The sequence below is a fragment of the Procambarus clarkii genome, chromosome 30 (assembly GCF_040958095.1).
Source record: "Procambarus clarkii isolate CNS0578487 chromosome 30, FALCON_Pclarkii_2.0, whole genome shotgun sequence".
Classification (NCBI taxonomy): domain Eukaryota; kingdom Metazoa; phylum Arthropoda; class Malacostraca; order Decapoda; family Cambaridae; genus Procambarus; species Procambarus clarkii.
The window spans coordinates 41,465,691-41,537,779 of record NC_091179.1 but is presented as its reverse complement, the minus strand read 5'-3'; the positions used below and the strand labels follow the sequence as shown (position 1 = coordinate 41,537,779).

Below are 72,089 nucleotides of genomic sequence, written 5' to 3'. Positions count from 1 at the left end.
TTTCTTTTTTTAAATAAGTATTAAAAAAGAGTTAACTTTACTGTTTTAAAACAATTAAGTGTTTGGTATGTGAGTCGTGGTAGCTGTGCGGCCGGTCTGCTGTGATTGGCTTGATGGAGCACCAATTACGGGTGAAGTGGGCGGAGCCAACGCGAGGATTTTCACTAATTCCCTATTCAAAATAGTATATAGAAGTGTGTGTGTGTGTGTGTGTGTGTGTGTGTGTATGTGTGTGTGTGTGTGTGTGTGTGTGTGTCTTTGTGTGTGTGTGTGTGTGTGTGTGTGTGTATGTGTGTGTGTGTAAGAATGAGTGTGTGTGTGTGTATATGTGTTTTGGTGTGTGTTTGTGAGAATGTGTGTCTGATTCCTGTGTGAGAATACGTTTTATGTGTCAGAATATGTGTGTGTGTGTGTGATTCCTGTGTGAGAATACGTTTTGTGTGGCAGAAGATGTGTGTGTGTGTGTGTGATTCCTGTGTGAGAATGCGTTTTGTGTGTCAGAATGTGTGTGTGATTCCTGTGTGAGAATGCGTTTTGTGTGTCAGAATGTGTGTGTGTGTGTGTGTCAGAATGTGTGTGTGTGTGTGTGTGTCAGAATGTGTATGTGTGTGTGTGTGTGTGTGTGTCAGAATGTGTGTGTGTGTGAGTGTGTGTGTCTTTGTGGTAGACTCATGATCACGGATCATCCCTCCAGACTCCATCATATTCTCTCAGCCCGAAGCCGTGCACCATGGTATGTTGAACAAATATATTCCTCCTCTTCCTCTCCATCATCATCAATCTCTTCCACTACCTCCTCCATCTCTTGATCCACTTGATCTTCCAACGCCTGATCCGCTTCATCCTCCAAACCTCCCTCCTCCATCTCATCCTCCACATCCTCCAAACCTCCCTCCTCCATCTCATCCAACGCCTTCCTCTTTTTAATAATAATACCATTATTATAAATATAATAATTTTTGTACTGATTGTGCCAAATATATTTATGTACGCTTTGTTGTGGAAGGAAAGCTATCACTTTAGTTATTTGATAATCGGGTAAAAGTTGTAAATTAAATTTTGCAAGTCTTGGTATTGATATAATCTTTTTATTTTCTTTAATCATAGTAAATTCTTGCAATAACTCACAATGCATATGCCATGCAGTGGATAATGATATATGTTTTCTTTCTGACCAATTTTTATCTTTTTCAAAATATCTAATAAGATGCTCAATGATAAGCTCATCATATTTAATTACATCATCAATAAAAATGTACATATCAATAGTTTTAAGAGTTTTTTTATTTACTTTTAATGCTTTTTGATAATTTATACAATTATTAATAATATACTCCCTTAATGAACTTTGTTTTAAACTTTGGGTAATATCTCTTACCCCAGCTAAAAGAAACAACATTAAATACACAACCTCGTTGATAAAAAGTATCATTTTGGCTTTTTCTAATTTAAAAGGGGAATGAGTTCTAGAATAAACTGAAAGTGAAAAATCCTGATCATCGTCTTCATATACAATATTTTGATTATGAATTTGCGTGAAAAATCTTTCATACCAGACAAATTTATTATCAGCTGTTAGTCCTGACATGTCATAAATTTTATGATATATTAATTGTCTTCTGCTAAGATTGTTTGGATAAGTAAAAGTAATATGAGAATCATCGATATTATTATTATAATATAATTTATCAGCTATAAATAATTGTCTTGTTAGATTAAATCTCAGGGGAAAATAATATAATCCAGGGTTTTTTTAATGTTAAACTTCTCATTATTTATATGTTCGATTTGTATGTTAATTGAAAGTTTATCCTTTTTATTCATCTTTTTTTATACAAAAACATATACACACACAAACTCACACTCAAACACAAAAAACACACACCCAAAACACACACACAAAGACACACACACTTACACACACACATACACAAAGACACACACACGAAAAAAGACATAGACACACACACGAAAAAAGACATAGACACACACACGAAAAAAGACATAGACACACACACGAAAAAAGACATAGACACACACACACAACGACACACACACACAGACAAAGACACACACACACACACACACAAAGACACAAAGACACACACACTTACACACACAAAGACACAAAGACACACACACACACACACACACACAAAGACACACACACACACAAAGAGACACACACACACACACAAAGACACACACACACACAAAGACACACACACACACAAAGACACACACACACACACACACACAAAGACACACACACACACACAAAGACACACACACACACAAAGACACACACACACACACACACACAAAGACACACACACACACACAAAGACACACACACACACACAAAGACACACACACACAACGACACTCACACACACACACAAAGACACACACACACAACGACACTCACACACACACACAAAAGACACACACACACACAAAGACACACACACACACAACGACACACACACACACAAAGACACACACACACACACAAAGACACACTCACACACAACGACACACACACACACAAAGACACACACACACACAAAGACACACACACACACACAAAGACACACACACACACACACACACACACACACACACAACGACACACACACACACAACGACACACACACACACAAAGACACAAAGACACACTCACACACACACACAAAGACACACACACACACACAAAGACACACACACACAAAGACACACACACACACACAAAGACACACACACACTCAACGACACACACACACACAAAGACACACACACACACACAATGACATACACACACACACAAAGACACACACACACACACAAAGACACACACACACAAAGACACACACATACACACAAAGACACACACACACACACAAAGACACACACACACACAAAGACACACACACACACAACGACACACACACACACAACGACACAAAGACACACACACACACAAAGACACACACACACACACCCACAGACACAGGAATCCCAAAAGTTCACCAAAACTCTTATTATACTCACTTTACATTTTTTCTTAAACTAGTTGGGAGAGGTACAGTCCTTGATATGATTGGGAACAGCATTCAACATTTTAAGACCCTTGATTTGAAGAGCAGCATTTCTGGTTTGATTAAGTCTAACTCTAGGGAACCGAATGATATCTAGGGGCAGCGTTACTTATTGTTATAACAGCACATCATTCGTTTTTTTTTTTTTATTAGAGATGGTATCTCATCCATAAAAAATATTTTGTGGAAAAAAATGGGGTTGACCACCAGCCCGTGGTCAGTGGGGACCCTGTGGTGGACCATCAGCCGGTGGTGGACCATTCATTGGCTTATTAGGCAAATCGGATCTTGAATAGTTTGCCAAATAAGACATCAAATTTTATTTATAACTCCAAATTTTGTATTGGTTATTTTTTAATTTAGGCAAAAAAATGAAGAGAATCAATTAATTCTTTATGGATTTATATATTTTTCCAAATTTTATTAAAAAATAAAACTTATAAACATTTCTATATAATATAAAATTTTTGATGTTTAAGTTTTGTTAATTTTATAAACATAATTTTATTTATCACAGATATTAAATATATAATATTATTAATTTTATGTATAATTTTTTTATTTATATTTAAAATAAAAAAAACAAAATATACATTTTGATTAAAATATTCATAGTTACTTTATAATTTGAGATAAAATTAAAGAAAACAGAAATAATATTTTCCCCTTTATAGATAAATTCGATATTTTATATAAAAATAAAACAAACAAAAAGTCACTCAAAGTCATTTTATATATTATTTATTTATTTTATAAACATTTATTTTAAATAAAATTAAAAAAAAATGAAAAAATATATATATTTTCTTTTTATTAAACAAATATTTCATCACTACTTTCATAATCACTACTTCCATATTCTTTGTAGTCGTTACTTGCCTCTGTATCATAATTATAATCTATATTATCACTATTTTCATCATTAATCCATTTGAAGAACGAACAATACATGCCAACTTCAAAATCCCTAAATACAAAATAATAATAATGACTTACAAATGCTAATAACATTATGGGAGTAATAACTTTGCGAATACCAATTTGGATATAATAATATTCATCGAATAATTTAAACCAAGAAGTTGGTAAAATGTTTCCATAAACATCTAAAAATTGTACTTGAATACAACATTTTTCCTGATCATAAAGAATATTCATTGAACCTCGTTCTTTGAAACATCGAAATTTTAAATTTGATATAACAATATGATATTGATTATTTTCCTTATTTGTTATGTTTAAAAAGTATGGTTTATCTCCATATATAAAATGAACTGCATCTTCAATTTTTGATTGTAACATCTCCTTAGGTTTGAAGCTTTTCTTCAGAACAGATAAAATATAATTCCATCGGTAATTTTCATTACAAAAACATTTCCCATATAAATTACATAAGGGATACTCATCATCACTTAATGCACAATAGAGATAGTAGGCAGCCGTTGCTACAAAATTATTACTTTTACTTATACTCTGAAACAACTCACGTCCTGTATTATCAAAATATTGAACTGAGGGAGGATTGTTTGAAACAATTTTTAGCGATCCAGTATGGTAAGACGAAGGTATACCATCTCCTATTATTTCTTTCTTACATCCATTACAAAATTTCACGTTTAAGATTCTCAAAACCATAACGGACTCTTCCGGTGTTGTTGTGTGTACTGACAAAGACCATATCGGGTGTTTTAAATTGTCTCTCCCATATATTCTTTCAAGAAAAGTGGTTACATTTCCTACTGTAAAAAAGGAAAATTTGAATTTTTGTTTAGTCATTTGGTCAAAATAATCCATTCGAAAATTTGTATTAGAGAGACATTTAATGCCATAATTTTCAAAACAAGTTGTAACGTTATCATATAACATTATTTTTTCTGTGAGGATTTGTATTTTGAAGACATATATTCTTCCACTAGCTGAGTAATTTTATGAGTGTTGGATACAACTCGTAATATCCGTTTATGTAATAGCTCATCTTTTTTAATATCAGGGAAAAAGAAAATTGGAATATTAATAAATAAAATGTTAATTTTACCACTCCCACTCCCATTTTCTAAGAACTGTGCAACATTATTTATATTGGGAGAGTAATCACAGACTGAATGGGAATCCAACTTCATAATAAATTTCCTTTTCAATTTTATGAGTAAGTATTGTACGAATAATTGTAAGTCTTCTACACTATTATTTTCAAAGGTAACATCATCATCATTCTTATCAACATTATTAATATTATGATGATGATAGTTGGTTAGCACAATTGTTCCTAAAGCTAAAGCAGGAGGATAAAAGTGTAATTTTTTTTAAATAAGATAATGGGATTTCTATACTACCATCTGAGTTACATGCAAACATTATTTAGTTTTGTTTTTAATATTGAGTGAATTCATAAATCGATTAAAAAAAATTTCGGTATTTTCGTAATCAATCAAATCAGTCTTGGATAGAAATTTTGCCTTTAAAATTACCTTTGCACATCCACGTTCAATATCTTCAAAATTTGAACATGGATATGTTCCTTTATGTATTTCAATATTATTTTTATCAATCTTACACTTCATCCAAATAGATAATTCTTGTTTTTCCTCATCAAAATGGGGATCCGGACACGCTGTAGACGGAAAATGTTTATTGTCATGTAAGTTAGTATACATAGGACCGCAGTCACAGAGACCATTAGAATAACCTGGAGCTGTAATTACACCAGATGGTAAATGTACCAGACAAGGATCGCGGAAACAGGCTGAACGTGAGATATCTGGATTAGAAATATATCCAGGGGAACATCGACATATATATTTTTCTTGTTCTTTTAATGGTATAAAAAAGTCTTGGGGGGTCATTTGAGTAAGGTCCACTACTTCATCCTGCCCATTGGTAATTTTAACCAAAGTTCCTCCTGGTTCACATGCAGTTAATCTATTTGTAGTTGCGTTATAAAGACCTGGTAGGTAGGATTTACACTTCCATCGATCTTCTTCAAATGAACACTGGAAGAAACCCCATACTGGGTCACAAAATTTTTCTTCTGGTTGTTTCCAAAGACAGTATGTGCATCCTGGTTTGAGGATTCCACCTCCATAATAATATTTTATATTGTTAGTAGAAGATGATATAGGTATTACGACCTTTTCTAAATAACGTCCACATTTACGGCCCCCAAGTTTTTGACAAATTTGATTGTCATGAAACTGAGAACTATCTACTTTTAAAATCATTCCCTTACATTTATTGATTTTAATGTCATTATTATTATCATATTCATTATAATTTAGCCAACCTTGTAGATCAATAAATTCGTGTCTTTCTTCAAATGCAATTTCTTCAGCTTCAAGTCCCTCTTTAATACTTTGACGTAAAAAACTATGAATGTAAAAACGATCAGTAATATAAAGAAAATTAAAATATATAAAATAAATTATGAAAATAATAACCGGAATTTGAAGAAAATACTGGTATGTCGAAGAAATCATTTTTGGTTTTTATTTAAGAGAAAATTTAGGAGTTTCTCAGTTGAAACTTTTTTATTACAATTTGTGGAATAACAGTGAAAACGATGACGATGAATATAAAGTCTACCTGAAGGTGTACGAGATTTACCACGAACTTCATGAAAAGGACAAAAAATATTTCATTGCCATTTTTGGTTCATTGCTAAGAGTTCATTATATGGCTCCTTACATAATAATTCAGCACATTTTTGTGTAATTATCTCTGTTTTTTTTAAATTGTTCAATTTTTGATTGATGCAGCGATCGTTTTAAAACCAACCTAGGATGACTAATTACATTTCCTCCTCCTCCTCCTAAATTATTATTATTATTATTATTATTAATTATTTCAAAAATATTATTTCTTGTGGATAAGTGTCCCTGTTTAATTTCATTGATACTAGTAAATTCTATTGAAGTCTCAATACATCGATATATGAATGAAACACTCGCCATATTGGTACATGATCCTTATTACTAAACAATAGAGAGAGAGAAAAGCTTACAAGATAATATAAAGGATATTGTAGAATCAGAGAACCTAAGATATATATATAGCTGTACTGTCAGAAGTAAAATATTTTTTAAAGAAAGGTAGTTAATTTTCTCACGGGACACACATATTCAAAGTAAGTTATCGTGCAAATATGATCGGCGCACGACACTGAATTCTGCCAGGCCAACTACAACAGTATTTTCTTCAAATTCTTGTTACCAATTTTCTTTTTTTTTTAATATTCTATAATTTTCTTTATATTGCTGATCCTTTGTACATACATAAGTCTTTTAAGAGGGACTGGAAGCTGAATCCTCCTATTATTATTATTATTGAAACTTGACATAATGGATGACAAGCCTTATTACCAAAAGAGAGTAAGACAAAAGTTTACAGATATTATAAAGTATATTGAAGAATCAGAGAACTTAATTATAGCTGTACCATCAGAAGTAAAACAATTTGAAAAGCTGTTAAATTCTTGGGTATTATATTTACCTAATCTCCAAAATGTTGTGGTAAAGAGAGGAAATTGTAATAAGTGTTGGTACCAAAGTGAGAATAAAAAAACACTCACTATTTTTAGGTCACCTTTCGAAATAATTATTAAGCAAAATGATATAAAAGTTAGCTCTTCGTTTCTTATGAAAGATGTAATATTATTATTAGTAGAAGCTATTCAAAAAGAAAAGAGAAATATCCATGTATATTGGGATTAATTAATAACAAATATGATAAATTTATATACATTTTTTATAAACATGATATTTAATTAAAATTTCAAATAACATTAAGTATTATATAAAATTTTGGAATATAAAAACCATTAACTAATTTCAAATATATTTCATTGGAAAATATTTCACATTCATTATTATAGAATAAATTTAGAATATTGTTATATGTTACATTTGAATTTTTATGTTTATTTATAATATCCCAAACTTTTAAAATATGAAATTCCGTCTTATCAATATATAACGGATCTATTTGTAGATAAAAATCAATTTCTTCAGTATTTTCGAGGAATTCACTCATTTTTTTAATATTTATTAAAAAAGACATGATCATTCAGTGCTATTCCAAGAAGTACAACTTCAACTAAATTAATGTGAAACATCAACCTCTTCAGGCTTGTGAACCTCGTAACTGACTTAAACCACTCTCCTGACTGATCATCATGAGTTATAATATAAAAAAAAAACACTGCCTAAAATAATAGAAGTTAGCACAAACAAACAAGAGATATTTAAATCAAATAAGGGGAACAAACTTAAACTAAAATTTCAAATGATGATATTAACATTCAGTGATTATTTAAGACACCAGCTAGCTCTAGTAGCCAATGTGATGAACCAATTGGCTTATAATATCAGGTGTGAATAATTTCCTATAAAAATTTGTAAAAATACACTTATATATGTCGATTGAAAAATTTGCTTTAAGGTTGTTAGAGAGGTTCAAAATCTCTTTATCCTCATAGGATGGGATAATCTTAAATATTTTGGCTAAGTTAACATTAGGGATAATATATAAAATTCTTTTGAAAATTTAAAAAAAATCATGTGATGATCCCAAATATATCCTTACATTAGCAAAAGTAATAGTACTTTGCTTGGCTTGAAACTCAAAGTGCATATCTTTCGTTTCAAAAGGGTCAAAGGTTAAAAAAAAGTTACATTTATTTTGACATGGCTTACTCCTTAAAATCCTTTCTTCAGGAGTCCTGAGAACGGTTGGTAGAGTGATACACAGCCTATCAGGTGGTTCCAGTTCCTTAATTGCTTCGCCATATCTCTGGGCACCTTCTTTTCTTATTTTTTTTTTGTGTAGAAAGATAGGTCGACATAAATGACGACGGCGAGGGCGGCGTTGAGGAACTTTTGTCATCTACAAACGAAATGAAACAAATAACTAAGTTGTGTGTTTGTTAGTCATTATTTGTTTGGTGATTGAAGGGGCTGGGCCGGGTTAAGTCTTAGAGTTGTTGAGCCACAAAAAAATAGTTCCAATTGAAGGAGTGAATATTTTTGAAAGAGTTATATACCAGCCACAGGCTCAATAAAACTATGATCTGAGTCACTAAACCCAGAAAAGGAGTCACTTCCCTCTGACTCGTCACCCTGAAGATGAGGAAGAGGAGAATGAGGAGGAGTCGGAGAAGGAGGAGGATGAGGAGGATGGGAAGGAGGAGGAGAAGGACGAGAAGGAGGGGGAGAAGGAGGAGGAGAAGGAGGAGGAGAAGGAGGAGGAGGAAGAGGAGAAGGAAGAGGAGGAGGAGCAGGAGAAGGAGGAGGAGGAGAAGGAGAAGGAGAAGGAGGAGGAGAAGGAGGAGGAGAAGGAGGGGATTGGGAACTTTTAAGAGTCATAGAAATTGTACTGGAAAATTTATCTAGAGAACTAATTGGAGGAGAAGGAGGAGAATGAGATGGTGGGTGTGTTGAGGCAAGGAAGGAAGATTTATCTAGAGAAATTAGAGGAGGAGAGTAAGTAGGAGTCCAATTAAAATCTTCATCCGGCATTTTTTTTTCCATATTTTCAGTTTCCAGTAACTCGGAAAAGGACATGCTTCTTTTCCTTGTATCCTGAATTTCAGAATCTGGATCTATAAAAAAAAATAAATAACCAGCTATGGCTAGGAAAATCTTTTGCTCTGATTTTTCATTTTATAGCCACCACATCTATCCTGAGTTTCGGACAAGGAACTCGGCAGTTATACACTTGAATTGATCCTATGAAGTATGTATGATCATCACCATTCTGTATCGCAAAGACTACAAAGACTATGGCTAATAATATCCTTTATCTCTGGGAATGGCTTCCAGGGTCACGGCACCTTAAAAACAGAAAAGACTTGCTACTCACCTTTTACTTTACTGGAGAAATCTCTTGTTAAACCCTTAGAAAGGTGATTTATAGTAGGGACCCCATGGTCCATACTGTTGGGTGTAGCAGGGACACACTGATGTGTGTGGAACCTCGAGTCCTTTAATATTTATACCCTGACAGGATAGGACTCTCCCGGATGGAGGCAGGGGGGGTGGGGGAACTCCGTTGAGACCACTAGAACGCACAACACCACCCTGACACATCGAAATAATACTCTTACCTTTTAAAAAAATGAATACAATTTCACGAAAGACATTTCTTCTTGTTTTGTTATCAGTACGAGTAATAGTTAGTCACAATCCCCATTTATATACTGAATGTGCAGTCAACGAAAATGGAAAAAGATTAACAATATTTGAAGATTCAATTAAATTTTGGTTTGTAAGAAATAACCTCAATTTTATAATATCTATTTATTACGATAGAAATTTGAATGAATTATTAGGATATAATAATACAGAACAACAGAAATGGTTAAATGCAGAGTTAAAATTTGGGAATGTTTCACAACTATTTATATTAAATAAATTTCAATTACCAGTGAAAAGACGACTGAATCAAAACACAACAAGTAAATTAATAGGAAGATTTGTAATATTTAGCCATATCAATATTCTTCTAGGTTGCCCTCAAGGCTGGCCATACAGAAAATTATCATCATCAATGAAATATGATTTACAAATTGATGCCTCAGGTAACGAAGAAGAAAATCTTATTCTGACGCCCTTAGCAGATACCTATGTTAAGTTTTTAATAGATGGTCAAAGAAAGACACTATGTTTGGATCACAGTCATTCATAAATAAAGGTTGTGAATAATGTTAATAAATTATCAGAAAGGTGTGATACCTTAAATAGAATGTCGTCTGTTGTTATCAAATTTGTGTACGATGAGAATAATATTAAAATATTGGATGAACAAGATAGCATTCTTGACAATATAACAACATATAATAATAAGACTCGTCCTATACTTAAAGTTCTTCGAGAAGATTTAAATGGGACACTCTATATAGCACAGTGTATTGGTAATTGTAAAAAAAGTATTGATTCGCATGCTATTACCTATATGCATCAATATTTGTTTGTTTTGAGTATAATAATAATTATAATTTCAGTAAGTTTATTAATTATTCAATTATATTATATTATATGTGTTAAAAGTAAAAAAAAAAAAAAAAAAGGCAGGAAGAAATAGGAGAGTATATTTCATACGAACTTCCCGAACCACTTTAAACTAAATTTGTGTTAATAAACATCAACATCCCATCAAAAACTTAAACTATTTCTTTATCAATGTCTAATGTATCAAAAAATGCCCCAAACCCCAAACCCCAAACAACCATTGGAATTTAAAACACAATTCTTGAGATAATCCAACATGATTTGATTGATGTGTATAGTTAATCTGGTATACTAATAACGGTGTTTCCTCTTGGAAAAGAAACGATCTAGTACTACTTACTATCGGATATATATAGCAAATATCTTCATTTTTACTAAAAGTTCGGCTTGAAATGAAAGAATTCAACAATGTTAAGTTAATAGGAAGTGCACACTGGTTGTTTTCTACTTTACGTATTTGTACTCTACTTATTCCTTTAAAGAGTAGGATTTCTTTAGTATGTTGGATACCACGATTCAAATGACAAATTATTCTTCCCTCTAATGTTTCCAATGGGTTATTTAATTTAATCTTAACCATGGTCATTTTACATTCATATATTTTACATTCTATATAGTATTTATTAGGATCTGGAAAAGTTTCGTATAATAAGCGTCCCTCTGTTTCTTCATTTATATCTGCATTTATAGTTAATTTTGGATATAAGAAATAAGAGTACGTATAACATGCACCACATGTTATTGAAAATGAAATATTATAAACAGTTGGGATCATTACTATTTCTTTAAATAATTTTGTTTTTGATTGTTGATGTCTTGTTTGCCATGTAGGATGGAATGGGTCATTTATAAATGTCATGTATGGAGTTTTAATAGATAATGGAGCCCATGGAATTATAGAATGAGCAAAACAAACAGTAGTAATTTTTCTTACGGTCAATATTAATAATAATAATAATAATTGATTCCAATCCATTACCTTAATTTATAGGATTAATGACTTTGATTTTCTTGGTCGCACACTTCTTTATATATATATATATTTTGGGAGGATATTGCTCCTGTTTATTATGCAAATCGAACCTTGAATAGTTGGCTTTATTGATGTGTGTTATTAAACCAAACCAACCGTATACCCCCAAAACGGAAAACAGCAAGTAATTATTAATTATTATTATATATGTTTATGTTTTGGTGGCTTTGATGTTCTGCCGGCTCGATTTTAATGTTTTTAAAAGTATAATAAAGGCTCGATTAAGTCCAGGTGGGGCATTCAGGGTTAAATAAACTTTTTCCCATTTGTTCAATCTCGTGTTGTCCTTTGCCTGGTTGGCACTGATGATAACATAGCTAATTCAACCTGTTAACAGGTAGTGGATTTTTTTTTATATTTATTCATTATAAAAGGATATAGATATTTTTTATTAGGTAAGATTACAATTATGATTTCAATCCATACCCCTAAAATGAAACTTGCCAGCTACATAATTGGTCAAGCAAGAGGATCAGCTGCCATTTGTGGAGAATATGCCTCTGCTACATTAGGCGTGTTGAACAGTTATAAAGATATTAAAATATATTGCCTCATTGGGAAGGACTGGCTTGTTGATAAACTTTCAAACTTCATTCCCATCGAATATTCAGGTTATACACTTGTAAAGAATGAAAAAAACAAAAAAAGGAAGGTTCATAGCAATCGCTGAATTAATACATCCGGAAGATGTACCAGTATTGATATACTTTATTGAGTCTCCGTCAATACGAGTATTGCTACCTAAAAACTACATTACCTGGAAAGAACAAATTACATCAAAGTTCACAGTTGCAAATGGTACCCTCGACAATGGAGAACCTCCCAACTTTTCCGATATTGTTGGGAGATTTTATGAAGAAGTAATAAAAACTATGGATACTGATGCCGAAAGATGTGGAATTTTTCCTTCATTTAAAACAGATCAAAAAGTTTGTAAATTGTATCCAGTAGATCTAAGGTTGACATTTATTCATCCCCGTTTTGAAATTAAAAGGAAACGAAAAATCTGTGAGTGGTTTAATGAAGATGAGTATAATATTCCATTTCTTTCAATATTCGAGAGGTTAAAAATACCTGACCTTTGTAATGCTTCTTCAACGACATTACATGAAAGGGAAGGTACTGCAAAGAGGACTATAAAATGTAAATTACAAGGCAAGAAAATTCCCATTGGTCTCTGTGTACCTTCGCTGATATTATGCAAATTTGGTTATAAAAGGGCTGAAATATTGAAAGAGCCTATAACCTTAGGCGTAATGCCTTTAGGAACCAGTAATCAGAATATGGACGAAAAAACTTATGTCATGGGAGCCTTAAAGAAAAGATGGAGTTGTACTCGCAGGAGGAGTGGGCAAATAAATAAGTATCCACAGTATGGAAAGTGTTATGAGCCAGTTGGTCTCATATATGAGTCTCAGATATTTGATAGATTCAGTCATAACCTAATTGATGGTTATATAATATCAAATAATAATGACCAATACTTATTCAGCCCATATGTCTGTCTTGGGTTACTGACTCGAAATATCAAAATCCTTCCTGTCATATATACTCATTTGCTATTCCCCAGAGGAAACGTTTTTGTAATTTAGAAGTCTGATGTAATCTGGTGTGTTCTCGGAAATTGCAAAGTGGCTCCTCCAAATACTATAGTTAATTGTATGAATGACCTCTAATTTTTTATAGGCTTTAGGGGACGTCGCACTTGGCCTACAACTTTCATGTTTGTTTAAGTTAATTTGTTTATATTTGAGTTAAAACGAATTAACTTAAATAAACTAACACAACAAGGAAATCACTCGGCCTTATTAGGCAAATGGGGTCTTTTTTGCATAGTGGCTGAGAAGTACGTTCTATGCCAGAGAACAAACGTCTCGGCCTACTGTGCAAGAAAGACCCCATTTACCTAATAAGGCTGAGTTCATTAGATTATTTTTAGTCTCCTCACCTGTGTTCTATACTCTGTCAGAATCAATCAAAATAACAGTTTGTGAACTGGTAATAAATAATAAGCCCAAATACAAAATATAATTCTTTACTGATGAGCGTTTAAACCAAACCAACCGTATATTGAAAAACGAGCGAAACGGCATTTTATTTTTTGGTGCTACGAGTTTTTACATAAATTTTCATTATGCCGGCATTTTTTGGTACATTTCTGATTATTTCCTTTGCAAATACATCTATGATTTAAACAGGATAAAAGTTTACAGTGGCATACTAATTGTTTCAGGTATCTATTATCACTGAGAAAGTAATTTGATTGTCTACGAACAATCTCACGAAGCCCAAGTTGTTGATTCTTATTAATTTCGTTTGGCATTATTCTTTCGATTGTTTTATCAAAATCGTTTCTTGATAGATATTGGTTAATCGTTCCAAATTTTGTAGCTACACGATATAAATCTCTTTCATTGTCTATTTCGATGATAATTCCACTGATTGTTCGCATTCCTGTTTTGTTTTCCCTATCTTCTTTAGGTATTATCACATTAACAGTATCATATAGGCTAACAGGTGTTACATTTGCCGATGACAATTTTAACATTTTTGAGGCATTAGTTATCTGACGCTCATAAACTTTGCTTCTAATAGTTCCTAAATGTTCAATATGTAAATTATATGAATCGTTATTTACTTCAGAATTATTATTATCATTAGGTTTACCATCTTCTAAATTACATAATCTTCTATTTATTATTACTTTAGGCGACAGCACAATACCAGGTGATGATGGTGTTGGTGGTGATAATATAGGGGGTAATGAAGGTGGCGGTATTTGTGGCGGGGATAACATGGAATTAGAGGCAGTTGTAGCACCAGCAGAAACAGTAACCTCCTCAACCTCATCAAAAATTATTTCTTCCATGTCTGGCAACGGTGAAGGTGAAGAAATCTGACGCAGCAGCGGACTTGATGATGACAGGGAATACTGCAATTATATATATATATAAAAAAAAAATATTTTAGTATACAGAAATTAATTGAGGACTCTTGTTTTCCAAGGTTGAACTGAAAACAAAACCAATAAATATTAAGGAATTTTACCTTTGCTTCTTTGCCTCTTTTTTCTTCATCCTCTTTGTCTTTTTCTTCTTCTTCTTCTTCTTCTTCTTCTTCTTCTTCTTCTTCTTCTTCTTCATTGTCATCATAGTGACAGTTATTGAACAATTGGCTATATATTGAGGGCGAAAGACGAATCTTGATAACTATTGGCGGTTCTATACCAAAAACTGCCTTGTAAGGCGATACGCCAATTCCACGTGAATATGCTGTGTTTTTGGTGAATTGCACAAAGGGAAGTCCAGCTGACCAATCTCGCGTTTGATTTTCACACATCCAACTGCCAAGCATTTTGATTACATCCCCATTCGCACGTTCAATGCTCCCTTGGCTCTGTGGATGACGAGGTTTGCTATTAATGAGGAGCATGTTGGGCCACATTTCGTTTTTTAGCTCTTGAATGACCTCTGCCACACAATTCACGGCCGTTATCGCTCTGTAAAATTCGTAGGGCTCCCAAGAGAGTAAATATATCGAGTAAGTGGCGTGCCACTTCAATCGCCCGTTTACTGCGAAGAGCTCGTAAAACCGAAAACTTTGTTAAATGATCCTGATAATGTAAAATATATTTATACACACATCCTCCTTCTTTTTGCATATTTATTAAGTCCATTTGTCCTCGCTCCGCAAAACTCGCCGATACAATGGGCCGTATTACCCCTTTTTTTCGTCGAGGAAGTCGTTTCAAATTGCATATGTGGCAGAGTGAAATAAAGAGTTTCACCGATTGTTGAGTGACGTTAGCGATAGTTTTACTTACTTCAAAATAAGTTCTTTTTTCTCCTCCGTGACAAACTGCTCTGTGTGCATCATAAATCGTATCATACAATTGCCCTTGATGTATGAAACGACGACACATCCGGCCAGGATCAGCTGTTGTTCCTGTTGTTGTTGTTGTTGTTGTTGTTACAGCCGTAGTAGAATGACGATTGTCACTGGTCAGTTTACGCTTGGTCCCCCGCTTCATTCTTCGTTCAGTTTCGCCGATGGTTACTAAGACGTCATCCCCAAATAGATTTTTGACATCATATCGAGACAATAGATCATATTCATGAGATGTCTTTGTAGTCAGTTTCAATTTAGCATTTTTGACTTCCTCAATATATTGTGATAATTTTTCTCGAGTGAAAATTTTCCGGCTTCCATGCCCACCTTTTTCCAACATTTGGCTAATTTTTAATTCAAATTCCTTTTTTTGTATCACCTCTTCTTCTCTCTCACACCCTTCATTAACTTTTTGTCCCAAAGGTAAAGACGTGGATGATGAAGGTAATGGTTCTTCATCAACACTAGTATTGTTATTATCACTTCTTTCTTGTTGTTTCTGTCCACATGTTAATGGAGAGGAAATTGTAGGTGTGTCCTCCATGCTGGAGCAAAATCGACTGACTCTGATATTAACCCTCACACGCTGAATATTTTATATTGACCAATCACTGGCAGGCTTTCTTGGTTAAGCTGGCAGTTTACAGTTTGTGCTTATTTGACTAAATTAAAATGACACTGACATTTTAACTGAAACTTGAACTTATTTGACTAAATTCAAGTTTCAGTTAAAATGTCAGTGTCATCAATACCTAGCAAAATTATTATAATACTTTGCCTAATTGGCAGAGTGTACTTATTGTATGTGGAAAACCAAAAAACAAAAAAAACAAACAAGGAACTAGACTAAAATTTAATTTATTGACTATCGTCAATTCAATGTGTGTATGTTGCGGGTTACAAACAAAAAATCAGTGTAGCATCATACCCTCCCTGAGAGAGTGAAATATCATCAGTTCAATGTGTGTTGCTGGTTACGAACCAAAAAAATTCAGTGTAGCATCATACCCTCCCTGAAAGGGTGAAGGGAGGTGTTAAAAGCAAAACAATGATAGGGTTAATTACCAATGATTGAATGTTGTTTGGGGAAGTTGGTTGACGGTTAGCCAATTTCCTTAACTCTCAAAACTTAGCTGATGTTCTTCTTTATGTTAACGACCACTTGTATATCTTCCTTAAGTATGTTAACTATAGCCTGAAGTGCATCCTGCTGCCATTTTAAGTATTGTGATATATCCTGCACTTTGTCAACAACCAGTCCATACCGTTGGGCTCGCAGAAAACTACCAGGCTTTATAGACTGAGCTATTAGTTCATTCAAACATCCCTTAAGGTCCTGCAGCTGCATATACAAGTTTTCTAATCGCAGTCGAATCTGATCCTCTGTTTCTTCTAGTGGAAGAGTTTTTTTCCTTTCAACCTCTTGTGCTGACACCAATTTTAGAACTCGGCGCATTATATTTGTCTGTTTCAACTTAAAATTCTGAATGGCAGCTTTAATTGTCGTCTGCATACAACTTAATTGTCTTATATCATCCATGATATTCTTCATATTATTATGAAGTTTATTGCCATATTCTTCTTGATACTTGAACTGTTTCTCTAATTCCTGAAATCCCACTTTTACAACAGGTATCAATTTCTTTGGGTCAGGATATTTTCGCTTGCCCAGTTCCCACAATGCTGGATCAATTCCTATAAACAATTAATAATTTATTTTAATTTTTAATTCCACAAATGTAGGTACAATAAAAAAATACCCCGTAATATCTTCACTTTTGTCATTATGTCACGATAAGTAGATGGATTGGTCATATCAAAATCATTTACCTCTTTGCGGTGTATCAAGATATTTCTTCATTTGTTGTTCAGTTAAAGTCAACATTGGAATAATCTGTTCAATAAACAAATTCTGAAACAGAAAAAGTAGGCATTTTTGTCTCTGTCTGGCTATCTACCTGCCTGTCTGTCAAAAAATGTTCCATTAATAATGTCCCTTTTAAGCTAATTTGATTATTTAAGCCAACCTGTTATCAAATCCTATGAAATAGATTGGTGCAAGCTATAATAAGGCTTACTTAGGCTTACCTTAAAAATTGGATTGTATGATGCTCTTAACATATGACTAAAGGTGTCAGTGGTAGATGCACGTTGAATCTCTCCTAGAAGGTATATATTTATAATATAGAGCAGTTTGCATAATACCATACTTGAAATCATCTTTTATGATATTAATTATTATTAGGGGAAATCATTATAAAATCTTTAAATTCTTTTACCATTAGGAAAAACTTGCTGAATGTAAAATCTGAAGTTCGTTTTGTTTGGTACTTCAGCAGCAAAAATTTCATTAACAACAACTTCATTACCTCCGAATAATAGACTCAATGCTGAAATAACTTCCTGTTTGTAGGCCCTGGAAGAATAAAAAAAAAATAAAAAAACATTTTTTAATGTTCCCGGACCCTAGTCATATTTAACAATGAAAAATTATTAGAATATTATACAAGTATATGAATATTAATTACTTACTCCACTTCTGAAAGGCCCCTTCCAATTATAATTTGCACAATACCATCTTCATTACGATAATTGGGAATTTTTGTATAGCAAACTACTTTGAAACGACAATATGGATTTTCAGATGTGAACTCTACAGGTGACATATTGGACGAATAATAACCTGGAATAAAATTCATAAAATTATACTTTATTTTAATTATATACATTTTACAATATTATAAACAACTAGTCAAATCTACTAAGTTTTCCATAATGGTTTACTCACTACCTCATCGAAAAAAAAGCTCCACATATTTACCTTTACCAAACCCCCAAAAAGCTTGAAGTTGATTCCACTTTCGCAAGACCTCATCATTTTCATTATTGAAGTAGGAAGGAGCACAGATTGCAATATGTAATGCCATTGATGATGAGCCCGGTTGTTGGTGAAGCATCTGAAACTGATGATTGCCCCTATTTGATTTGACCAGTGAAATAAAAACAATGTTCATCTAATTCTCACACATTATGGTGAAACAATTTAACGCACCATCTCACCAAATGACCTACAACAGATCACAATTGCCATATGTTTGTAAATATATATTAATTTAACTAGTCAGTGGTATGATGAAAACATTCAATACAACATATCACTAACTAGTACAAATCAATAAATATCCAGCGGCAGGCCTCCGTTGCAGAAATAGGGAAGCGTCTTTTCTTCACAAAGGTTCGTTTGTCAAATATTAGGGAAAAAACAAAACACTTAACATGTGCAAATCAATATCATCATGCGCTTTCTATGATGGTGAACACTAAACATTAACTTATACTTGAGAGGGCCCCATTAAATGTTGATAGGTCGAATTAAAAATTTTAACAATAATATATATCCAGCAGACAACATCAATTATTGAGTTAACAACCACACTTCTTTTTGGCAAGACGAAACTTTATAGTTGATCTGGTGGTTTTCAGTCTATGACAAGCAGGCAACCCACAATCATCATTAACACATGAAGACACATGTGTATGCAAGAGGGTTGAATATGAGATTAACACCGAACAATGTAGATGTCTAGAAACTACTACATGATGACGAACCCGGCGAAACATTAAACAAATCGGGGTACAAGTTTTTTTTTGACATGATGCACTGTGGGCAAATTCATACAGCAACACATCGGTTCCATCGTGGTTAGCAAACCATTCTAATATTTGTAATAAACTTTGAGTATTAATTTCACAATAACGTTGTTTTTTTTATATAGTCTCAGGCGTTATATTAACCAACTTTCTCAAAGCCACATTTTCATCATTGGAATGGATATGGTTTTCTTCTATTTTAACAATAATAGACTTGCTAGTTGAAGTAGTATCTTTTTTCTCTTTTATCTTCTTCTCTTCGGCTCCCTCACTGATATCGCTAATATCATCCTAGAAAGATTAGATTTCATCACAAATGCACCTGAGACATTATTTATTTATTTATTATAATATAGTGTCCAAAGCTTCATCATGCTTATCATAAAATACCTTTTAGGCGTACTTACACCACAAGATTCCTTATATAGCTCCATTACACAGTAGCCCGTATTACTACTGAACAGGATTCTGGCATACTGATTGACTGGACTGGATACGGAGGCTCTTATATATTGTATCACCGGCATATTGCATGGAACTTAATGTAATGATTCATTTCTCTCTTTGAATTATATTCATTGGTGAATATAAAATAGAAAAGTTGATTCAATGGCGATAACCAAACTTGGTGTTTACATCGGACGATAGTAGCACTGCTTGGTAATCATGTGATATGTTGATATTTTATAAAGAAGATTATGGTTTGGTTATTATGTCCATAATCACATACCTCATATTTTGTAGTCTTGTAATTAATGGAAAGAGAGAATGTAAGGTATTTAATTCATTATTCATCAAGTCAAAATATAAATATGATAAGTAAAATAGTAAAAGATAATAGATATATATTTTTATTTTTATTTTATATTAAATTATTTATATTCTATATAAAAAAAACATGTTCTATTCCATCCATCAACTTATTAACTAAAAGTCTGAATCTAATGTAAAAAAAACTGTATTGATCTGAATTCATTACACCATATTTTTTATATTCACTTACTTTTTTTTCAAAAAAATTAGTTTTCCCTTCTAATGAGATATTTTCCATAAAGTCAAATGGATTTTCTACATTATAAAGTTTCTTATAACCGAGTTCAAAGAGAAGTCGGTCAGCCACAAATTCTATATACTTCCCCATTAGATCACAGTTCATACCAATAAGTTTTATTGGCAAGGCATCTGTTAAAAATTCTTGTTCAATCTTCACAGCATTATCAATGATAGAATATACATATTTCTGATCAGGCTTATTAATCAAGTACTTAAATATCAAGCAAGCAAAATCTGTGTGTAACCCTTCATCTCTAGAAATCAGTTCATTACTGAAGGTTAGACCTGGCATTAAACCACGTTTTTTTAACCAAAATATTGCAGCAAATGAACCACTAAAGAAAATACCCTCTACTGCAGCAAAGGCAACAATGCGTTCGGCATATGTTGCCGTTCTATTGGTAATCCACCTTAGAGCCCAATCAGCTTTTTTCTTAACAGCTGGCAGCGTTTCAATAGCATTGAATAATCTGTTCTGCTCCTGTAAATCTTTTATGTATGTATTAATAAGTAAACTGTACATTTCATTGTGAATATTTTCCATGGCAATCTGAAAACCATAAAAACACCTCACTTCTGGTATTTGTACTTCTTGGCAGAAACGTTCAACAAGATTTTCATTGACGATACCATCTGATGCGGCAAAAAATGATGGAACATGTGAAATGAAGTGACGTTCCTCTTCATTAAGTTTCTGTTCCCAATCTACAATATCCTTTGACAAGTCTACTTCTTCAACTGTCCAAAATGATGCTAGCGCCTTCTTATACATTTTAAAGATATCATGATTTTTAATTGGGAACAGTGTAAAACGTCCTGGATTTTTAATCAAAAAGGGTTCAATCATCTGAAAAAAATATATAAATAAATAAATAAAATATTTATTTTAACATTGTGTTCACTATCATAGCATAATAAACGAATGAAATTATTGAATTTTGAGTATAAAAGAGATTAATTTACTACGTACATGTTCTTCCATCCTATATTTTATGTAAACTAAAATAGGTACACATACATATATATATATATATATATATATATATATATATATATATATATATATATATATATATACATATACATACACACACATATATATATATATATATATATATACTGTATATATGGTTAGGTAGCCAAAAAAGTTAGGTTAGGTTAGGTTAGGTAGGTTAGGTAGTCGAAAAACAATTAATTCATGAAAACTTGGCTTATTAGGCAAATCAGGCCATACATAGTAGGCTGAGTGCTTTTCTTTATTTTCGATAATGTGTTTCCAATTTGTTTATTTGAATTATTACTATTATATTACATTATAATCATGATTTATTAACTTAATTGTGTTAGTTTAGGTTAATGTTATGATAGGAAGGGTAGACAATTTCTGGAAAAATACATGAATTTTGTTAAAATTTGGCTTATGACCTAGTAACATGAAGAGAGCAGGCAAAATTACCTTGCTCTTTTCGTTGACAGGGCTGGAGCTTATTACTCTGGCGGTGTCTTGTGCTGCTTTTCTTTGACACGCTTCCCAATAAGCAGTATCTTCTTCCCCTTCCATTATAACACCAGGCAGTCATACTTCCTATGTTTTGAAGGCATACCAATTGAACCTGATTGTGACTCACGGCTGTGTTTGTTGCTATTTACTTCAGTAACAGTATATTCACTCTCTGGGAGAACTTCAGAAGGGTATATAGGGGGCATTTCATTGTTCCAAGTATCAAGTAGATTTACTCTCAATTTTTCAGAATTGATATTCCCTATATCTTCTGTTAAAATATTTAAAGATTTTAAATGGTTTTTAATACTAATGTCTGCAAATTCATATGAAAGGTACTTATTTACCAATACAAAATTTCGTTCCCAGTCATTCATACTTAAAATAATATTAACATCTTCAAAATGTTTTAAATTAAAGTTTTCCACTTTATTTATTGAGGGCCAAGTAATTGAAGCACATTTTATAATAATTATTTCACTGTTTTGAAGATCAATTAATACGTCTGCAAATGTTTTTCTTACATTTATCAATGAAACATTATCTAATATAAGTAAAAATGAATTTTCCAGTAAATGATACAAGTTGATTGTTGGATTAAAGTTTCTAAAAATTCCACTTTTATTTTTAAATTATTTCTCCATATGACAATTTTATCCCACACTTGAATTATATTTTGGGGGGCTGCTAGTATTATAACAGAATATTTTCTGGGGTAGATTTCATATTGCTTTTTCATGGTTTACAAAAAAAAAAAAAAAAAGCAACTGCGCCACCCTTGTTGACAGTTGAGATCTTGAAGAACAAATAGAACCAATATCACCATCATTTTATAATTATCTGAAAATGATAAAAAAAATAGTTCTTTGTATATTATAAGCTCAGAAATATATAAAGATGTGTTGATACAAGAGTAGAATGAATAATTTGTTCCCAAGAAAAAATCTACGTACCTTATTTTTTATATAATTATCTTTTTAGTAATAATATTTAAACAGGTTAGTATATCATGCTTTACAGTATTATAAATCCTACATTTTAACCGTGATCCTAAATTTAACCACAGCAAATGGATCACTCATTATATTAATATTTTTTGACCACATTTTACATATAATAATATTTTCACCTGGGCTAAGTTTCAATTGAATAGGAAGAAGTGGGGCATAATATCCATCTATATGTTCCTTGGTTGGAAAATAATAAACAGGAAAACCTTGCGGAGTATATTTGTTTGGACTATTAACCCAAATATGTGAACAAGATACCCATACACATTTTGGTAACTTATTACCATTAGCAATTGAGCTTTTCTTCATATTTTCACGCAGGCTTGTAATCTCATGATCTGAAGAGAGTGGAAGATCTTCAATTCTATCATATACATTAGGTAAAAAATTTCGAAGATTACGAATAGATAATAAAATTATCGGTGTTAAGGTATTAAAATACCAATTTTCTTTTCTAAATTGATCAAATATGGATGTATCAAATTTACAAAATACATTATTATTTTCATCATTAGGATTAATCGTTGTATCATCATTACAATTAACTGTATTTACATGAGAAATCGTATCGTAACCACGATTTTGGTCCATATAATACTTACTTTCAAAGACAACATACAGACCAGCAGGTTTAGTACTAGTTTTTGTAATGAAATTCATTGAGAGTTGAGGATGCTGAGTTGAAATTGTTGACCTATTTCTTGAATAATATAAATATATAATTAAAAAGATCACAATTAAAAATATCATAAATATTATAATATATAAGGAATTTGATAGTGACATTATTATTTTATTTTATATAAAAAAATGTCTCTCACATCTAAACTAATAATGTATACTAATAATTATATTATATATTAAACGAAACAACATTCTTGTTTACTTAGTTGTGTTAGTTTTGATACGACGGTCATCTAGTCAATATGTGGGGTTACCTGCAGGGGTCACGACTATCCTCAGTTCGAATCTACACATGAATAATCTTCCATTTAGACCACCACACAGCTGAGTGGATACGAACATTGGATAGCGTCTTTCACCCTGATACCCCTGTTTCCTAAGAGTGCTGTCAGGTGCTGCTTCCTGGGGGTAGAAAGAGACCTGGTCTAGGACCGGTCTGCGGGGACACTAAATAGTCCCTAAATCATCTCAAGATAATCTCAGGGTATTTAGTATATATATATATTATATATATATATATATATATATATATATATATATATATATATATATATATATATTTATATATATATATATATATATATATATATATATATATATATATATATATATATATATATATATATATATATAACTGAAAACTCACACCCCAGAAGTGACTCGAACCCATACTCCCAGAAGCAACGCATCTGGTATGTACAAGACGCCTTAATCCACTTGACCATCACGACCGGACAAAATGAGGTGATAGCCGAGGCTATTTGAACCACCCCACCGCCGGCACTCGGATAGTTATCTTGGGCATAGCATTTTACCAAATCACCTCATTCTTTGGGGCAACACGTGAGGAACACAAATGCGAACAAGCCTGAATGGTCCCCAGGACATATGCAACTGAAAACTCACACCCCAGAAGTGACTCGAACCCATACTCCCAGAAGCAACGCATCTGGTATGTACAAGACGCCTTAATCCACTTGACCATCACGACCGGACAAAATGAAGTGATAGCCGAGGCTATTTGAACCACCCCACCGCCGGCACTCGGATAGTTATCTTGGGCATAGCATTTTACCAAATCACCTCATTCTTTGGGGCAACACGTGAGGAACACAAATGCGAACAAGCCTGAATGGTCCCCAGGACATATGCAACTGAAAACTCACACCCCAGAAGTGACTCGAACCCATACTCCCAGAAGCAACGCATCTGGTATGTACAAGACGCCTTAATCCACTTGACCATCACGACCGGACAAAATGAGGTGATAGCCGAGGCTATTTGAACCACCCCACCGCCGGCACTCGGATAGTTATCTTGGGCATAGCATTTTACCAAATCACCTCATTCTTTGGGGCAACACGTGAGGAACACAAATGCGAACAAGCCTGAATGGTCCCCAGGACATATGCAACTGAAAACTCACACCCCAGAAGTGACTCGAACCCATACTCCCAGAAGCAACGCATCTGGTATGTACAAGACGCCTTAATCCACTTGACCATCACGACCGGACAAAATGAGGTGATAGCCGAGGCTATTTGAACCACCCCACCGCCGGCACTCGGATAGTTATCTTGGGCATAGCATTTTACCAAATCACCTCATTCTTTGGGGCAACACGTGAGGAACACAAATGCGAACAAGCCTGAATGGTCCCCAGGACATATGCAACTGAAAACTCACACCCCAGAAGTGACTCGAACCCATACTCCCAGAAGCAACGCATCTGGTATGTACAAGACGCCTTAATCCACTTGACCATCACGACCGGACAAAATGAGGTGATAGCCGAGGCTATTTGAACCACCCCACCGCCGGCACTCGGATAGTTATCTTGGGCATAGCATTTTACCAAATCACCTCATTCTTTGGGGCAACACGTGAGGAACACAAATGCGAACAAGCCTGAATGGTCCCCAGGACATATGCAACTGAAAACTCACACCCCAGAAGTGACTCGAACCCATACTCCCAGAAGCAACGCATCTGGTATGTACAAGACGCCTTAATCCACTTGACAATCACGACCGGACAAAATGAGGTGATAGCCGAGGCTATTTGAACCACCCCACCGCCGGCACTCGGATAGTTATCTTGGGCATAGCATTTTACCAAATCACCTCATTCTTTGGGGCAACACGTGAGGAACACAAATGCGAACAAGCCTGAATGGTCCCCAGGACATATGCAACTGAAAACTCACACCCCAGAAGTGACTCGAACCCATACTCCCAGAAGCAACGCATCTGGTATGTACAAGACGCCTTAATCCACTTGACCATCACGACCGGACAAAATGAGGTGATAGCCGAGGCTATTTGAACCACCCCACCGCCGGCACTCGGATAGTTATCTTGGGCATAGCATTTTACCAAATCACCTCATTCTTTGGGGCAACACGTGAGGAACACAAATGCGAACAAGCCTGAATGGTCCCCAGGACATATGCAACTGAAAACTCACACCCCAGAAGTGACTCGAACCCATACTCCCAGAAGCAACGCATCAGGTATGTACAAGACGCCTTAATCCACTTGACCATCACGACCGGACAAAATGAGGTGATAGCCGAGGCTATTTGAACCACCCCACCGCCGGCACTCGGATAGTTATCTTGGGCATAGCATTTTACCAAATCACCTCATTCTTTGGGGCAACACGTGAGGAACACAAATGCGAACAAGCCTGAATGGTCCCCAGGACATATGCAACTGAAAACTCACACCCCAGAAGTGACTCGAACCCATACTCCCAGAAGCAACGCATCTGGTATGTACAAGACGCCTTAATCCACTTGACCATCACGACCGGACAAAATGAGGTGATAGCCGAGGCTATTTGAACCACCCCACCGCCGGCACTCGGATAGTTATCTTGGGCATAGCATTTTACCAAATCACCTCATTCTTTGGGGCAACACGTGAGGAACACGTGTTTGATTTGGTAAAATGCTATGCCCAAGATAACTATCCGAGTGCCGGCGGTGGGGTGGTTCAAATAGCCTCGGCTATCACCTCATTTTGTCCGGTCGTGATGGTCAAGTGGATTAAGGCGTCTTGTACATACCAGATGCGTTGCTTCTGGGAGTATGGGTTCGAGTCACTTCTGGGGTGTGAGTTTTCAGTTGCATATGTCCTGGGGACCATTCAGGCTTGTTCGCATTTGTGTTCCTCACGTGTTGCCCCAAAGAATGAGGTGATTTGGTAAAATGCTATGCCCAAGATAACTATCCGAGTGCCGGCGGTGGGGTGGTTCAAATAGCCTCGGCTATCACCTCATTTTGTCCGGTCGTGATGGTCAAGTGGATTAAGGCGTCTTGTACATACCAGATGCGTTGCTTCTGGGAGTATGGGTTCGAGTCACTTCTGGGGTGTGAGTTTTCAGTTGCATATGTCCTGGGGACCATTCAGGCTTGTTCGCATTTGTGTTCCTCACGTGTTGCCCCAAAGAATGAGGTGATTTGGTAAAATGCTATGCCCAAGATAACTATCCGAGTGCCGGCGGTGGGGTGGTTCAAATAGCCTCGGCTATCACCTCATTTTGTCCGGTCGTGATGGTCAAGTGGATTAAGGCGTCTTGTACATACCAGATGCGTTGCTTCTGGGAGTATGGGTTCGAGTCACTTCTGGGGTGTGAGTTTTCAGTTGCATATGTCCTGGGGACCATTCAGGCTTGTTCGCATTTGTGTTCCTCACGTGTTGCCCCAAAGAATGAGGTGATTTGGTAAAATGCTATGCCCAAGATAACTATCCGAGTGCCGGCGGTGGGGTGGTTCAAATAGCCTCGGCTATCACCTCATTTTGTCCGGTCGTGATGGTCAAGTGGATTAAGGCGTCTTGTACATACCAGATGCGTTGCTTCTGGGAGTATGGGTTCGAGTCACTTCTGGGGTGTGAGTTTTCAGTTGCATATGTCCTGGGGACCATTCAGGCTTGTTCGCATTTGTGTTCCTCACGTGTTGCCCCAAAGAATGAGGTGATTTGGTAAAATGCTATGCCCAAGATAACTATCCGAGTGCCGGCGGTGGGGTGGTTCAAATAGCCTCGGCTATCACCTCATTTTGTCCGGTCGTGATGGTCAAGTGGATTAAGGCGTCTTGTACATACCAGATGCGTTGCTTCTGGGAGTATGGGTTCGAGTCACTTCTGGGGTGTGAGTTTTCAGTTGCATATGTCCTGGGGACCATTCAGGCTTGTTCGCATTTGTGTTCCTCACGTGTTGCCCCAAAGAATGAGGTGATTTGGTAAAATGCTATGCCCAAGATAACTATCCGAGTGCCGGCGGTGGGGTGGTTCAAATAGCCTCGGCTATCACCTCATTTTGTCCGGTCGTGATGGTCAAGTGGATTAAGGCGTCTTGTACATACCAGATGCGTTGCTTCTGGGAGTATGGGTTCGAGTCACTTCTGGGGTGTGAGTTTTCAGTTGCATATGTCCTGGGGACCATTCAGGCTTGTTCGCATTTGTGTTCCTCACGTGTTGCCCCAAAGAATGAGGTGATTTGGTAAAATGCTATGCCCAAGATAACTATCCGAGTGCCGGCGGTGGGGTGGTTCAAATAGCCTCGGCTATCACCTCATTTTGTCCGGTCGTGATGGTCAAGTGGATTAAGGCGTCTTGTACATACCAGATGCGTTGCTTCTGGGAGTATGGGTTCGAGTCACTTCTGGGGTGTGAGTTTTCAGTTGCATATGTCCTGGGGACCATTCAGGCTTGTTCGCATTTGTGTTCCTCACGTGTTGCCCCAAAGAATGAGGTGATTTCGTAAAATGCTATGCCCAAGATAACTATCCGAGTGCCGGCGGTGGGGTGGTTCAAATAGCCTCGGCTATCACCTCATTTTGTCCGGTCGTGATGGTCAAGTGGATTAAGGCGTCTTGTACATACCAGATGCGTTGCTTCTGGGAGTATGGGTTCGAGTCACTTCTGGGGTGTGAGTTTTCAGTTGCATATGTCCAGGGGACCATTCAGGCTTGTTCGCATATATATATATATATATATATATATATATATATATATATATATATATATATATATATATATATATATATATATATAGATATATATTAAATTATTGTTGACTCGAGCTCCTTTTTTATCTGTGATATAAATGCTAAAATTATATTGATCTCATTTTCAATTACATCAGTTAGAATATTATCTCTGTGTGATGTTAATGTTTCACTAAAGGCTTCCTCAAGAACTGTTGGAGTATAATTCAACAAATGAAGGCAACCATAATTATGAACATGTTGAGCCACATTACATTTGATTTCATCTGTATGGAATGAGCTGTAAATAATCTGTGCATGACATAAACCATATGGATTCTGGCAACTCAGTTGTTGATTAACATTATTAGATAACGGTGATGGTGGAGATGATGTTAGTTCAAGTTGAGATGGTGGTTGGGAAGAAGAAGGTAGTCTAGGATTATGAATAGGTTTTCGTGATGTAACTTTATATGGATTTTGGGGGTGGGTGGGTTTTAGGGTAATATTCCCTTGTAAGGTCAAATAATTGCATACCAATGTATGTTGTTTATGTATAACTCCTCCACCATTAGCAATCCATATAATAGTTACAAATAGAGAGTGTAACATATCGAGAAGTAGACGACAGTTACTTTGAGCTAAATAATTATGGTATATTTTGAAGTCTTTGCTAGCTATTATTAAATTTTCTTTGCATTTAACTTTGATTCTATTTAGAGTATTACTTTCAATATTTTCAATATTTTCAGTAAATTGTATTAAAGATTGGGGATGAGAAAACACAATATCTTTAATTTTTTTGGTTTCAGCATGAGTTGAAAATAAATAATGAAGGAGACTAAATGACATAATATAAAATTTCCCTGTTTCAGAAACCAGCAAACGATATGGATGTATTAGATAGGGAAAATATTTAATTATATTAAATACTTGGTGAATTTTATTGATCAAATCGCTCAATTGGGTTAAATATATTAAACGCTTAGAAATAGAAAATAAATCACACAAGCCCAAAATGGGACGAATTCCCAATAAATCATTATTATGATCTTTACTATCAATTGCACAATCATTAGTTCCTAGCTTCCACATATTATCAAACATTTCTACCGATCGACCATCTATAAGTCTAAATCTGTGAGAGGGATTTGCAACAAGGGAATTTAGATCATGTTCATTTAAGAGATAAAGTGGCGTAATATTATTCTTGAAACCACCTAAGAGTAAATCAGCTGTAATTTGGCTATTGGTTTCGTGAGAAAAAATATGATGAGGGCTAATGTATATTATCTGAATTTCTTTAGGTATAATTTTCCTTGAAAGATAAAGTGAATCTAATGACTGGCCCAGTAAACCTAGTGGCTTCATTTCACATAATACAGGATGTATATGGAGTATATTATCTTTTCCATAATATTGGAATGAAGAAAAATTTGAAAGTTTTAAACATAAATTTTGATTCATAATTAGAGTTAGGCCTAATAAAAACTTGTCATTGATCTTATTATTATCAATTAGAAGATTTTTATTCATTTTTTTTATAACCTATACCAATTTCTTTCTATGATTAAATAGTTGTTTTCTTTGTTTATTTGTGTATTTGCGATTTACCATAATTTTTCTGAAATAAATTCTAAATAGCCCACTGGTGTGAAGCTGGTACAACACACTAGTGTGCCTGGCACAACACACTAGTGTGCCTGGCGACTGGTACAACACACTAGTGTGTCTGGTGACTGGTACAACACACTAGTGTCTCTGGTGACTGGATCACTTATCAGTGATCTGTCTGGCTCCCCTGGTATAAATATACAAAAACAGAGCTGTGGTAAACACATACAGCAACAGACCATGGTAAATTTATAGAAGAAAATTGAAAATATATTTTCAAAAATTATGGTAAATAAATAAATATATGCTTGTATTAGAATTTTTTCATTATATATGAAGTTATTCTTATTATAACAAAACAGGGTTCACATGAAAACCACATAGATATAGCAGACTGGATGATTCCATTTATTAAAAAATACTTTACAGATTGTCTGTCATATAAACCATAAAGGTATTTTTATGGTTAGGTATTTAGTAGTGTCAATATCGCAGCCTTACCTAAATATCTATATGACCAAACCTAAAATCAACCCTACCTAAATATGAACTGACTTAAAAAAAAAAAAAAAAAAAAAAACATTATAGTTCAATTTAAAATGAACATATCATAGAATTTTTTAGCCTTTGAATATTCAAGAAAGGTACACCTAACACTTGTAAATGTAATTTTTCCTGTATTTATGAAACCATTGACCAGTCCTTGTTCAGTAGTCACTGTCCCGATAATCACTTCCGAAAATGAGTATTGAATTTCAAGCTGACTTCCTGTTCGTTGGTTATCATTGACTATAACAGGATGTCCAAACATGTAATCACCACATTCATTATGGGTTAAAACATTAAATTTCCTAAGAGTATCATGTGAATATGCTGGATCTCTTAACAATGATAAACATAAATTTATATAAGTGTCTCGCTTTAGTGGAATAGTTGATCGATAATTCATATTCCAGCAATCTTCCAACTTGGAGATGATATAAATTTTCCTTTTACCATGAATACCATGGACACTGATAAGCATGTCCACCACTTTCTTCACTCGCTCATTAATTAAAAGTTCAAAAAATTTATCATCAAAAGTGGGATTTTTCTTGATAATTTTAGGGGTTTTGTTGATTTTGGTGATTTTGGAGGACGATACCATGATGATTATTGCTAGAATATCCTCCTGAAAAAAACATGAAAATAACGTGTTTAGAAAATAGATCTAAATGGGACCAAACCATACTATTCATGTCATATATACACCAATTCCATTCCATTTTAGTTTGACTGAAATAACTACTTGCCTTTTAGTGCCACTAGTTATCCTTGTGATGAGTCTAGGAACCTTAATGGTTATATCTTGGTACAGAACCCATATTTTATATCTTTGTTAAAAAAAAAATATATATATAATATTATTCAAAAGTACATAATGTTATTACACAATCTTTATCTTGCGATTATATCAATTAAAATAGTATATTTATAAATCAAAAAGAATATCCTGACAGAATACGTCTACATCCCGGAGAAGTAAAGTCTATAGATTTCACTTATTCTGTTATTTATTCGTTGTTAATCAAAAAAAAACATTTCAAATTTTAATTTCAAACACTTGACATGAAGGTAGACTTGGAAGTTTATGTGTACTAGCATGTTTTAAATTTATCTTTATATACATTATCTTCCATACATGATCATTTGGACTGCATACCATACCCGTTTCTTGTTCAAAAATTCCCACACATGAGTTTCGGATATGTATGGTGCCACAACAACTGATTTTGACCATACCAAAATTGGATTGATAAGCTTGTATTCCATTTTCTAAATTAGGACTGAACTAAATCTTATACTTTTGAAATGTTTGTTTTAAAAGTTGGAAAGTATTTCCTCCTCCAAAAGCATGTCTCTCACTATTTGACTGGCCAATTAAGTAAATATCAGTGTAACTGTTGTCATAAAAAATATCACCTCGAAAAGTATCTCCGGGTAGGTGGAAACACTCTGGCTGCAAACGATTAATCATTCTAAAATACCACTTACAAAATTTTTGTATAAACTCGTCACTTCTTATAACTTCCATTTTATGTTCTACCGGGGAAAGAACACCACATACAAATTTGTTTTTTTCATTAACAGTTCGAATAGAAGTTTTAGGAACATCATCACATAAGACAGGTTGGTTTTTTTCATTATCTTTTTGAGTAAAAGTTTTAATTTCACTCTCTTCTGTCTGATGCTGTAATAGTGTACTTATATATGAATCACATTGACATTGTACTGTTCCTAAATTTGTACGTTCTGCGGTACCCATAAAACTGCATTGTTTAGGATTTTCAATTATATTCTTGGTTTCACCAGTTGTATATTGAATAAAACTTGGATTGGAACATAAAATGATGTTCGTATTTCCGGGTATTGAGAGTTGGATAGCACTTGTAATTTCGGTTTGGGGGTTTGAATGTGCTCTTCCTTGTTCAGTTGAATATCCGATACCTATTTTACCATGCTGCTTTGTCCAAAACTCTTTTACAGCTATTACCAATTCCATTTTCTTAGCAAAAGGCATTGATGGTACTTGATTTTTATAGAGGTAGTTAAAAAGATTTTGGGCAGTAAGACGTCGATAAGAAAACAAGCGTTTCAAGTCTGAGGTATATATTAAAATAATGTTTAGGGCCTCTTGAGAACTTTTAGGTGAAAGGCGATGATTACCTGTTGATGTCTGAGCCAGACATCTAATATCTTCAGGGCTCAGTGTTTTTAACAAATCACGTACATTGGCTTCATAAGGGGAATTTATGAGGTTCATAACATATAGGAAGGAATACAACACTAAGAATGGAGATAAATAATATAAAAGTTTATTTATTTACTTACTTATTTATTTATTATATAAATATATAGAAAGTACAGTACATTATGAATGTACATAATAAAACTGAATGTAGCCTCCAAAAAATATCATTGAGTCAATGTCGCTATATAGAGCGACACACACAGGACACTGTCTCTGACCACACCCTTGTCGAGTCCACTTCCTCCACACCTATCACACTGTAATAATCCATTCCGTGTCCAATCATAGTAAGAGTCACTCACCACTGACACCAATAATTGTACTTTTGACCAGAAGAGGGCGCCTTCTTTTCCCATACTTGTGGGTGACGGCTCATAGATAGCAGCGCTGCCATCGCTTCTCCATTCTCTGTGGAGGCGTCGGGTCCATAACACAATTATAATGAGAGCCATATTTATAAATCGTGAAATAGAAATACTCACTCATTGTTAACAAAATTTATTTAGGGTTGGGGTTTCAATAGGGTAGTAACATCATATCTTTGTCTCAAATTCCCCAAATAATAGGTAATTGGGATTAACATAGTAGTATATCAAAAGGCCCTTCTCACAATAATGTCAGTCCAAATTAACTCTTTATTGAGGATTAAGTTATTATATCTTAGGCAATAGCCAAGGCTACCTACCATGCTACCACCAAAGTACAGCTCACCACCCATATATTTTCCTTCAATGTTGGAATGATTGGAATTACCAATTTAAAATTTCTAGTCATATATACGATATATATGGGAATTTAGGGGATATTACAAAAAAAAAAAACATACCAATTTAAAAACACCATGTAAAATAATTATAACATTTAAAATTGTGAAAACAATTGTTAATATAATGAAAAATTTCTTAACAAATAATGATATCGTTTTCTTGGTGTGTAATACCTATATAAATGGTCCCATTTGTAACATATTTACTGTTATTTATATTTAAACTATTATCAAGGATTGTAATGTTATATTTTTCATATAACCAACACATTATGACATTCAAATTATCTTGTAAATTATTACACACCTGAGTTTCGTTATTGATACCTCCTACTATTATAGACAAGTGATTCCAACATAGTAGTATATTTTTATAATCCCACAATACAGAAAATTTCATATATTTAACAGGAGTCCTAATCATATATGCATCTTTAATAAAAGATAAATTTTGTACATTTTCATTATAACTTTGTACATTTTCATTATTATAATAACGGCATTCTATTAAAATTGGCGCTAAGTTAGTTATGTTTATTTGGTTTGGAAGTATAATAGATGAATTTCGTCCTATTAGTATATATACCTGTATAGTGTCTTTAAAGTTTAACTGGAACTCGAACCATTCTTGTTGTGATAGTAAATCATATATATTGAAAAGTTCTTCATGTTTATATTTAATTTGCTCATCACCTCTATCAAACCAGTATTTAATTGAATCTTTCAATACTATAACTTCATTGCAATCATACTCTTGATTCATTGGAATTACTGGAATAATTAATAATAATAATACTAATAATATTAATAATAATAATAAAAGGGTTGGAATCATTTTCAAGCCACAAAATAAACTAAAAATAATATAACATTAAAGCTTGTTTTTTATATTTTAATCTTTCAACATTTAGTAAAAAATATATGGTTATGGATGTCATTATTAACAATCAAGGAAATCAGCAACCAAAAGCAGATCTAGAGCAATATTATTTTCAATTGGAAATTCAGGATCAGTAGTAATCTCATTTTTTTTAATTGAGTATTGTAGGTGAAATATGTACACACTTTTTGAAGAAGATATGATCTGAAGAAATAAAATAAAAAAATAAAAGTATTATAATTATTTATTTATTATATACAGTTTATATGTTTCTCTAAATAACAGTTTATATGTTTCTCTAAATATAACAGTTTATATAATAACACTTTGTTCTAACAGCTTTATACTTACGGAATTGTTTTAAAATGGATTTAATTTTTTTCATTTTCAATACACTTTGTTGAACTTGACATCATAGCTTGAATTAAATTTGAGGTGAAGGCATCTTTCCTTTTAATGATGAATTCATGGTCATCACAAGATATTAACTTGATGTATGTGGAATTAGGACCTTCACATCCACCATAGAAAATCTGGTAATATTGTGTTAGTGTTTTTTATCTTCCAAAAACATTCAATCCTATTTTACATCATCTCATCATGATAAAACTCAATATGTATATTGTGGAGGTTTCTCTACATTTAAGTTATCATTTTTCATAGCTAACCAAATTTCTTCGGAATGGGGTTTACTTGGATGAAAAAATTAATTTACAAGAAATTTAAGAAATGTTTGAGCATCCTCAGTAACCCACATATTACAACAATTGTTTGCATAAACATAATATATGTGAACATATACCAAACAATTATTATACTTAATTCTTGCTGTTATAGTGGAATACCAACCATAATAAATGAAATAATTATATATCCGGTCCATATGGTCATATTTAATAAAATCTTGAAATCCGGATTCGGATAATTCTTCTTTAGTGAATGTACAGTTTTCTAAGCATTCAACTTTACATTTAGTTTCAAGAAATATCCTATCTAGCTCACTTTTCAATTCTTTAAATTTTTTAAAATTAGAGTCATGTTTAAATGGAGATGGAAATTTTTTGATAAAAAACTTGATTTTTTCATATTCTTCTTCATTTACCTTTTTATCTTCATCTTCTTCTTCAATTACCTTTATATCTTCATCTTCTTCTTCAATTACCTTTATATCTTCGTCTTCCTCTTCAGTTACCTTTTTATCTTCATCTTCTCCCCTTTCTTCATCTCCCTTTTCATCTTCAACTCCTTCATTTACTTTCCTCTCTTCATCATTTCCCAATTTCTTAATGCCAACTGCTTCCCCATTACCAATATCCATTTGGTTCATTTTTCCCCACCTGAAAAATATATATATTATAATTGAAATAGTCTGGTGTATTGAAATAGACTAAGATGATCATCAATCCATTCAAGAAGAAACAGAAACAATCTCAATCAAAAATTGAAAGTTATCTACTGCTTAAAAAAAAAAAAAAAAAAAACACTGAAATACTCACGCCTTATTTACGCCTTAGTAAGTGTTAATATACTACAACACAATAGTTGTAAGTATAACTTTTAGAAGTTCACTGTAGTAATATCCAAAGAAAGGCAGGATGAAAATTGAGATACTGCCCGGATCCCACCTCCTTTTATACAACACACACACACACACACACACACACACACACACACACACACACACACACACACACACACACACACACACACACACACACACACACACACACACACGCACGCACGCACACACACACACACACACACACACACACACACACACACACACACACACACACACACACACACACAGTGTGTGTCCTTGACTTGTATACAATGCAAGGTGATGGAGAAGATCGTGAGAAAAAACAAATCTTGCCTTACAGGCTTGATAGAAATCTACGATAAGGTGACACAGATTAAGCAAGAAAGAGAGGGCTGGGCGGACTGCATTTTCTTGGATTGTCGGAAAGCCTTTAACACAGTACCGCATAAGAGGCTGGTACATAAGCTGGAGAGACAGGCAGGTGTAGCTGGTAAGGTGCTCCAGTGGATAAGGGAGTATCTAAGCAATAAGAAGCAGAGAGTTACGGTGAGGGGTGAGACCTCCGATTGGCGTGAAGTCACCAGTGGAGTCCCACAGGGCTCTGTACTCGGTCCTATCTTGTTTCTGATATATGTAAATGATCTCCCAGAGGGTATCGATTCATTTCTCTCAATGTTTGCGGACGATGCTAAAATTATGAGAAGGATTAAAAACAGAAGAGGACTGTTTGAGGCTTCAAGAAGACCTAGACAAGCTGAAGGAATGGTCGAACAAATGGTTGTTAGAGTTTAACCCAACCAAATGTAATGTAATGAAGATAGGTGTAGGGAGCAGGAGGCCAGATACAAGGTATCATCTGGGAGAGGAAATTCTTCAGGAGTCAGAGAAGGAAAAAGACTTGGGGGTTGATATCACGCCAGACCTGTCTCCTGCAGCACATATCAAGCGGATAACATCAGCGGCATATGCCAGGCTGGCCAACATACGAACGGCATTCAGAAATTTGTGTAAAGAATCATTCAGAACTTTGTATATCACATATGTCAAGCCAATCCTGGAGTATGCAGCCCCAGCATGGAGTCCATATCTGGTCAAGGATAAGACTAAACTGGAAAAGGTTCAAAGGTTTGCCACCAGACTAGTACCCGAGCTGAGAGGTATGAGCTACGAGGAGAGACTACGGGAATTAAACCTCACTTCGCTGGAAGACAGAAGAGTTAGGGGGGACATGATCACCACATTCAAGATTCTGAAGGGAATTGATAGGGTAGATAAAGACAGTCTATTTAACACAAGGGGAACACGCACAAGGGGACACAGGTGGAAACTGAGTGCCCAAATGAGCCACAGAGATATTAGAAAGAACTTTTTTAGTGTCAAAGTGGTTGACAAATGGAATGCATTAGGGGGTGATGTGGTGGAGTCTGACTCCATACACAGTTTCCAGTGTAGATATGACAGAGCCCGATAGGCTCAGGAATCTGTACACCTGTTGATTGACGGTTGATAGGCGGGACCAAAGAGCCAGAGCTCAACCCCCGCAAACACAACTAGGTGAGAACAACTAGGTGAGTACACACACATACACACACACACACACATACAAAGTCACACACATAAAGACACACACACACACACACACACACACACACACACACACACACACACACACACACACACACACACACACACACAGCTCCTCCCCTCAGTCACTCTTTGACATCCGGCACCCACAAGCATATATACACACTTGGTTATTTAAATCTAGATAAGGCAACACTATTTTAAATCATATAGACATCTAATGTATAAAAAAATATATTTGAAATTAACTGGAAAGTTGGAAATTTATGAATAATGGTATATAAACCAGTAAAAGATTAAACATGAATACACCCAACAGGAATAATTTTTTGTGACATTAACGGAATCATGTGACGAAGGGAATTACTTTCGTATTTTTAGTGATATTGATGACCAATGATAATATTGTTTAAGAACCCGAAATCACCATCTCTTAATTGACATCATTCAAACAGAGGAAAAGGGATGAAATTGTAACGTTTATCAATCAAGATGAAGGTTTATTACCAAAAGCAGCAACACCACCACCCCTACCTAAAAACATTGGTTCACCATCTTAGTATAATGTTTCTTTCTATAATAAAAAAATCCAGCCCCCCCCCTTTTTTAAATATATATATAATAATATAGCAATTCACATTTATTCTCCATATAATTAAATTGACAAATAAGTATTTTAATAATAAGTAGTATAGAAATGATATATATATTTTTTTTTAAATACCTTTATTCTTATTGTAAATATTATTTAAAAAAAGTATCACTACAGAGAGTATATCAATTCGAGTTGGATATATGTGGTACCTAGTAGCCAGAACGGACTTCTTATCCTACTATGTAAGGCCTGATTTGCCTAATAAGCCAAGTTTTCACGAATTTATATGTTTTCTCAAATTTTTTTCTTATGAAATGATAAAGCTACCCATTTCATTATGTATGAGGTAAAAAAAAAATTATTGGAGTTAAAATTAACGTAGATATATGACCGAACCTAACCAACCTTACCTAACCTAACCTAACCTATCTTTATAGGTTAGGTTAGGTTAGGTAGCCGAAAAAGGTAGGTTAGGTTAGGTTAGGTAGCCGAAAAAGGTAGGTTAGGTTAGGTTAGGTTAGGTAGCCGAAAAAGGTAGGTTAGGTAGCCGAAAAAGGTAGGTTAGGTTAGGTTAGGTAGGTTAGGTAGTCGAAAAACAATTAATTCATGAAAACTTGGCTTATTAGGCAAATCGGGCCTTACATAGTAGGCTGAGAAGTGCGTTCTGGCTACTAGGTACAACATATATATATATATATATATATATATATATATATATATATATATATATATATATATGTCGTACCTAATAGCCAGAATGCACTTCTCAGCCTACTATTCAAGGCCCGATTTGCCTAATAAGCCAAGTTTTCATGAATTAATGTTTTTTCGTCTACCTAACCTACCTAACCTAACCTAACCTAGCTTTTTTTGGCTACCTAACCTAACCTTACCTATAAATATAGGTTAGGTTAGGTTAGGTAGGGTTGGTTAGGTTCGATCATATATCTACGTTAATTTTAACTCCAATAAAAAAAAATTGACCTCATACATAGAGAAAAGGGTTGCTTTATCATTTCATAAGAAAAAAAATATAGTAAATATATTAATTCAGGAAAACTTGGCTTATTAGGCAAATCGGGCCTTGAATAGTAGGCTGAGAAGTGAGTTCTGGCTACTAGGTACGACATATATATATATATATATATATATATATATATATATATATATATATATATATATAATATATATATATTAGCATTCAAAAAGGAGAAGAAATGAGTGATGGCGCCTGCCTCCGCCAACTCAGAAAAGTATTGAAAAAATCTATTTATTATCAAATTGACATTTTAAAGAATTATTTATTAACTGTTATATGTCACTGCTGCTGCTGCTGCTGCTGCTGGTTTATATATCATGATGAGGATGAAAATAATGATGACATTAATGTTGGGAATGAGACTGATGAGGGATATGAAACATGTGAAGATTTCTGGGTCTAACATAATATAATATATATACAATTTTTTATCAGAAATGAAAAAAGTCTATATAAAATGGCGATTGTATTTTAATTATCTGATGGATGTTATGTAATGGCCTATTGAATGAATCTCAATCATCAACTCCCCACTGTATGATATATGACTCACGCCGTTTACCCGCGCTTCTTTGAATTTCTTCACTTTGACATTCAGAGCACTGGGCAGAAATCACATTATATCAACATCTATCTCTGACCATCGCATTGCTTTACTTTGTTTTAATTAACAGTCGGATTCCCCTGGTCCATGCCACTTTTGAGTTGATTACTATATATGATGGTCAATGTTGGAAACTAGTTCAACAAACAATTTAGTTATCATCGAACCTATATCCAATATTTGCATTATGAATTTCAATTGTGATGATGCTGGGTACCCATCCATCTTCAGTAGAACCCATCCAGAACCATTTTGGGTTTATGAGGTATGTTTTTCATATCTTTTTTTTATGGGGGGGGGACACTAGTACTAGTTTCATTTAGTCTTTTTCATTCCCAACCAACTTTCAGTTCAGTCAAACTTCTCGTATCCTAAAACAAAAACAAAAACAAAAATACATTAATAATGAACCTTGATATTTAGCACGTGCATTTTAACTAACATAAATAAATTTGAAGAAATAATGTACTATTAACTCATCACCTCTATTTTTCTCTTAATTTCAATTGTATCATCTTTATTAATGAAGGTGTATTATTATTCATATTTATTGGCGGTTCTATACCAAAAACTGCCTTGTAAGGCGATATGCCAATTCCACGTGAATATGCTGTGTTTTTGGTGAATTGCACAAAGGGAAGTCCAGCTGACCAATCTCGCGTTTGATTTTCACACATCCAACTGCCAAGCATTTTAATTACATTTTCTTTTGTACATTCAATGCTCCCTTGGCTCTGTGGATGACGAGGTTTGCTATTAATGTGGAGCATGTTGGGCCACATTTCGTTTTTTAGCTCTTGAATGACCTCTGCCACAAATTCACGGCCGTTATCGCTCTGTAAAATTCGTGGGGCTCCCAAGAGAGTAAATATATCGAGTAAGTGGCGTGCCACTTCAATCGCCCGTTTACTGTGAAGAGCTCGTAAAACCGAAAACTTTGTTAAATGATCCTGATAATGTAAAATATATTTATACACACATCCTCCTTCTTTTTGCATATTTATTAAGTCCATTTGTCCTCGCTCCGCAAAACTGGCAGATACAATGGGCCGTATTACCCCTTTTTTTCGTCGAGGAAGTCGTTTCAAATTGCATATGTGGCAGAGTGAAATAAAGAGTTTCACCGATTGTTGAGTGACGTTAGCGATAGTTTTACTTGCTTCAAAATAAGTTCTTTTTTCTCCTCTGTGACAAACTGCTCTGTGTGCATCATAAATCGTATCATACAATTGCCCTTGATGTATGAAACGACGACTCATCCGGCCAGGATCAGCTGTTGTTCCTGTTGTTGTTGTTGTTGTTGTTGTTACAGCTGTAGTAGAATGACGATTGTCACTGGTCAGTTTACGTTTGGTCCCCCGCTTCATTCTTCGTTCAGTTTCGTCGATGGTTACTAGGACGTCATCCCCAAATAGATTTTTGACATCATATCGAGACAATAGATCATATTCATGAGAAGATTTCCAATTCAGTTTCAATTTAGCATTTTTGACTTCCTCAATGTATTGTGCTAATTTTTCTCGAGTGAAAATTTTCCGACTCCCAGGCCCACCTTTTTCCAACATTTGGCTTATCTTTAGCTCAAATTCATGTTTGCTGCAAAATTCTTCGTTTTTCTTTTGCCTTGATATCATCCTATCACTATTTTAATTTTATTTAAATTTGTTTATTATATAACCACCAAGTTTTTTTTTTTATACCATGGAACAGTTACACACAAATCGCCTAGAACACTAGTGATGATAATGGAATTTGAATTGAAAAGAAGAGTTTGAAGCCTTTACTGTAAACCTGAAGAATCTCGAAATATAAATAAAAAAAAATATATATATATATATATATATATATAATGCTATGCCTAGTAAATATATATTATGGTCAGACGGATTTAATAAATTTACCATTCATTAATTACATGCCAAAATGAGTGGACAACATAGCATGAAAACATTAGAAGGTTTAAATTTCAAAATAAATTTAAACATTTTAAAACGAAATGGGTTTTATTATAACAAACAAGAAAATCTATGGAAATGTATAAAGTGTCATGTGTCACTTACATTCAATATAAATAGTAATGCAATTGTATATCCAGAACATAATTGTACATTTATTTCACAAATTAAAACACCTATCAGAATGTTTAACAACATTTTTTTTTTTGAAGTTTGAAAGTGCACGTCTAGACACATTTAACAATTGGAAATTCCCATGGATTTCCCCTCTAAATTTAGCTAGGGATGGATTTTTTTATCTTAAAAGAAACGATGCATGTGCATGTATTTTCTGTAATACAGTTATCAAGAACTGGCAAATAAACGATATTCCACATAATAAACATAGACAAAGAGTTCCTTATTGTCCATTTATCATGGGAAAACCCGTTGGTAATTTCCCTTTAGAGTTATGTGAAGTTATTCTGCAATCCAATTTAGTCCTCTCATTGTCACCTCATTGTCCCAGTGTCGATCGAACATATGAAGATTGTAAAAATCGCCTGGAAAGTTTTAGCACATGGCCACTTACATTACCAAACTCAGAAGATCTAAGTTCAGCTGGATTCTTTTATACAGGTCTTAGTGATCATGTGAAATGTGCTTTTTGTAATCTTGGGCTATGGAATTTTCACATTTCTGACAAGCCTCTACTTCTTCATATTCAATGGAATCCGGAATGTAGCTTTCTGAAAAGTTTCATGGATTTATCCTCGAACAAGATTGAGATTACAATACGAAAATTTCGAGAGGTATCTGTAAATGATAAAAAAAAATCTCATTCAATCTTTAATTGAAGGAATGGATACCATATGCCAAACCATTTACCATGATAATATACCTCGAGATATTATACATAATATTGTAAAAGAAACTATAGAAAAAAAAAAGAATTTGTAGTATTGTTTTCATATATTTTATTTCGGTATAAATGTCAGGAAAAACAATTTGGGAAAAATTTGGTAAAAAATTTTCCTCAAATATTAAAAGATATGGAAACTATGATTAGCTCATCACAGGAAGAAATTATAAATTCAAGGTTTATTTCTGAAATAATAATGCCCATTACCACCACAACATCCAACATTAAAAACCCACACACAGCCAATACAACCAGCACCTCACAAACAATAACCACCACAACCCAAACAACACCCCCGCCATCACCCTACCCAAACCCCACCAACACAACAACCCCCACAACAACCCAAACAATAACCCAAACCCCACCAACACAACAACAACCACAAGAACCCAAACAATAACCCAAACACTGCCACCACCACCACCACCACCACCACCCTCACAAAACCCAACCAACACAACAACCCAAACACTGCCACCACCACCCTCCCAAAACCCAACCAACACAACAACCCAAACACTGCCACCACCACCCTCCCAAAACCCAACCAACACAACAACCCAAACACTGCCACCACCACCCTCCCAAAACCCAACCAACACAACAACCCAAACACTGCCACCACCACCACCACCACCACCACCACCCTCCCAAAACCCAGCCAACACAACAACCCAAACACCGCCACCACCACCACCACCACCACCACCCTCCCCAAACCCTACCAACACAACAACCCCACCACAACTTTTATAATCACCCACACCCACAATATACACACCCTAATCTCACCACCACCCGAACAACCTTACCACACCACCACCACCACTCCCTACTACACATTACTGAATATAATCCATGTTCCGTTAGAATAAAAAAATATATAAATTATTATATAAACACCATTCATTTTTAGATACAAAATAGTCAGTATGTCATCTCAATATTGTAAAGAAACTGATTTTTATTACAAAAATGCACATCTTCTTCCCACTATAAATATGCCATTAATACAATTAAAACCAAACCAATTAAATTATGATAATAAAACTAAAAAATCTTTAGGGCTTTTATATGTAGATGCCAGTCAATGTTTTAGCACAGACGAAAAAGTTATATTAAAAAAATGTAAAATCCTAATGTTACATTCTCCATCATACTTTTATATTTCGTATCTTAATAATAAAAGTTATCGACATAAATGGAATGATAAAACGAAAAATGTTATTATTTTTGAAAATTCGTCCCCCATGAGTCAAGCCGAATATGTTAATTTATATCAACATATGTTTGGTAATGGAAATACAATAGAGGGGGAGTATACACTTCCTCGTGGTCAACCCGAAAAAATTGATCAAAAGATTCCGATAATTACCCAAATTAGAGAGTTTATGGAAGAAACACATTGTTTTCATTTAGATTTTATACCAATTATTAAAAGAATTAAATTGGGGATGATTCATAATAACCAATATAATTTACCAATGATATCAGAGGAATGGATAGCACTGAATGGTAAAACCTATCAGTGTGATTATAGTATTTTAATTGAAACTGAAAATGCAAATAATTTAATTCAATTTACGCACTCTCGGTCTCGATGTTTAAATTGGATACTTGGAACTTTAGGATGTATTTTCAACCTAAATGATAAGAAGACCAACAACCGTGCAATTAAGAATTATATGCATCGTTTTCCTTTCAGTCATCGCTTAGATGAAGAAAAAATTGCCTGTTATTTTCCACTTGAAGAAGCCCTAATACATATAAACAGCCATCGACTCAAAACACTAATACCCTTCAATATTGAAACATTAATTAAAACTATAATTAAAAAAATAAAAGAAAATAGTTTTAAATACAATGGCATATCCTCATCTTTCAACAACAACAATGGCTTCAGGAGAGAATCATCAACAACTTCCTCAGTTACTACAGTTACTACCTCAACCTCATGTTATGGATTTGAGAATAGCTAACAGAGTACATGAAGAACCTTATTGGAATCCAATACCAACCACATCAACAACTCCCGCAATTAATGAGAGACATGATAATAAGGAAATATCACAGGAAAAAATTAATGTCTTTAAGAAAAAAACAAATTGGCCCCTTTCTATTATGTATCTGTCTTTTTTGGTTGGTTTATTAGCCACCTTTTATCTTTTGGGAACAAATATTTCCAAATCATTAATGTCATTAGTAATTGCTATTATGGCTCTTTTATTAATTACATTTATCTTAACTTACCATCAATATCAATATAAATCAATTGTTTCTTATGCCCAAAAAATCGTTCCTCCAGCTAAACAGCTTATACATCTATTAAATTATTAAATTATAGTTAAATTTCATAGACATTTTATTATTTTTCTCCTATATAAAAAATAACAAAAAAAGATATGTTCGGTAATAAAATATTCACATATTTTATACTTATTATATTAGTTATCTTATGTTTGTTTATTACAATAACATCTGTTATGAATGTATATGATAAAATACCATTTATGGATTCAGTTAAATCTGATGATCACATGAAATATGTTATGGGGTCACATCATGCCATAGCTGGGCTAATTGCAGTAATTCTCGTGATTTTTACAACGATTAATACATATAAAATTATAAACCATGAAGAAAGAGACCAAATGAATTTTGAAGCACAGTAAATTTAATAAAGTTTCAAAAAAAATTGTTGTAATGTATGACATTTACCAAGTCATAGAAACAGGTGCTTGCTTTATTTTTTTAATACAAGTGTAATCAATAATGATCATAAAATTACATAAATTTTTTTTATTATAATCATAAAAACCTACAGTGTGTATGTGTGTGTGTGTGTGTGTGTGTGTGTGTGTGTGTGTGTGTGTGTGTTGTAAAAAGAAATATATTAAATTTGATATATACAAAATTCATATTCTATAATGTTTACAATTTCTAAGATTTAACTGTACATTTATTAATTGAAGGTGGTGGTATGCCTAATATAATAATAATAATAATAATAATAATAATAATAATAATAATAATAATAATAATAATAAAAATTCTGGGAGAATGGTAATTCGAATGTAAGTTACAGTTACTAAAGAGATATTCATCAAATCCTTATTCTCAATAATGGATCCTAAGTGAGTTGGTAAAACGACACATACAGAGGAAGAAACAAACAATGGGTAGGTCTCCCGAAACCCATTTAAACCTATTACAAAAAACAATAACAACCACCAAAATAAATATATATATATAATATATATATATATATGTCGTGCCTGGTTGCCGGAACGTCGTATTTTGCCTTGCTGTGCAAGGCCCGATTTGCCTGATTGGCCGAGTTTTCATGAATTTATATTTTTTTTCAAATTTTTTTTCTTGTGAAGTGATGAATCTGTCCATTTCATTATGTATGGGTTGATTATTGGAAATTTGAGTTAAAACTAACATAGATATATGACCGAACCTAACCTAGCCCCTAACCTATCGTAACCTAACCTAATTAACTTGTGTATGGTGAAATGGACAGATTTATCACTTCATAGAGGAAAATTGGAAAAATATATAGATTCAGGGGAACTTGCCTCGTTGGGCAGGTCGGGCCTAGCATTGTGGTCCAGGTGTGGCTTTCTGGCTGCTAGATGTAACATATGTCTATTATTTTTTTTTATAATATGCTAAACGAAACCTCTCAATGTTCAATAATTCTTAGCCATTTATTAAAAAAATTGTGGGAATATCAATTATGCGTTAGAAGCTGGAGTGCTGGTGGAGGTGGAGGTGGTGACAGTGGCACCGCTGTCGTTAGCAGCTGGAGTGCTGGTGGAGGTGGTGACAGTGGCAACGCTGTCGTTAGCAGCTGGAGTGCTGGTGGATGTGGAGATGGTGACAGTGGCACCGCTGTCGTTAGCAGCTGGAGTGCTGGTGGAGGTGGAGGTGGAGGTGGTGACAGTGGCACCGCTGTCGTTAGCAGCTGGAGTGCTGGTGGAGGTGGAGGTGGAGGTGGTGACAGTGGCACCGCTGTCGTTAGCAGCTGGAGTGCTGGTGGAGGTGGTGTAGGTGACAGTGGCACGTGCTGTTGGGAGGGTGGCACTGACATCTTCTGATTGTTGAGAGATGGTGTCGCTGTTTGTGGATTGGATTCTAATCCACATTAAAAATAAAATAATTAGTAAACATATACCAACAACAAATATATAAATGTTCATTTTTTTTATAATAACCAAAACAAAAAAAATATTAGAGGGTAATTCATAAAAAATAAAAAACAACAACTAAGTATTTTGGGTAATTGCCATATAGACCGTTTATTGGCCAACATTACATTAAATTATTAATATAATTGAAAAGTTTTAATTATAATATAAATTACCATATACATCCTTGTGTTTTAGGTGGGATATACAAATTTACATACTGATTAAATGACATTGAATCGCACAAATCTTGTGGTATATGATGTACATCATTAGGAGGTTCTATTTGGAAGTTGGGGATGGATGTATCTGCTTTTATAGTTTTATCAACAACTTGAAGATATTCAGAAGGATCTCGTATTTGTACTAAATAATTAGGTTGAAGAGTTGTAATGTTGTTTCCCGGTGTTACTTAAAATTTCCTAAATACCCCAACACTGCGATTCATAATATTTTGCAAATGGGCAATGGTATTTTTTAATACTAACATCTCATTAGAACATAGGCTCTTGAGAGTAACAAAACCGATTTGATCTGAATATACTACATTAGGCGATGCTATTTCAAGAATATTTGTGCCATTTTCGGGATAGTCTGAAAATATATCTATACAATTGGGTTTTTCACCTGCAAGATTATGATTGATATCGAGTATTTTTGAGGGAGACATTCCAATGGCAATATCAAAAATCGAATAATTAACATTATTTATATCAACAGGTTTATTCAGGTCATCATTAAACTCTGAAAAGTAATTTTTCAAATTGTCTATATTTGCTTTTAAATTCTTACGAAACATTTCCGAATCATTAATATGTTTCTCCATAGCAATATCAGCGAGATCAGGAGAGGTGGTAGTATTTAAGTCAGGAAAACTGTCTGGTTTAATAGGATCTCCAGGTTTGAGATTTGTATTAGGTGTCATGGTATGTGCTGTATTTACAAATCGTTTATGAGGTGGATATTTAGTACCATCTTTAAGTTCTCGTTTCAATTTTTCACAGGCTGTAGTTGATTTAGGTTCAGTACTGTCAGTAAACACGGCCTTCCCTTTATTATTAATGATGAGAATATTATGTGGAGTAGTGATACACTCATTATTGAGTGGAGGGTAATTTTTAAGATCTTCCGGATTATTCGAGAGGGCAACCGCTATGGCTAGAAAATCATGTATTCGATGTGTGGACAAGGGTTCATAACAAGCAAAATTGGTTCGATTCAAATATAATCTACTTCCATCATTATCTGTTATAGTTTTCACTTGTAAACGTCGCTGTGATTGAATTAGTTGAGAATAATATATGTTTAAAACTGAATTTACATCAAAAATTTTTAGTAAAACTAAATTTTCTTCACCTTTAGCTGCTTTAACAAATTTATGAGGTGGAGAAGTTATTAATTTATTCTTGTCAGCTGGTATATGCTCACCTTTGTAATAACCATTATCAAGAGAAGCAGGGAGAGCGTTGTCACGTGGGGGTGGGCGGTCCGGGGCTCTGCTAACACTTAACTGCTAGGGGCTCAAAAGGCCCAAATACTCAGCCCCTCCGACTCCCGGGATTCACCGGAGTCTCCTTGGTCACACAAGATAGGACCAACAATGCCCACCTCCGCAGGTCTTTGCTTCCACCACAAAAGGGGGTGCCACTGATTCACCCTGGAAGCCCTTCAGTCAAACACGGGGAAACTGCTGTTAACAGTTCCGGCCTAGACCCGTGGGGGAGTGAAGAAAGACTCAGGCTTACCTTATAACCATAACCTCCCTGAGCCTTGCCTGCCAGACAAAAAAAGTTGCAGGAACTCCTTTCCCGCCTGTCTTCTCTATCTTCCTCTTAGCAAGGTCGCCAGCTGGGTTATTATATCTGCACCCCAGCAATGCAGTTCAGTGGGTGTATTATATATTGTTTGTAGCCAGAAATGTATGCTCATAGAGAAATATCATAAATGGAGGCACACTCAAACACAGTAATAAAATGTGTGGATTTACTGATGCAAATTACATGAACACACACACAAAATCACAAGTAATACATGAATATGGAATATGGATAATGAGTCTGGAGATCGTCAGCCTCTTCTTCCACGACCATCCAACACTCCTTCAACTGGGCAGGAAGACAGGAGTCTCACACTCTCACAGGAGGGCCTCTTCACCACGTCGGCACCTCTTCTTCACTGTCCTGTCATCCATACACACTGTCCTCTCTGACAGTCCTGGACACAAGCTGCCTTGCAGCCTATTCTACTATTAAAGTAATAAAGTCTTGCTGCCACATACACAAGCAAATATTGTGGCCTAACTAGCCTACTCATACAAGGGGTAATGGGAGGGAAAATGATCTACCTTACATTCCTGGCTCACGACGCCTGTCCCTCGATGGTGTGAGGTTCCCACGCTTCCTTGGGTCGATCCTTGACGATCCAGGGCGTTCCACAGGGCCTCAGGTGTCGTGAAGCCTTCGCGTCGTCGCCGTTCCAATCCCTGAGATTCAGCTGCCCCAATCCTGGTTCATCGATGGGCGCTGAGCTAGTCACTATTTTTCCCCACACTCGCCTCTCCCACAAGGCGTTGCTCCTTGTCCTAGGCACGGTGTCGTCCTTCCAAGATTCTCAGTGGATGTGACCCCAGTCACAGCTAGGCCTGCCCGCCCACCTTCCAGACCTCAACGTCCAGCCAGCGGCGCCGCCCAGCGTCGTCGCTGACTATTTTCCAAGTTTGGCACTTCTCTGCTCACTGAACTTGGTTCCTCTTTTGCTTCCCAGAAGCGCAGGGTCTCCAATAACTATGATGGGCTGCGATGACCAGCTCAATCCACTGAACAAGGCTTGCAGAGCCTCCAATCCTTGAGAGCAGACCGAGGCGCGTCCTGTCGCTTCCAAGGTCAGATCCACTCTGACGCTGGCGCCGCCTGGGGCACTCGGTGACGTCATGGCGGGCCCTGATTTGTCGCCCGCGACCTACGTCGGCCAATCCGCGATCGGCTTGTGTCCCTTCCAAAAGGTCATATCTGCCGTAGGGGATACTGTTTCATTTTATAACAGGGCGCCAATTTTCCTTTATTTACAACTTATAATATAACTTCCTTCCCTTAACTGGCAGCCGGTCTGGTCGCCACATATATCATTAGACTCCCTGAACCTCAGAGAATCAGTAGGGAGAGCTGATATGACTCTTTAAGCCGTCAAACGAAAGAAATAGGAGAGGGCACCGTAACAGCGTTCATAAACTTTTCATAAAATTCCAATTGGTCTTTAATGTTATTATTATGGCAAGGAACAGTTTCCTCTGTATCAACCCAAATTACTTTAACCCCCTGATCTATGAGATTTGATGGCATAGCTAACATCTGTAAAAAGATTTTTGAATCAGGGATTAGAATATTACCTGGATGAAAAGATATATTCATAGCATTTTGCATGTTAGGATAGACTTTTTGATTAACATTATAACTTGTTAAGACATGAGCCATTGGTCCTAAATTATAAGTTTTGTGAGGCCCAGTTTTGTTGGAACAAGATGAGTCTTTAAAATCTTTCACCACGTCTGTTGATAACAAACCCATTTTTAGATATAAACAGGGTGGACATATAGCAGACAAACTTTTATAAATATTATGTACTGGTTTTTCCCGTGCTTTTCTATACAAATCTTCAATTTGTTGTAAATGATAATCTTTTTCTTCATATTTTAGGTCAGGAAATAGAGCGTGAATACAAACACATTTAGAAGAATTACCTATCATATTTAACTGTTGACCCAAAGCTTTTATGAAAGAAGCACGTTGGTTAGGGTCACTGATATATCTAGTCATATCTTGAATTTTGGAAAGAACTTCAGATATTTCTGGATTAACTTTTGGATTGGCCATTATTGATGTTATAGATGAATTCGGAGTTAGACCAACTACTGATTGTTGTGTTATGGTGTTTGTTTGTTGGTTTTGTGCTGGTGGTGTTGGTGGTGGGTTTGATTGTGGGTTTGGTGATTGTACAGGATTGGTTCTATTTGGAATCCCTACAGGACTACTCATATTTTCATATATTTTTTATTATAAACTAAAATAAAAAGGTAAATAAATGTCTTCATCTTTACCTCAATCACCGACATCATCACTTTCAATAAAAAATCCCATAGTTAATTCTGATGTCATTAATATCATTTCTAAAATTAATGATGATTCACCCCAACATAATTTAATTAGAACGATGATTAGAGAACAAATAAATATGATAGGTACTCAATGTATTTGTAAACATGCAATTTTACCTAATGTAAAAACAGAAGATAAAGATTATTATTTACTTCAACTTGAACAACTCTATATGAAAGCCCAAGAAAAATTATCCAAATCCAATACCTATATAAGTTTATCTGCCATATGCCAACCATGTTTGTATGTGAAAATGGGTTTAATCTTTCGGGAAACTTTAAATGATTTTCCTTATAATGAAATGTGTCATAATAACATTGGAATACACACCTATAATTTAGGATATTTCTGGCATGCTCTATCTAGTTTCGGTATTAATTACAAAATTTATCCCCAAATTAAACAAACACAGAACATATCTTTCTTCCCTGGTAATGTTATCTTACCCAATCCCAACATTTTGTTACAAATTTTAGCTATGCCATCAAATCTCATAGATCAAAATATTAAAATTGTTTGGGTTAACACTAAAGAAATAATAGACGAAATAAATGAAATAAATGTTGACGATTTAACTAAAATTTATACAAAATTTGTAGAAAGTCTCCCATATCCTTTGGAAAACGGTTACTATAAACGTCCATTAAAAAACGAACAATGGAATGACAATGAAAAGGGAATAAGCGCCCCTCCTTCTTCACGATTTATTAAAGTTATAAAAAATGATGATTTTAATTCAGTGGATTTAAAAATCTTTGATATTAACAATATAATGAGTATTTATTATGCTCAGTTAATTAAATCTCAGCAACGGCTCTTACAAATAAGAAATAATCGATTGTCATACTGTGAACCATTATCGACACATAGGACTCATGATTATATAGCTATAGCAATTGCTCTTTCTGACTCCCTCGATGATCTTAAAGAATTACCACCTCTCAATGGTCGATGTATCTTCACGATGCATAACATTCTTATTGTTAACAGACAAGGAAGATCTATTTTTACTACAACTACTACCAGAAATCAATCCACTGAATGTATACAGTTAAAACTAGCTCTTAAACCTAAAATATCCACCCAAACCAATACCAGTTCACCCAATGTATTACAACAGCTCAAAAATCCTGTTAGACCTATAGATATTCATCCCCCTTCTTTTATACATGAGACCAAATTTTCTTATCTGTCTCATATTGCAACTGAGAAACCTATGGTTAAAACGTATCAAAGTCATTTAACTTCAAATACTGATAATTTAAAACAGTATTTCAATACATTTAATGATGATCTAAATGTGTATGTGGTAAATAACATTAATGATGTTTCCATTCTCGATATTGCAATGGGAATGTACCCTAGTAAAATATTAGATATTAACTTGAAACCGGAAAAAAATTCAAATATTGATATTTCCACTGACGAATCCAATGGAGAATGTATGATGAGGATATTAGAAACCACCCCTCCTAATACTGCTTATTCATCTCATATAGGATTCATTTCCCTTACAAATATATGCAGTAATGAAAAATTAGTTTTAAAGAATATGGCAACATTTTTACCAAATATATTAGCTCGAGATACTGGCACAAACTTCATTTCTAAAAATTCTCTAGGGAATATTACCCATAATATAAATTTTTTGGCTGAAATGAAAGATCACAACGAGTTTATTGAGTCCATAAAACAACCAAATTAACAAAGTAAAATAAAATAAAAAAAATGACTTCAAAATCAACCTTGGATATTATTAATCTTAATGATGCCCTTAAAAATAAAAAATATAAAAAAGCTTTTCAAATTTATTTAGACTTTGAAAAATCTATTCTAAAAACACTCTTTGTAAATGAAATTAAAATTATACCCGAAAATTAAAATAGTCCAGAGAGACTAAACCCATTTTCTTTGATAATATGCTCAACGCTGTTCAAATTAGCATCACAAGAAGATAAGAAAAATTATATAAAAAATTTAAACCGAAAGAAAATCTTCAAAAATTAAATGAATTCTTTAAAAATACCGATAATATTGACCAAATAGTAGGTTCATCCCTCATTAACGATCTACTAACCAACCTTATACATTGTGCAATCAATGAACTTGAAAACGAAAATATGGATGGACCCAATCTCATGGACAGAATTTTTGGTGTATATAAATTATTTGAACAGTTTCTATTTGCCCTTGAACGTATTCATCTTTATACACCATTTTCAATCTACACTCAATTGATTTACCTTTGTTTTCTGTTATGCAAACGCATGAATGAACTCATAAAAAGTTGTGTAAATATGAATACAATCTCTAATTCAAAAATAAATGAAATTCAAAACACATTTCAAAATAATATAAACCAATTGGAAAACAATAATAAATTTTGTATACAACAGTTACATGAACATTATCAATGGCAACTAAAAAACTCTCAAGAAATTTATAAAAACAACATTGAAGAAATTTACAGAAAAACAGAGGAAAGTAAAAATGAATTATGGAAAAGGGTTAACCTTTCAACTATTGACACTATACATGAACAAGAATTAATGTTAAATAACCAACTTGAATTAATAGAAAAAATCATATCCCAAATAAAAACGTATGGAATGAATGATGATGATGATGATGAATTAACACAAGATGACCAACGATCATTGAGTCCTAGGATACTAACCAATCGCTCTTTGACCATTCCAATGTCAGCTGAACACCATATTGTTGCTTCTCCAGCCGGGATTCTGCCTTAGAAGCTTTCAGGCATAATCCCACGAGTACCTACTTAATCAAACTTATGAAATATAAAATAGATATTAATAGTACTACCATCATTAAGTTGAAATTTGTATCCATATAAGGGGACGGCATTGTCTACTTCTGATCATATTACTATTTTCTACCTTGTTTCTATTTATCAATGATAACTGATCGTTTTCAAGCATAATAATATAGTAGTCACTGTTTATACTTCTTTTGTTTTGTATAGTCGGAGTTGCTACTATCCCAAAGATTTCTCTTTCACAGAAACATATTAAGGATAAGAGTCCCCATATGATGGGTACTGGTCAAATTTTCCTGGTGTGGATGAATCTGTTCCATTATTATGATTATAATTATTATTGGTTTTGCCGTTTAAGCCTTTAGAACGAATGAACATATCAATATCATTTATTTGATGAGGGGGTATATTGAAAGCCCCAAATTCTTTCACCACGTCATATATGGTATAAGGTTTGATAGATATCAGTCGACTGTATTGCTGTTTGACTATTCCATCATCATAATTTGTCTTATAACTCTTTCTTTTCCTTCCCAAAGCATTATAAACAGCCCAGTTATCTATCAGTATGGCTCTCATATCTGAATATTTAGGGTATTTATTGACAATATATTTATATGACTTACTAACACCATATTTATTTTTAGATAAAACACAGTCATAATACGTTAAAATATGTGTAAAATATTGACACATGTTCAATAAAGTTAAAACATTTTGAATATATGATCGTTTTCCTGCTGTCCATAAAATAAGAATATTGTGTTTGTTGGTGGCTTTCATATAATCTAACATCTCATATAAAAATGGCCGTGTATATACTGATGGAAAACTGTCTGACAAATTCAGTTGTAAATGTTGTTGTTCATCATATATGGCTAATGTATTATCGAAATCAAAAACAAGAAGAGCTGGTGCTCTTTTTTCCTCGTTAAGATATCGTACATATTTATAAAAAAACATATCTTGAGTAAAATCTTCAGTATCAAACATTTGTTTACTGTTAAAATAATTATTAATATTATCATTATTATTATTATTATTATTGTCATCATTGTTTATTGGTGACAATATATCAGTAGTAATTGTAGATGTTGCAGTGAATGTAGTTGTTGTTGTTGTTGTTGTTGTTGTTGACGTAGTGTCACTAGTTGTAATAATTGCATTAGTATCACTAGTTATATCAGAAGGAAAATATGATAAAAGTGTGTTGACCAGACCACACACTAGAAATTGAAGGGACGACGACGTTTCGGTCCGTCCTGGACCATTCTCAAGTCGATTGTGATGGTGAGGTAGGGACAGGCATTAAATCGGCAAGAGAGAGCTGAGGAGGAAAGTCAGGTGTAGGGGATAGTAGTAATGAGAACTGCAGCAGGCCTATTGGCCCATACGAGGCAGCTCCCATTATAACCACCGAAGGAGATAGTAATAGGAATAAGAAGAGGATAGCAAGGGAGCGTAGGAGAAGACAATGAACAGAAAAAGGGAGAAGAGAGAAAGAAAGGGAAAGAGAAAGAAAGAAATGGAAGGGGGAAAGCTTATGTTAAGTCACGTTTGTTAGAAAGATTAGAGCATTTGAGTATATACTGTGAAAGGGAAGAGTCCACAGCAACAAAGCCAGGACTCAAGTTCATGTTGGGTACATTGTTAATAAGAGCCGATTCTACAAGACGGCGTCTGTGTAGAGTAGAGGCAGGAAAGATTATTTTGGAGGAAGACCAATCAATGGGATGATTAGAATCCCTCACATGGCAGAAGAGAGCATTGTTAGTGTCTGCAGACATAACACTTCTCTTGTGTTCTTTAAGTCTGTCATTCAGTGTACGGCCAGTTTCGCCAAAGTATTGGAGAGGACAAGATGAACAGGAAATAGAGTATACACCAGCAGCATTAGAAGCAGGAGGAGCAGTGTGAACTAGATTGCTACGAAGTGTGTTAGTTTGTCGAAAGGCGAGTTTAATGTCAAGAGGACGAAAGGTATTGGTAAAAGTTTTGAGTTCAGATATGAAGGGAAGGCATAGTACAGTGCTACTAGTGTTGGAAGCAGGTTTAGGATGAAAGAAATTTCGTTTAGCTTGAGAGTGGGCACAGTTGAAGAAATGCAAAGGATAACCAAGGCGAGAGAATGATTTGTAGATAAAGGCAATTTCAGAATCAAGAAACTGAGGGTCGCTGATGCGTAGAGCGCGGAGGAAGAGAGAGACGAGGACACTTTTCTTAACAGAAAGAGGATGGTAGGAAAAGAAGTGAATGTACATGCCACTATGCATGGGTTTACGGTAGACAGAAAAAGAGAACCCAAACACAGAGCTGTGAACATGAACATCAAGTAAAGGAAGGAGGGAATTAGATTCCCACTCAACTTTGAAATGGATAGAAGGAGCCAGATTGTTAAGAGAGGCGAGGAAAGGCTGGAAAAGATTAAGGTCATGAGGCCATAAAGCAAAAATGTCATCAACATAGCGAAGCCAGAGAGAGGGACGAGTATCAATAGAAGGAAGAAGAACAGTTTCGAAGTATTCCATGTAGAAATTAGCAAGAACAGGGGAGAGAGGGGAACCCATAGCGACACCGAAAGTTTGAGTGTAATATTTACCGTTGAAAGAGAAAGAGTTAGATTCAACACAGAGTCTAATGAGATCGAGGAAAACGTCAGTGGGAAGTGGGAGAGGAAGGAGACCCTCTGACGCCTTCTGTCTGAGGAAAGAGAGAACGTCATCGAGCGGAACATTAGTGAACAGAGAGTCGACATCAAGACTAAGCATTTTACAAGAGGGTTGCAGGCGCAGTCTTTCTATGAAGTCCTGAGAGTGACGAAGGTGGGCAGGGGAAAAAGTGCCAAGGTAAGGTGTCAGGGTTTTAGCGAGCCAGGAGGCAAGAGGATAGCTGACAGAGCCCCGTGAAGAAATGATAGGACGAAGAGGAACACCAGGTTTATGAGTCTTAGGAAGACCATAGAAATAAGGAAGAGAAGGGCAGATGACACGGAAACGTTTAATGAGATCAGAGTCAGGAGGGCAAAGACTAGAGAGCTGTCTTAGTTTGCGGTTAAAGGAAGTTTTGAGGCGATCCAAAGGGTTAGAAGTCAGAGGAGCATAAGTGTGAGAGTCAGAGAGCAAGACATCTGTTTTTCGGAGGTAGTCCTCACGGTCAAGGACAACCACCGAATTGCTTTTGTCTGAAGGAAGGATAAGAATAGAGTTGTTAGATTTCAGGGAGGCAAGGGCAAGCTGGAAGCGACGAGGAAGATGGTTATTTTTAGAAAACAAGCTGTCAAGAACGGGGATAAGGGCCCCTCTAAAGGCAGACAGGTCCGAAAGAGTACTAGAGTTGGAATTGACAAACCTGTCAAAGGAACTAATGAGATCAATTCCAATTCTAGTACAATTCTAGTACTAGAGTTGGAATTTGTCAATTCCAACTCTAGTACTCTTTCGGACCTGTCTGCCTTTAGAGGGGCCCTTATCCCCGTTCTTGACAGCTTGTTTTCTAAAAATAACCACCTTCCTCGTCGCTTCCAGCTTGCCCTTGCCTCCCTGAAATCTAACAACTCTATTCTTATCCTTCCTTCAGACAAAAGCAATTCGGTGGTTGTCCTTGACCGTGAGGACTACCTCCGAAAAACAGATGTCTTGCTCTCTGACTCTCACACTTATGCTCCTCTGACTTCTAACCCTTTGGATCGCCTCAAAACTTCCTTTAACCGCAAACTAAGACAGCTCTCTAGTCTTTGCCCTCCTGACTTTGATCTCATTAAACGTTTCCGTGTCATCTGCCCTTCTCTTCCTTATTTCTATGGTCTTCCTAAGACTCATAAACCTGGTGTTCCTCTTCGTCCTATCATTTCTTCACGGGGCTCTGTCAGCTATCCTCTTGCCTCCTGGCTCGCTAAAACCCTGACACCTTACCTTGGCACTTTTTCCCCTGCCCACCTTCGTCACTCTCAGGACTTCATAGAAAGACTGCGCCTGCAACCCTCTTGTAAAATGCTTAGTCTTGATGTCGACTCTCTGTTCACTAATGTTCCGCTCGATGACGTTCTCTCTTTCCTCAGACAGAAGGCGTCAGAGGGTCTCCTTCCTCTCCCACTTCCCACTGACGTTTTCCTCGATCTCATTAGACTCTGTGTTGAATCTAACTCTTTCTCTTTCAACGGTAAATATTACACTCAAACTTTCGGTGTCGCTATGGGTTCCCCTCTCTCCCCTGTTCTTGCTAATTTCTACATGGAATACTTCGAAACTGTTCTTCTTCCTTCTATTGATACTCGTCCCTCTCTCTGGCTTCGCTATGTTGATGACATTTTTGCTTTATGGCCTCATGACCTTAATCTTTTCCAGCCTTTCCTCGCCTCTCTTAACAATCTGGCTCCTTCTATCCATTTCAAAGTTGAGTGGGAATCTAATTCCCTCCTTCCTTTTCTTGATGTTCATGTTCACAGCTCTGTGTTTGGGTTCTCTTTTTCTGTCTACCGTAAACCCATGCATAGTGGCATGTACATTCACTTCTTTTCCTACCATCCTCTTTCTGTTAAGAAAAGTGTCCTCGTCTCTCTCTTCCTCCGCGCTCTACGCATCAGCGACCCTCAGTTTCTTGATTCTGAAATTGCCTTTATCTACAAATCATTCTCTCGCCTTGGTTATCCTTTGCATTTCTTCAACTGTGCCCACTCTCAAGCTAAACGAAATTTCTTTCATCCTAAACCTGCTTCCAACACTAGTAGCACTGTACTATGCCTTCCCTTCATATCTGAACTCAAAACTTTTACCAATACCTTTCGTCCTCTTGAAATTAAACTCGCCTTTCGACAAACTAACACACTTCGTAGCAATCTAGTTCACACTGCTCCTCCTGCTTCTAATGCTGCTGGTGTATACTCTATTTCCTGTTCATCTTGTCCTCTCCAATACTTTGGCGAAACTGGCCGTACACTGAATGACAGACTTAAAGAACACAAGAGAAGTGTTATGTCTGCAGACACTAACAATGCTCTCTTCTGCCATGTGAGGGATTCTAATCATCCCATTGATTGGTCTTCCTCCAAAATAATCTTTCCTGCCTCTACTCTACACAGACGCCGTCTTGTAGAATCGGCTCTTATTAACAATGTACCCAACATGAACTTGAGTCCTGGCTTTGTTGCTGTGGACTCTTCCCTTTCACAGTATATACTCAAATGCTCTAATCTTTCTAACAAACGTGACTTAACATAAGCTTTCCCCCTTCCATTTCTTTCTTTCTCTTTCCCTTTCTTTCTCTCTTCTCCCTTTTTCTGTTCATTGTCTTCTCCTACGCTCCCTTGCTATCCTCTTCTTATTCCTATTACTATCTCCTTCGGTGGTTATAATGGGAGCTGCCTCGTATGGGCCAATAGGCCTGCTGCAGTTCTCATTACTACTATCCCCTACACCTGACTTTCCTCCTCAGCTCTCTCTTGCCGATTTAATGCCTGTCCCTACCTCCCCATCACAATCGACTTGAGAATGGTCCAGGACGGACCGAAACGTCGTCGTCCCTTCAATTTCTAGTGTGTGGTCTGGTCAACATACTTCAGCCACGTTATTGTGACTCATCGCCTGCATATGATAAAAGTGGCTTTGTAGTCATATTCCACGACATTGTTTTCTTATTTTTTAAAAATTAATTAAATTGTTAATAAATTGTTTTTTTATTGGTCTTTGAAGGTAACAATTGGTAACATGGGATGCCCGAATAATGTGAAAGGAACATGTTTTATTACTTCTTCAATGAAATGTTTGTTAGAGTGTCGCATTTTCTCAGTGGGAAGTATATTTTTATCAAGTAAACATTTTAAATGAATCATGGCATGAACAATAATAACACAGACGTTAAGAGCTGACATTCCCATTCCATTTAGACTAGTGTTGAACATTTCTCCATTAGACATATTTACAAATGTATTATATAAAATACGATGGAAACCTAACACCTTATATCGTTTATCAGCTCCAGGCATAACCAAACTATAAGCATCTAGGCCACTTACAAGAGACCGATCATTATCCTTGTTTATATAATTTTTATCATCATCTGTTTTTGTTTTATATATGTTTATTAATTCATTTATTGAATAAAAAATATACACATTATTAGTAGTATTGTCCAAATAAAGATTAATATACTCACAATCTTGAGGATAGAGGAGTTTACCATTTTGATCTCTATCACCTTCTAACGCCAAATTCAAAATTTCCTTATTTACTTCTTATACATTTTCCTTATAGTCGATAAAATGATAATTTAGTGGGGGTGATCTTAAATTTTTTTGAATTTCAAACCAACCCTCAAACAAATATTGATCAGCACCTCCAAACAAATTTTTAATTGTTCTAGACATAAGTTGCTGAGCCACATGTCCCATAAATCTAATCCAGTTATGATAAACTTTATTTATAATAAATTGAGCACTTTCATGTGTATAAATTAAAGCTGTTATTGGTTCAGCTTTAATGATGTTACACTTACCTAAACACTCCTCAATATACTGTAAACGTCTTTCAACTCTAGCTATTCGCGTTCTTTCCTCTAAATCATAATCATCAATATAAACATCCCTATTAAAGTGATTTTTCTCGTTTTTAATGTGACCATCTCGGTTTACACGATATGCGTCACTAGAGGGTAAGAGTCCACCTGCTGTTTTGACAAATGGTATGCGGTATCGTCGTTGTTGTTGTTGTTGAGATTTTCTTCTATTTTGTTCACTTTTTCTTTCACTAGTTGTTCTTGGTGTTGGTGTTGGTGTTGGTTTAGATTCTGTTACTGTTGTTGCAGCTGTTTTGTTTTTTCTAATTTTATTATTAGATTCTTCATTTTCACTGGGACTGTAAATTCCTCCTTTTGATGGGAAATAGGCCATTGAGACAGAATTTTCAATTTTTTCTTTTTCCTCTTTCTCTTTTTTTTAAAGAGGTTATTATTATTATTATTATTATTATTATTATTATTATTATTATTCATTTTTAACTATAAAGAAAACCTTAAGAGTGAAAATAATATCTAGGAATAAATTAAAATTCAAAAGGAGTCGTGTCACGTGATATTTTGCAAATACATCAGGAGACAGCAATGTACAGTATTATGACAAAGAGATACTAAACTAATTTAGTTAAAAGTGATGAGGGTTTTATATCAGGTCTTTTGGTTGTTATATTTTTTTTTTATTATTAGTGATAAAATATTTTACAAGTTTATATGAGCCTGTTTCCAACACAAGATATAAATATTATTTTTAAAATTATTTCAGAACTACAACAGAAAGGTGTTCACCTGCTGAAACCTCATGCGTGTACTGAGGTAAGTACAATTCAACCCTTCCTCTTTCTCCTAGCATCAGGTCAGCACAGGTGGTGTAAGAGCAGCATGATTGAAGTTGGTCTTTGGAGCGCCGCTACTCTGTGATAACTCAAGGAGGTGACAGTCTTTACTGAGCCTCCATTCTCCACCTCGAGAGTGCTGGTCTCCACCTCGAGAGTGCTGGTCTTTGCCTCAGGAGTGCTGGTCTTTACTGCGCCTCCATTCTCCGCCTCGGGAGTGCTGGTCTTTACTCCGCCTCCATTCTCCGCCTCGGGAGTGCTGGTCTTTACTGCGCCTCCATTCTCTGCCTCGGGAGTGCTGGTCTTTACTGCGCCTCCATTCTCTGCCTTGGGAGTGCTGGTCTTTGCTGCGTCTGCTGCGCTGTCGCTCTATGCCTCGGGAGTGTTGGTCTTTACTGCGCCTGCTGCGCTGTCGCTCTGTGCCTCGGGAGTGTTGTCGCTCTGTGCCTCGGGAGTGTTGGTCTTTGCTGCGCCTGCTGCGCTGTCGCTCTGTGCCTCGGGAGTATTGGTCTTTGCTACGCCAATGTTCTGTGCCTCAGGAGTGCTGGTCTTTGCTGCGCCTACTGCACCTGCACCGGCGCTCTGTGCCTCGGGAGTGTTGGTCCTTGCTGTCCCCCTCGAATTGTAATCTCATATCAAATCGTACCACATTTACCTTATAAGATGACAAAAAAAAATAAATAAATAAAAATGAACATCATTTATTATATTGTATTCACAACATAGTTTTACATAACATATTTGATAAAATATAATAACTTGAATAGTCATCCTTTGACTGAAGAAGACAAATCACAATCTTATGACAAATCACAATCTTATGAAAATTTGTAATGAGGAGTCTCAGATGATGATATAGAGTTAATTTTTTTTTTTTTTTTTTTACCTCATCCATGACTAGAGGTTCCTGTTCCCCCATTTGTAGAAAAGTTTCTGTTCCAGCACTGAAACTCTTTTCTGAAGTATTCTGGAGCAACTTCATACAACCACTGAGCATCTATGGCAGAGTTTATATGCATGTATGTTTTACCTGTGTACAAGTTCTGTGAACAATACATAGGCAGGTTTCCCACCAAATAAGACAGAAGCTGGATGAATTGTGGCTTCTTGTTTCGAGTCCAAAGTTATGTACTTGCCACCCAACTGTAACTCTGCAACATCTGTATGAGTGTCCATAAAGATTAATGATATCTGTTGAAATGAAAAACTATATGTTTTAATAATACTTTTTACACTTTTATATATATATATATATATATATATATATATATATATATATATATATATATATATATATATATATATATATATATATATATATATATATATATATATATATATATATATATATATATATATATATATATAGTATATATATACGAGCTCCAAGCGAGGTCTCTTCCCTTCACAGTGGAGAACTAATATAAGGAATATAAGGTTGAGGGTTGTCTTATATATCATACATGGCCATGTAGCCAATAATTTTCAATTTTATAATTTTCTTCTATCTGACTTTGGGGAAGTTCAAGTTATTGTGGATGAGGAGAGAGAGAGAGAGAGAGAGAGAGAGAGAGAGAGAGAGAGAGAGAGAGAGAGAGAGAGAGAGAGAGAGAGAGAGAGAGAGAGAGAGAGAGAGAGAGAGAGAGAGAGAGAGAGAGAGAGAGAGAGAGAGAGAGAGAGAGAGAGAGAGAGAGAGAGAGAGAGAGAGAGAGAGAGAGAGAGAGAGAGAGAGAGAGAGAGAGAGAGAGAGAGAGAGAGAGAGAGAGAGAGAGAGAGAGAGAGAGAGAGAGAGAGAGAGAGAGAGAGAGAGAGAGAGAGAGAGAGAGAGAGAGAGAGAGAGAGAGAGAGAGAGAGAGAGAGAGAGAGAGAGAGAGAGAGAGAGAGAGAGAGAGAGAGAGAGAGAGAGAGAGAGAGAGAGAGAGAGAGAGAGAGAGAGAGAGAGAGAGAGAGAGAGAGAGAGAGAGAGAGAGAGAGAGAGAGAGAGAGAGAGAGAGAGAGAGAGAGAGAGAGAGAGAGAGAGAGAGAGAGAGAGAGAGAGAGAGAGAGAGAGAGAGAGAGAGAGAGAGAGAGAGAGAGAGAGAGAGAGAGAGAGAGAGAGAGAGAGAGAGAGAGAGAGAGAGAGAGAGAGAGAGAGAGAGAGAGAGAGAGGAGAGAGAGAGAGAGAGAGAGAGAGAGAGAGAGAGAGAGAGAGAGAGAGAGAGAGAGAGAGAGAGAGAGAGAGAGAGAGAGAGAGAGAGAGAGAGAGAGAGAGAGAGAGAGAGAGAGAGAGAGAGAGAGAGAGAGAGAGAGAGAGAGAGAGAGAGAGAGAGAGAGAGAGAGAGAGAGAGAGAGAGAGAGAGAGAGAGAGAGAGAGAGAGAGAGAGAGAGAGAGAGAGAGAGAGAGAGAGAGAGAGAGAGAGAGAGAGAGAGAGAGAGAGAGAGAGAGAGAGAGAGAGAGAGAGAGAGAGAGAGAGAGAGAGAGAGAGAGAGAGAGAGAGAGAGAGAGAGAGAGAGAGAGAGAGAGAGAGAGAGAGAGAGAGAGAGAGAGAGAGAGAGAGAGAGAGAGAGAGAGAGAGAGAGAGAGAGAGAGAGAGAGAGAGAGAGAGAGAGAGAGAGAGAGAGAGAGAGAGAGAGAGAGAGAGAGAGAGAGAGAGAGAGAGAGAGAGAGAGAGAGAGAGAGAGAGAGAGAGAGAGAGAGAGAGAGAGAGAGAGAGAGAGAGAGAGAGAGAGAGAGAGAGAGAGAGAGAGAGAGGAGAGAGAGAGAGAGAGAGAGAGAGAGAGAGAGAGAGAGAGAGAGAGAGAGAGAGAGAGAGAGAGAGAGAGAGAGAGAGAGAGAGAGAGAGAGAGAGAGAGAGAGAGAGAGAGAGAGAGAGAGAGAGGCTTTATACACCTGCAGGGACAATGATATCTAAACCAGCAACGTATCACCTTCTTCTGCTGGAAATTCTTCACATATTTTTATCCATCCACCAGCTCCTGACAAATGGTGCAACTACTTCACTGGCATATTTGCTCATAAATGTTGCTATTTTTTCGCTCAAGTCCTCCATATTTTTGTCTTTGCAATACAAAGCCATCTGTCCACCAAAAGCATATAGTGCAATTATCCTGCCCCAAGTAATATCCATCTTTTCACCTTCAAATAGTTCATTGAAAACTCCAACAAATGTCACATATCCAGTGTCATGAGTAATGTCCAATTTTTTAAATATTCCCTTAAATTGTTTTTCGTGACTGTGCACCATCGTCTTGATACATCTGAGGAGTGTTTCTTCAACATTATCATTAGTTGTCGCCTTTGTCTTCTCCATCAGTGAAAACACAATATACTTGGCTAAACTCTCCGCCTTTTTCTCCACGCTCTCTCCTTTCAGTGAAACTTCGGCAATATTAGCTTCATTCTGGTTACATCTTTCTACATTAGGCTCCTGTGTGTGATTACCTCTAATCATGGACAATGATAGTTGTCGTCACCCTGCACCAAAATCATATACAATAAGTTAGGATAGAGCTTCTCTCTCTATATATATAATACATTTAACCAAAAAAAAAGTGTCAAATGTTTTCCATAAATTACAACATAAACAAATAATGATTACCCGAAAAATAGTGTACCTGTCTATGCTTAGAAGTGACTGGCACTATATTATTGACTTCCATCCAGTCAGCTGCTTCCAGCTGCCAATACTATTTGAAGTACCCCACCCCATTCCCTTTCTTCCTCCCAAAAATGTATCATGTATAACATAGGCAATTTTTTTTTTTTTGCTGGAACCAAGTACATTATCAAATAAAATTTTAGTATATTATAAAAAAAAATAGATACAATTATGTCAAATCAAAATCCAGTTTTAAGTGATACAGAAGAGATGGAGGAAGATGATTCGGATACTTCAATGGAACTGGAAGAATTGAATAACCCCTCAACTTCAACTTCTACTCCAAAGACAAAAAAATCAAAGCTAAATCGAACCAGCACGACACAGGATGATGATGATTCGGATACTTCACTGGAACTGGAAGAATTGAATAACCCCTCAACTTCAACTTCTACTCCAAAGACAAAAAAATCAAAGCTAAATCGAACCAGCACGACACAGGATGATGATGATTCACTGGAAGATTTTACAACTTCAACTCCCCAAAAATCAAAGTCAAACCGAACCAACACCCGTCAACGAACACGGGGAACCTCACCAGGCCCAGACACTAGAAGGAGATCATCTTCGGATATTGGATATAACAAACGTATATTATTTCCATTTAAATATTCTATCACGATGAATGATGTGGTAAAAGAGTGTAAATATAAGGTAATAGTATCTGAAAATATAAATCACATTACATTTAACAAGAAATTCTTCACATTTGTAAATTGTAAAACTTTACCATTAAAATTGTTAATTCACCAGTATATTACAATATCAATGTATATTATTATAAATACCAATTATGAACCCAGATCCCGTGGTTCATGTTATCAAGCTGATGGCTCTTATCGTTTTCCCACGTCGTTTTGTGGAGATTTGCTCATTATCCGAAAAATATATGACATTGTTGGCCTGGGAGGAATCGGTAGAGATCTTAAATGGAAGATAAATCCAGCTCATGTTTCAGATAATGGTATTCTTTCAAATTATTGTGCACAATATATTGAAAAAATTAATAAATCAGGTTCTAGAAACAGTGAAAATAAAAATATATTCATTTATATAAAATTACTAACTAATTTATGGATTTTTTAACTGTACAAAAAGATAATGAGTGGCAAAATGCTCTTAGAAATAATCTTATTGATGAAATTGGAAAATTAAGTAAAATAATGAAAGCAACATGTAAAAATATTTATAAAGTAGGTTTTTGTGTTGAAAAATCTCCAATATATACACCAGAAAATTTTGCCAAATATTTAGATGAAGTAAGAAATATGAAACACTTAAATTGTAATGTTAGTAAAATGTCTAAGGAAGAAGCGATAGAACTTCATTTTTCCCTATTACAAAAATTTAATGATATTATAAAAACTGATACTCATATGTATGAAATTCAATATTATCTGGCATATATACCACCAAATCATTGGAAGGAGTCTCAAAATGAAAGTAATGAAGTTAAGGGAGAACAAGTTTTTTATAACAATTTAAACAAGTTAACCTTTAATCCATATACATGCAAAATATCTATTATGTAAATCCCGTTTTCATTTAATCAATTTCATCACATCCACCTATAATTGTTGGGATATAAGTAGAGGTAGTAGATATTGGAAAATTAGTTTACATATTATTTTGATTATGGGGTGCTTTTTTTATTGTAATAAAAAATAATAAGCATAATGACTACATCACTGAAATATATATACCAAATTAATAATAATTCTTCAGAAAATAATTTGTTAACGTTGACATTCAACCAAAATAATACTTATATTGATGATTTATATCCAGGTTTATCGGAATCATCTTGTAGGTTAGCTCTCAATCGATTAATTTATATAATGTACTCAATAACAAAAAATATAGATGAGGTTAGTATTAGTAATCATCAAGTTCAATTTTGGAGTGAGCACAATTCTGAAATTTTCATCCAACAAATATATTATATCGCTGGTTTAACTACTAAACCAGCCTCAAATTTAATTAGTTATCATACAATTAAATATGATCCAGAAATGTTTATTAAAATATTAAAACCAAAGGCTCCTCAATCTTACAAATTACTACAACGTTTTGATTCGAAATTAATTTACTTTTCTCTTCTTACAAATTTATGGCATACTCTTCTCATGCAAAAAAACACAAGACATTAATATAATAAAGAACAGTATTATACATCATCTTATAAATAATTGTTTTTATAATGAGGACCAACCAATAATTGAATCTGGAATACTTGACATATACACACCTTTTTACAGTCCTATGCATATCAGTAAATTAATTAACAGAGTCATTGAACCTTACCATAAAAATACAAATAATATACATATTATAGAAACTAAAGATCTTACTCATTTACATTATGAACTTGTGATATCTTTACATAAAAAAAAACAGATATTGTATCTAATAAAATAACGGCAATGGTAGCTTACTTACCTAATAAATATATAAATAATCATAACCTAATAAGATCTTTTCCCTATAAATTAATCAAAGATAATCCTTCAGATATATTAAAGAATATTTTAACTAATTATAAATATTTCTATACAAAAAATAGAGAAATAATGTTGGCGAAAAACAATAAAATTTTGAACAAAAAAAGTAAAAGTAAAATAAAAGTAAAAGTAGAAGTAAAAGTAGTAAAAGTAAAAGTAGTAGAAGTAAAAGTAGTAGAAGTAAAAGTAGTAAAAATAAAAGTAGTAGAAGTAAAAGTAGTAAAAATAAAAGTAGAAGTAGGAGTAGAATTAGAAGTAAAAGAAGTAAAAATAGAAGTAGAAGTAGAAGTACAAGTGGAAGTAGAAGTAAAAATATAAATAGAAATAAAAGTAGAAGCAAAAAAAGTAGTATAACAGGCAATAAAAATCGTGGAAATATAAATATGAAAAAAATATGTCAAAATAGTACTAGTACTAGTAGTAGTAGTAGTGGTAGTAGCAGTAGGAATAATAGTCCAACAAATTCGAGTTTTAGGTCAAATCAACCTAAAAAGAACAAAAGAGATCAAATTTTAAATAATAGAGTGAGTAAAACAAACCAAAGCAGAAGCCCTGTAAAAACTATTTATTTTATACCCAAAAATAAAAAAAATACTAAAAAAGGATTGAAAAGTATATATAAAAAGTAGAAGATGGGATAACAACATTAATTATTTAGAATGCAAAAATTAAATATTTTCGTATAATTTTCCATACCACTTATAATAAATAATAATTTGGAATACAAAACATATATATAATAATAAAGATCTTTTTCAAATTTAAATAATTTTAAAATAATATGTTTCATAACTATAAGATGATGATAAGATTTTTCAGTCATAATTATAGAAGTTTCATTATCATGTTTATTTTTATTTTGAATATGTGAAAATACTTCTTCATCACTCGATGCAAGTTGAACAGGAATCCTATTATGTTTAATTAGATACACAAGAAATCTAAATTGTTTATGTTCATAAATATTACTTGTTATAATTTGTATTTTTTTTGTATATTCAATCATGTTTTCCAGTTCAATAGTAATAATATAACATAATATTGTAGTTTGATCAAATAAGTAATAAGTTAACTTTAATTGGCACATTTTTAACTCTTCTAATTTATTGAGATATCCTTTATAATCATAAGAGTTATGTTCAACATTCATATTTTTTATTATTATAAAATTATATATTATTATTAAAATATATATATATATATATATATATATATATATATATATATATATATATATATATATATATATATATATATATATATATATATATATATATATATAAACAAATTACCAAAATGCAAATATTTGTAAAAACTTTATCTGGAAAATCAATAACAGTAGATGTGGAGTCTAATGAATCTATTCAAAGTGTAAAAAACAAAATTCAAGATAAAGAAGGTATACCACCAGATCAACAGAGGTTGATATTTTCCGGGAAACAGTTAGATGATCAACACACTATAAGTGATTATAATATTCAAAAGGATTCAACCCTCCACATGGTATTAAGATTACGAGGAGGAGGATAATCAGTCATTAAAATTCCCTCTTATGTTTTTTATTTTAAAAGGGCCACATACATGGCTTTCAATTTTTCCTCATAATATTTGAAAATGACATGCCGCCTAATTTTGTAAGTTAAGGAAACCAAACCAGATTCTGGAGTCCACGGAAATTGACAGAGATATACTGCTGAAGGTAAATGACAAATTCCATATTTCCTACCATAAGCCCTAATTTCATTTAAAATTGTTTTAATTATACAGGAATGTCGACAAAGTACCCTTACATCTGACGAAAGAATATTTAAATGGGTACTCATCTTTATAATCATAGGAGGCGATGGCACAATTAAAGCTAAGATTATATTAGAATTTGGATAAACATAAACACATACATTATCAATTAGAGGGTGAGTCTTTAGGTGAGATTCGATCTCACCTAAACTTACATATTCGCCATTCTTTAATCTCTGGAAATTTATTTTACGATCAATTATGCGTAACATTCCTGATTCACAATTAATCTCCCCAATATCACCAGTTTTAAAACTCCAAATACCTCTTTTGGATAAGAAAAAGTCTCCACCATCATCTCCTTTTCCAGTAATCCTTGAATATTCTCGGGCCACCATAGGACCACTCACTACAACTTCCCCTCTAGTATGCGGCTTATCTGTCGTTTTAAAATCTCCTTCAATCCAATCAATTAATGATAGTTTTACTCTATAATTAGGATCACCACAATGTAATACATCATCACTTTTGTTGCTGCTAGTAATACAAGCCGTAGTTTTTGTGGTACCATACCCTATTATTACTGAACAATTGAATAGCGTTCGAAGCTTTTGGTATGACTCTTTTGAAATTAAATCACCTCCACTGATAACTGTCATCAATCGATTACCAAAAACTGCTCACATATTTTCCGTAAAGTATATTTATCCCAAACATGAGTAATCCATTTCAGTTTAAAAAAAATTTCAAAGGCTATTTGATCCCAAATTGAATAATTATTTTTTGTAATTCCATTCATTATATATTTTAACATAGAGGATACAAAAAAAAACACAAGTAGGTTGAGCTTCAATAAAATCCCCATGACATCCTTCCAAGATCTGCGGACTTTTGTTAGTTAATGTAGAGGGTGAGGAATAGGCAATTGTAATATTCATAGCAATACAAGATAATTCAATTATTAATTCTGTGACATAAGCCAATGGAAGATATGCTAAGTATAAGTTCCCCAATTGTCGATAATCAGCACGAATACAAAATGCTGATACCGCAGAGAAAATATTACCATGAGTTAACTTCACTCCTTTAGGTTCGTCAATAGTACCACAGGTATACATGATAAATGCCACATCACTCTCATCAATATATTTAATGTTATCCTTACATATATCCTCATTTTCTTTGCCGGCAAATATTAAACTATAATATGAAATTATGTTAAAATTGTCACTCGTTTTATATGGTGAAACTGTTGGTCCTATTTTATTGATATGATCATCTAAGATAATGACATAATCTATTTGAGGACAAGTAGGTAAAATTTCCTTTTGGAGTTTAGCTAATAATGGTCCACAAGAGGTAATAATAATTCGAATTTCTGTTTCCAAAAGAGAATTGATAATTGTTTTGGGGGGCAAGTTTGTTGGAAGACTGACGACAATTGCCCGTTGTCTAAGGCATCCAAGAGCTGCAATAAGCCATTCTTTCTGAGTTTCAGCATATATGGCAATCGATTGTTGTTGATTTACCCTATTATCATCATTATTATTATTTTTTTTATTATTAAAGTTAAAATAATAGTTTAAACCAATGCCGAATTTAATTACCAATTCATTGACCTCTTGATAAGACTGGTATATATATTTTCCTAGATTAAATTTTTCTATACATTTGTTTCCACCAAATCCTTGTCTTTTTTCTAAAAGCTGTCGAGTACCTAGACAATCATCTAAACCATAATTGGCAGCAGCAAATTGTAGAATAGAAGGGGCTGTAATTGCTTGAGACTTTATTAAATTATTAACTAGAAAAAATCCATCATATCTTCCTCCCTTTTTGAAGCTCATATTTAGAAAAAAAATAGTCTTGGTTTCTTATTATATTTATATATATATATATATATATATATATATATATATATATATATATATATATATATATATATATATATATATATATATATATATATATATATATATATATATATATATATATATAAAATACAGATTCAGCACTTTGAGATTTGGGGAAACGACAATTTATATCATTACATTTATTATTAGCTGTTTTACACAAATCAAGTGTGGACCACTCACTGAAGGTCCCAACGCAATCCTGACCTCTCATCCTTTCCCTCCTTATCCTCGTCCTCTTTTCCTTCTTATTAATAATCACTTTCCACAATGATATTAAATTTAATTCTATCAAATGGAACTAGGTCATTAATATTTTTAGCTAACAGCTTACATTCCACCTCATTATTGCCATCCTGAAGCTCAAAATCTGATCATTGTAGTAATAACCAGTGGCTGCATCCTCAATTTCCTCTTTAGAGAGAGCTAAGTCATATGACATATGACATTCTACAAGATTAGGGTCAGCCTTTTGTAGTTCACTCAAGGTGGTACCCATGCCTTGGGCAGATGTGAGAGTGAATGAGAAAGAGAGAAAGAGTGAGAGAGAGAGAGAGAGAGAGAGAGAGAGAGAGAGAGAGAGAGAGAGAGAGAGAGAGAGAGAGAGAGAGAGAGAGAGAGAGAGAGAGAGAGAGAGAGAGAGAGAGAGAG

The 72,089-nt window shown here is 34.6% G+C and overlaps 1 protein-coding gene across 1 annotated transcript; it reads right to left on the bottom strand.

Annotated features, from left to right (window-relative positions):
* Positions 1-17,148: 17,148 nt before the first annotated feature.
* LOC123749868 (nuclear pore complex protein Nup54-like) lies at positions 17,149-64,756 on the bottom strand. Its single transcript, XM_069333846.1, has 10 exons — positions 64,610-64,756; positions 62,680-62,840; positions 23,519-23,598; positions 22,306-22,495; positions 18,841-18,995; positions 18,552-18,702; positions 18,299-18,435; positions 18,108-18,181; positions 17,850-17,931; positions 17,149-17,714 (listed from the first exon to the last, which is right to left on the bottom strand). Exons 1-10 carry the CDS (start codon positions 64,754-64,756, stop codon positions 17,149-17,151), a joined length of 1,743 nt encoding a protein of 580 aa, XP_069189947.1.
* Between the last annotated feature and the right edge of the window lie 7,333 nt (positions 64,757-72,089).

Bases quoted from the DNA above. Each gene is read 5' to 3' on its own strand.
- LOC123749868 (XM_069333846.1), bottom strand. From the start codon at position 64,756: ATGGATATTACTTGGGGCAGGATAATTGCACTATATGCTTTTGGTGGA. The intron at 18,996-22,305 runs GTATGACTGCCT...CAAATCAAATAG, and splicing joins ATGCCTTCAAAACATAGGAA to GGGCAATCATCAGTTTCAGA. The intron at 18,703-18,840 runs GTAAATATGTGG...ATTTTATTCCAG, and splicing joins TTTTTGGGGGTTTGGTAAAG to GTTATTATTCGTCCAATATG.